The following is a 72,089-nucleotide window of genomic DNA, read 5'->3' as shown; positions in this document are numbered from 1 at the left end:
TATTAACAAAAGGGAGAAACACACACAAAGGTGTGGCAGAGAAATGGAGCAGGAGCTCCTGGTTAAACTGACTCTGAACTTCCAGTTACATGAACACATGAATGTTTTCATTGTTCAACCCAGTTAGGAAAGAGTTTCTGTGTCTTGCAATCTTTACAGAAGGTTGGAAGTCTTAAATTGAGGCATCATAGGCCCACCTGTGGGGGCTGTGTCTTCCTGTTGACATGTAATGAGTAGTTAATTACTCATATTAACCTAGAATATAGATGAAATGTTATACACTCCCAGTGAACAATACTAGAAAAACAAAACTGTTCAAGGATACAGGACTGTATAAAAGGAGGGGAAGGGCTGTATTCTGGCATCTACCCATCATTTATCACATATTTCTATAAGAAAATCTGCTCCACCTTCCAAATAAGCGATTTATAAATGAATTTCAGGGCCCCTCTAGGTCTCAGGTGTCTCGTGAGGGTGTAACATTAAATGAAGTTTAAGGCATCTTCTACCTTTAACATTCTATGATTCTTTGTTACCGGTTTGTTTTAAGTAAATGCAAGCAAATCCCTGTAGTACGGGCACCGTTCTTGAGTAATATGGCATTTGAAGTTGTTCGTTTCCCGTTCAGCAAGCTATATCTTGTTTGTTTTCACAGAAGTTGAAGATTTGCCACCCTTATTTTAACCATTTTTGAAGTTGTAGCATAGTGCTCAGATCTTGACTCTAAATATTTATACACAGAATACCATATTTCCTACAGCAAAGCAAGTTTTTGAGTTGTCAGTTTTACGGAAACCTGAAAGATCCATATAGGTTCACGTTTCTAGGCAAACACAAATAGTAATTTCCTTCTCCTCCACCTATGGGTTAGTCAAAGCAGGGACTTTTCTTCTAAGAGTAGAGAAATTTGCCATCTTTAGATAGTTTCAATACAAAAATGTAATGGTTCGCCGAAACCGGTTTGGCTCAGTGGATAGAGCGTCGGCCTGCGGACTGAAAGGTCCCAGGTTCGATTCCGGTCAAGGGCATGTACCTGGGTTGCAGGCACATTCCCAGTAGGAGATGTGCAGGAGGCGGCTGATTGATGTTTCTCTCCCATCGATGTTTCTAACTCTCTATCTCTCTCTCCCTTCCTCTCTGTAAAAAATCAATAAAATATATTTAAAAAAAAGAAAAAACAAACAAACAAACAAACAAACAAAAAAACCAAAAATGTAATGGTTCATAATACTTTTGCTTCAACACTTAAGTTATAGATTGAAAAACAAATGACCAAGTAAGCATAAAGAATGTAAAGGAATAAAAAGACATGCTTAGAATCATGATTAGGCGAAACCCACCTTACCTATAGGTATGGCAGGTGATTTACCTGTTAGGAATTAAGTATTTCTTGGAGATTCTCCCTATCCCCTCTTGCCAAATCTCTCCCACTAGGCTGCTAAGAAATCTGAAATTCCACCAATCACTCCTTTAAAAAACCGCACTACACAACGTCCTCAGTGAAACAATATGTTACCCTGAAGGGTTGGTTATTAGGCCATTAACTCCCAGGAACACACTAGCTTAGATCAGACCCTGTGGTCACCTGTTTGGGGTGGGCTGCTGGGAGAGGCAGGAAGGGAAGGATTTAATGTGGGGTAGCATGATGAGAGTACCTGTTGGTTACATAGCACTGGGTATGGGAACAAGGGACCAAACACAACTGGTTGCCTTGGGTTTTCTCTGTATATCTTGATTTCATTTTTCCTTATTGAGTCTTAGAGGATGTCAATTGGAATAGATCTTCCTTACATATCACTCCCATTCTCTGCCCTTTTCTTCCTTATTATATGGTTATCTACAAAGAAGTCTCCCTGGGACCCTTGTGATGTGGCCAGGCATTGCTTTGTAAGTGACAGAACAGTTGCTTCTCTTCCCTGAGGGACTTACGTAGGGTTATGTCCAGGGCTATGCCTTTTCAGTGAGCCCCTGAATTGGTGCATGGAGGGAGGAAGTGAGGGACAATTATGTCACCTCTCCTTCATCTGCAGCCCGCAGTCCCTGTATCAGTGTGACAGATGAAGCAATCAAGAGAAAATATAATACAAGCATCTGCTCTTGGTATTGTAGAACAGAAGAAGGACAGTTGAACTGATGAGGGTGTGGGACTTTGCTATGAATGTATTTGGGGTGCATCTAATCAGGTAGAATATTTTATGATGGCTATCCTTTAAAAAAGCATTCTGTAGGCCAATATTCTTGTGTAGTGTTGTATGAGAGTTTAAAATTAGTTTCCTTTGCAGTTCTTGCCCTAGTTCTATTTATTAGGGGGCTTCCCGGGAGGGAGGAGCCATGGCATGAAGGCTGGCTGGTTTTCTTCAGCTCGGGCACCCGTTCTCACACTAGGCATGTCTTCACCAATGAAAATAAATTTGAACTTCCTCAAACAACATGTAATTGGAAGTATTCTTAAATGGAGTTCAGTAAAAATTAAAGGAATTTGACATTTTATTTGAATGACCCCTTCAGAGGTGACCCTCTTCTCTCTTTTGTGGTGTGACCTTATCCTATTTTATTTTTGGTAGGTGCCAGCCATAAATCTGTTCTTTTGTTATATCTAATGGCAAAAGGCAGTTGCTCTCAAGGCTGAAATCTGTTCCTCAATATTGGAATGATGGAAACAAAAGAGGTACATGCACCCAGCACTGAAAATGGAAGTTACTGCTTTGCTTTATGTTCATGGTCTTGAAGATGTTGCTAACATTTATTTTTATTTTTTTGCTGCTAACATTTAATATGTTCTTGCTGATTTGTACTGTTCACCATTAAGTCTTCTTTTAAAGTATTCTTTCTAATAGGTTTAATAAAGTATTGGCTAATACAAAATTCTGAATACAGATAATATAATATTCTTAAGTGGATGAATTAGGAGAAAAAATGTGGAAAGCATTTTGAAGTTGGAGGTAGTGGAACATAGTGAAATATAAAGTCCATCAAAACTGAGAAAAAATCTGGGAAGTAAAGGAACAATGCCTGCTGTAAAATAGCCTCGTGATATCTCTTTTAAGGACCAAGCATATAAGGGCCACAGGCCACAGTCAAGATTTTTTTTTTAATATATTTTATTGATTTTTTAGAGAGAGGAAGGGAGAGAGATAGAGAGCTAGAAACACCGATGAGAGAGAAACATCGATCCGCTGCCTCCTGCACATCTCCCACTGGGGATGTGCCCGCAACCCAGGTACATGCCCTTGACCGGAATCGAACCTGGGACCTTTCGGTCCGCAGGCCGACGCTCTATCCGCTGAGCCAAACCGGTTTCGGCAAGATTTTTTTGTATTAGGACTATTTATTGATCACAAAATCCCTATGACGTATCATTGCTGGAATTCATGCTTTGGGCTTGGAGCATTGTATCTGAAAACTTTCAATATTTTCACATTCAACAAGCGTTTAGTGAGTGCTAGTGCTAGAGATGGTGTGTGTCAGTGGGGACACAAAGATGAAGGAGATGTGGTCACAGTCAAGTACAGGGACACAGTGAAGATGAGCCACCTGCCGTCCACCACCTGTCTTAATGACCACAGTGCTGCCTGAGCACGAGGAGGGCAGCCGTGATTGGGGGAGTGTGGTGGGGTGGGTGGAGATAGAAGGGGGCCATTGTGTGATGGAGATACAGATGACAGCCTTCGCTAATTTTGTGATGGGTTTGTGGTCAGTAGAGTCACACCAGTTGTGACTGTGGGTGCAAGTTGGGGCGCTCATGAGGACAGAATGGGTGGTGCACCCCCTGACCAAGTTCTAACCATCATGCGGTGCTTCCTCAAGGGAGAAAGTGTGCCGACTCTATCAGAAAGAAAAACCTTTTACATTCATTAGACATTCAAATATTTGTTCCTTGAAAGAGTTTTACTGCCTCTGTAATCTTCACTTTTACCTCTCTATAAACACGATATGCTGGGCAAAAGCCTACGAATCCATTCACACATCAAATTATTGGCACATTTATCATTGTGAAAACAGCACATTGGAGGGTACTATATATAGAAAGGGTGAGGAGTTTATGTTGTTAAATAATCTCCAGTAGGAAATGTCTGACATTCTCAAAGGCTCTCCCCTCCCCCATTTATGCCTTTGATCACTTCCTACCTTTTTTGAGGCCTTGGTATGCTCTCTCTTCCTCTCATCTCTCTTCCCCTTACGAGGTGGCCTGAAATAGCAGTTTATGTTTTTACTTATTTATTAAACAGTTCAAATAGCCTGTTTGTAGAGCCAGGCATTCTTCTAAGCACTTTGTAAATATTAACTCATTTAACCTTCATAACTATTCTTTGAGGTATCTACTGTTATCATCACTCCCTTTTTACAGACGAGGAAGTGGTAAGTAGAGATATTAAGGAACGTGCATAAGGGCACACAGCCAGAGAGCGAGAGCAAGCTGCATGGCTGGGATTTGAACCCAAACCTCCATAGGGTACTTAATCTAGCTGCAGTGTTGGGGGGTTGTAGACAGATTCTGTTGAGGGCCCACCAGCTCAAAGCTTGGTAGGCTTTTCTCCATTCACCTAGCCTTTTCTGCTTCTGCCCAAAGCATGCAGAGCTCTCTATAGAAAGATACCTTTGAAATGCAGAGGTTGACAGCTTTAATTGTGGATCCACACTGTGGTTTTGGCTAGTCTGCTGGTAACTGACTTCGTAGTAGTCAGTCTTTAAAAATAGTTTAATATCCATACTGTTTTTGTTGGATAATTGCATGTCTTTAATTTGTGGTATTATAAACAGAGCAATAATCTGGCTCAGGAGAAGCCAGAGAAAGTTATTTGATATCCATTAAGTCAAGTTTCTATTTTTATTCACCTCCGTAGAGGTGAGTATTATTACGGTCAGGAAAAAGCAACATCATGAAATATATTCTAGTAGGTGTTGCCTGACTGGATAGATTTAAAAAAATAATGCCTTTTGAAGAAGGTAGGCTTCCTTCTGCTTCCTTCCTTCGCTAACAGAACAAGTAAATATAATTTTCCCCTTAGATATTATGACAGTTTAGCTTTCTTTAGAATATATATTTTAAAGGGGAAAATTAAATCACACCTTTTTAGTTCATGGACTTGGAACAGTGATTGGTCTATAAAGACCTATTTAAACTGCTGCTACCTAAAACGTTTACCTTACTCAGAAAGTTCTTGATAAATAAAAACATTAAACATGTAAAATAATTACTTATTTTAAATATAAAGTCTCCAGATAGTAATTATATTTGAAACAAGGGCTTTTCATCAGTGTTCTGTGATTTAGTTGACTTATTATGTAGTTACATGTAAAGAATAGATTATTTAGGTAGCATCTTCTATCAGAAGACATTTCAATGGTCTGAAAACTTGAGCCTAAGCTAACTGTTCAGTCTTTGGAGAGAAATCACTCCTTTTGGCTAGCCCAATTGGTATAGTATTTAGATTAGCTCACAGGTTTCCATTTTACCTGACAGAGTCCAAAGAGCCAGTTAAGACATATATGAGTGGTCTTCCTGGGGCCCTGACAGCTACACACAGGAAGAATGTCTGCAGTGAGTCATATTTCTACCATTTTACAGATGGCATAACTGAGGCACTGTGATTAAGTGGCTTGCCCTCAATCACAAAGCTGTTTAGTAGATCCAGGAAAATCAGGCACTCATTCCAGGTAATCCTGGTTTCACATCCAATTCCCACCAATTCTAAATTCTGCAAGTTACAGATCCTGTACCTGCCTATAGGTAGGTTACAAACCGGAAGTTGAATCTAAAGTGAGAGGATGTTGCCGACAGTCACTTTCTAGGAGAAGGAAGCTACCAAGGTTTGCTTTAGCTAAAAGAGCTGACATGGAGCTAACGGTCCCGCAGACCCAACCCTCGTGGACCCGCTGGCTCTCTGCTGATCCCCCACGGCTTTAGTGCATGAGGATTCAATCAGCCCCAGACCGCTGGCCGGGGTGGGGGGCAGGAGGACTGTAAATCTGGGAAAGCTGCAAGCATTCAGGGTCTTGAACTTTATCAGGTTTAAATGTGTGATTGTGAAAGTAAAGAGCAGAGAAATGACAGCACTCAGTAAATCAAACATAGAGAAGATCAGGGCTGTCAGAGACAAGAGAAAAACAGGCGCTGGGCACAAACCCGGCTGAAAACCGGCAGGGAGGGGAAGACTTTTATGTTCTCTCCGGACTTTGCCTTTTGAAAAACAAATCTCTTTCTCTGTCGTTTTTTATCTAGAGAACAGTATTCTTTGTTATATACCACAGATTTCTTAAGTTTTCCTGAAGTGAGGTTTAGGTCTTGTTTTGGAAGACAGGGTACTATAAGGGGAAAAAAAAAAAAAAACTGAAAGAAAATCAGTTGGAAAATGTCTGGAATGGCCTAGATTTTCCTCTGTCAATAGTGTGTTCCATTTCCAGAAAAAAACTGGAAAAAAATAATGTGTTCCATAGCTCATCAGACATATTTTTTTTATTCCATAACAACAATGCGATTAAAGTAGAATAAGTCTCATATATATATATGTGTGTGTGTGTGTGTGTGTATATATACATATATATATACATACATATATATATACACATACATACATACATACATACATATATATATATCTCAATACCAAATTGAAAGGTTTAAATCATGAGAGAAGTGTAGCTAGCTGACCAGGTCAATTTAGTCAGTTCTTTTTTCTTCCTGATATCTAATGCCAGTCCTCACAGCTCCCTCCTTCATGGCCCCATCTGTTAAGTCACTCCTATCTACTGCCCAAAAGGAGTTCCAGGGAGAGGGTGCTGCTTTCCTGGAGCAGAGGATGAGCCTTGAGATTACTATCTCTGTCCTGCAGAAGACGTTGGTCGGTTGCTGGCATTTGCAAGGGGAACAACAAGGAATGTTTCCTCTTCAAAGGAATCAAAAGCAAGTAAAGGACCTTTTTGCTTCACCTCCCTCCTCCCCCCTTTCCGACCATAATGCAATAAATAAAGTCCTTGCTGCTGGTACGTAGGAAAGGCCTGAGACCTCTGGTGAACAGCAGTCTCCAAGACGCTCTTTCCTGGGAATTAATTTAGCTTCAGGGGACAGTTAGGGCAAGAATTAAAATTTGGTGGAGTAAATATGAATCTATTATGCTGTAGCTATTGGTAATAACCGTTCACTTTTCTATAGTGCTTACTATGTGCCAAGTACTACTAGCGCTTTACATAAAAGAAACATTTTAAGCTTCTCAACAATCCTGTATTGGAAGTACTTTTATCATCCTCATTTTACAGATGAGGAAACTGAGACACAGAGAGGTTAGGCGACTTGTCCTGGTCACACAGCTAGTAAGTGGTAGGGAGAGGATTCAAACCCAAGCAGCCTGGCCCAGAGTCTGGGCTTCTAGAAAATCTCTCAGTGTGTGAGCTAGAGGGACTCCCTTCTTTTCAAATCAACCACGAAGCCTAGAGGAAAATCTGAGCCTGAGTATTTCACTAGAGAAGGAAAAAGGCTCAGACATCTCCCTCCATCTTGGAAATTCCCTGTGGTACTCGGCCTCGCCAGCTCTACAGAAGTGCCAATCTTCTAGACTGTAAACACTTCAAAACTAGAGGCCAACTCTAATTTTTCTTTTTGCAGTGCGTACGGTTGGGCAAGTGCAGGACCCTGGGTAGACAACCCCTTGGTTATAATTCTCTGCATATTTGCAGCATAGCTAAGTGGAGAGGTCATATTTCTGGGTGGCAAATGCGGTAATTGTTTTTATTTCTTGGGCACTTTTTTTTTTCTTTAATTGATTCAAGGAGAAACGTTAGTTACTTAGCAAATCTTCAAAAGCCTATTACCTCCTTTTTCTGCTACCCCTTAACACCCTCCCCCTGGGGGGGGGGCGGGGGAGGAACACAACAACACACAGTCAGAAAGGTCTCTGACCTGAGACAGCTCTGGGGCAGTGGCACCTGGACCCTGACCCTGGAATTGGCATTGCCCTCACACTTAATACCAGCAAAATCCAGGGAAAGCCCATGGTTTGGGGCTTTGGAACTTTCTGCATTTCTTTCACCTTCTTGGGTGTAGAAACGATCTCTTTCTCTCTGATGATCTGATTTTTCCCTTTCCCCAGAGGCTGGGCGAGAAGTAAGCATTACATTTCAGAGTTCACCTTATTTGGATGGGGAGAGGAAAAAGAGAGGCAGCTAATTCTGGGACCCAGCATGAGGTGACAGACAGAAGCTGAAGATGCTGGACTGACTTTTGGAATTCAGAGCCTTGTCTCCAACTTGGACAGAGAACAGAGAGGGGAAGGCAGAAGACATGGGAAGAAGCCCCACTGCAGGGAAGTCAAGGGGTCCCAAGTGCCAGCCCCAGCCTTTTAAAAGCGGTAGAAAAGGCCGATTCAGGCCTTAGGGGAAGACTCGAAAACATGGCATCATACTCCCCAAGCCCACTTTTCAGGATCAGGAAGCTGAATATTCCTCGCTTCACCTTTGGCAAAAAGGAAGGGATCACCCTAAGGGCAGGGCCCGGGCCCAGCTGGCAGCCCCAGGCTTTGTGTAGTGATGCCAGTAGTAATTAATAATGATAATAAATACCACACTTCATAACCCAACCCAACCTGAGGATGACTGAATCATTGGACCTCTGCCTCCCACCTGCATGCTGTTAGTCTGCGAGTCCACACCCTCCCATTAGCTTGGGTCTAATCCAGCTGCCAGGTTCCAGCCACCGTGTTCTGACTGGGGTTCAAAAGGTCTGCTCCCCAGGACCAGAGACGTGGAGTAACACGGCCCCTCAGCAAAGCCGCAGGGAGCGCGGGTGGGAAGGTAGAGGTGGGCTGGCTTTGCAGTATCCAGCATCAGACAGTAATAAAGATGGGACGGGAATTCAGGCCCCGATGAGCTCGGTTTGGTTTCTCTGCAATGTGCAAGGGGCTGCTTTGGGAGCCCAGCTCCCGCCTGGAGTTCCCCGGATCCGGGACCCCCAGGGCCTGGCACTCCCAGGTCCGGCGGCCCAGGACCTGCACATTCCGGGTGCCGAGGCCGCAGGTCCCACCGGCGCAGCCGAGGTCCGGGCCGCTGAAGTGAGGTCTCAGGATGTCAGGGTGCGCCCAGGCCGCGGGGAGGGAGGCCGGCGCCGGCCTGGAATGTCTTTATCGGGATCCGGGAGCCACCCGCTTCTCCTTCTCTTGTCCAAGCGATCGCGGAAAGACACCTTTCCATCTTTTGTCAGACATCTCGGCCCTTAATAGCTAAATTTATTTGGTTTAAAGCGGCCTCGGGAGAAGCAGGGAGGGAAAATCTTTCGTCGGTCATTGGGTGGCCCAGATAACAAGCTTTAAAAGAGAGAGGGGAGAAGAAAGTAAAAAGGTTAATGGACGAGGGGAGGGCTCGGAGGCGCCCAGCGAGGGGCTTTGACGGCGACCCTCCCCCTTATCGCGGCCCTAACCTACCCGCGGCGCAAGCAGTACATTAAGTCGCGTAAACAGCGCGCGGAGAGGAATGCCACCGCGGTGACCTTTCGTGCGCCGCCGCCGCGAGCCGACCTCCGCGCCGTGCTGGCGGCCGCCGGCGGGGCGGCGCGCGGGGGGCGCCCGGGGCTGCGGGGCCGGGCGCTGCCGGCCGGGCCCGCGGTCATCGCGCTCCGGGACTGGAGTCCGGCCGCTCGGGCCCAGGCGGGGCGCTGCGCCCAAAGTGACCGGCGGCGGGGCGAGGGGGTGCGGGCGACCTCTAGGCTGCGCAATGCTCCCGCTCCCGCCGCCACCTCTTGACATTTCTAAAGAGTATTTGGGGGGTTTCGAGAATTATAAAAAAATAGAACAAAACAACAACAACGATCTCCTCCCCTCGAGAAACCACCGTCAGGACTCCGGGCGATGGCCCGTGTGGGACTGGCGGCCACTGGGTGGGGGAGACACAGCGCCCGGACGCCGGCGGGAGTGGGGGCGCCAAGGTGACCTTGTGTCCTTGGGCAAAAGCGTCCCGAGGACAGGAAGAAACATAGTATAAGCGAGAAGGCCCCATAAATCTGCTTTTAAAAACACTCTTAATTTAAAAATATGTTTTAAGCCAGATGTTGTGTTCTTTTCCTTTCAGAAACGTCGCTGCAGCAGCCAGGAGCTCTGTAAAATGACAGCGCCATGAGCTTAAGTTTGCGCGGCGTCCAGGCGTTTGGTGACGAGGGTCCTGGGGTCTCGCAGCTCCCCCGGAAGCAGCGCGCGACTCGGCCCCCCAACACCCTCTCCCGTTCGGCAGAAACGCCTCCGCCCCCTGCCCAATTGGCTGCTGTTTTCTGGCTGAATTCGAATCTCGAGTAGCGGGGTGGTGCGGCTCAAATAAATCAGCCCCGGGGGGTGGGAGGGGGGAACAGGCCGCGCCCCGGAGCCAGCCCCTCTCCGAGGGTGGGGATGGCGGCTGGGGAGGGAGGGCTCACTTAGGAGGGGCCACCCCTTGGGTCCAAATAATCCGAAGAAAACATGATTTCGTTGCAGATTAGCAAACTCCAAAAGAGGAGACAAGCAGAAGGAAAGAAAAGGAAAAAAGGAAAGGGGGGAGGAGGGGTTAAGAAAGAAACCGCGACGAAAACAGAACTTCTACTAAGAGCCCGCCTGTCCACCTGGAACACTGGGGGGGGGGGGGGGGGGGCTGTCCCGCAGCTCCTGCGTTTCTCTCTAGTTTGGGGTGTGCTTCTTTTTGCGCACCCGCTATTCGCTCTTCCTCCCGAGACCGGCTGGGAGCTCAGAGCACAGCGCACGGCGGCCTGGGCCGGCGGGGGTGTCTTTGGAAGGGCGCCGCTCCCCGGGATGTAGTCCGTAGGGCCAAAGTCGATGCGTTGGGAAAACTGCACACTGGAAGGGTCAGGCAACCTGGCTTTCTGTCTGAATAAACTCTACGCATTAAACAGTTTTGTTTTATTTTAAAATTAACTGACAAGAAAAACATTTCCCTAACGATTCCTTCCCTTGGTTGGAAAACCAGCCTAAAAACAACAACAAAAAACAATTTGTGACCCGCCAAAGGAGTAATGACCTTCCCCCCTCCTCCTCTTTGTTTTAGGAAATGCTAAAAAGAGATTGGGAATCTGGAAGGTAAAATGCCAGGTCCCTTCTCGAGCCCTTCGAACCCTCACGTTGGGGACCGGGTCAGGGTCTGTCCCGCCGCTCACCTATGTCCCAGCGGCGCCGGCGCCAGCGCACCCTCTCACCGCTGCGGTGGAGCTGCGGGAACGGAGGCCCCTGGGGGTGAGCTGTTGAACAGGGAAGTTCACACAGATACCCGTGTACTTGCAAATATAAAGAAACACACGGCAGGAATCATGGGTCCCGCAGAGCTGGGTCTCCTTGGGGCTCAGGCTCGGAGGCCCGTCACTGCCTGGACTCCCAAGTAGCCAAAATATTTATCTGCTAACCCCTCTTCATTAAAAATCAGCTCACCAAAATTTGAATTAAATAAAAATAAAACACTTTGTTTAAGAGCAAGCCAGAGAAACATTTAAAACCAGTTGAACTCAAAGGAACTCCAATGTCCGCAACGTTTCTGTAACTGCTTACAAAGGGAACTTCTGCAAAATTCAGTCTATTTAAAAATGTGGTCGGGACTCACATAAAAACCAAAAGAAAGACACTGGAAGCCCAGGCCCGAGTTAAGTGCTGTCGCTTCTGGTAGTCGCCTTCGCTCGAACTCCGGTTAAACTTTAAAGCCCCCGGGTCCTGCCCCTGTCACCAGTCTCGTTCCAGAGTTTTCTACCTTCAGTCTTTCCCAAATGCGAAATGCGCTCACAATTGAAACTGGGAGCCGTGAGTGGGGGAGGCAGAGAGGACTGTAATAAAAGTGACTGAATTGGATGAGAACGGTTTATGCACCTTCTCCGTAGCAATTTAAAATTCACAAGTGTTTAGCAGCCATTTACAACGAAGAATGAAAGGGAGGAAAATGATCACCAACTTCCTGAATTCTGATGCCTCCGTCCCGGCGCTGCCAGGCCCTGTCCCCGTCTGTCTCCCCCCAGGACACACAGGTTCACAGCTCACAGTTACCGGGAGTGGAATCAAACACTTAGCGGCGAAGTCTCACAATCCTTACAATGTCCCTACCGACCCTAGTTTAACTAGTTTAGGTTCCTCTCCCTCCCCCAACTGAAATACATAAAAACAAACAAAAACAGAGCCCAAACGCTTCCAGAGGAGACTGACCTTTAGAAAATCATTTACTTCGATTTACCTGGGGGAAAAAAGTGTAAAAATCCATTCCCACACAACTCCTCCTGCCCTGGTTAAAATTCTCACGAGCCTTCTGGGGTCACGTCTGTCGGAAGAAATTCTCCTTGTGAGCGAAAGGGAGCGAGGCTCGATATCAGAGCTCCTGCCGCGGCCGAACCCGCGGCCGCGCGAGTCGCTGATGACAGATCGGCGCTGATAACCCCGCGACGTTTATTTCCAGCCCCTTTGCCGGCGACGGACCGTATCAGTTTGTACACAGTTGTGATAACCCATTCGGAGGGAGCGGAGAAGGGGTGTGTATGTGGGGGTGGCTGGGAAGCGATATGTCGCGCTGGGTCCAGAGGTGAGCCCCCCTCTTTCCAACGACGTTTCTGAAACTTACCCGAAATTCTCCAGGGAAATCTGAGAGCAAACGGGACACCCAAACTCGGAAAGCATTTGCATGCGCTACTGGCATGGAAGCCTTTTCCCACCCTGTGCTCCTCCTTTACTAACACCAAGACCCCGAATTAAAAGTCCCAAAGGCTAGCTGAGAAGTGCCGACGTGAACGTCCCGAAACTTCCTAAGAATTTAATAAATTTCTAAAAATCAGGGCACAGACGGGGAGCTGGGCACTCGTGTTCCTTCTTTCCCACATCAAGGAAGCCTCAACCCTGAGGGCCACCACGACCCTGTGAACTCCAGGGTCCAGAAAAGAGGTCGGTCGGGGAAAGTTTAAGGTCGATCACACGCGAATGTAGAGCAAGTAGCTCATCTGACGTGGAGGGAGGATCGGGGAAGGCCAGCGGAGCAAAACCTTCCCCTCCCCCCGCCCCCTCATTCTGGGGGCGCGTTGACCCGGGAGCTGGCGCCTCCCTCCCACAGCGGTGGCAGCGTGGAGCTGTGCACGGCCAGTTCCTCCCGTGCCAATACCCCCCTACCCCGTGAATGCGCGCGTAACTAGGGGCGGAGGAAAGTGCTCCGCCTAAGGTTGGCTGTGGGTCGCCTGCTAGGTCTGGAGTTCGGCCACGTCCACCCCTCCCCCCCGGCGTCCCAGGGCTCGGCGCCCCCTGGATGCACTCGCCCCCACTCCCAGGACTGTGCTTGCTGCTGAGCTCACACCCTCAGGCTGCGTAGCGCTCATTGTCTGCTGGGGCGGCGCGCTCCCCTCCCCCTGCTGCCCCCTGTCTCCTCCCCACCCTCTTTTTTCTCCTCCCCTTGCTCCCTCCCTCCTCCTCCTCCTCTTCACCTCCAGCGCCCAGCTGCTCGCTGAGCGCAGTTCCGACCCACAGCCTGGCACCCTTCGGCGTGCGCTGTTTGTTTAGGGCTCGGTGAGTCCAATCAGGAGCGCAGGCTGCAGTTTTCCGGCAGAGCAGTAAGAGGCGCCTCCTCTCTCCTTTTTATTCACCAGCAGCGCCGCGCAGAACCCGGACTCGCGCTCGCCTGTCGGCGCCCTCGGCCTCTCTCCGCGCTCGGGAGCACCCTCCGCCGCGGCCGTTCTCCATGCTCAGCTCCCACCCGAGGTTCGGCTGCTTTTTCTGTTCGTGTCCTGCTCTTTCCTTCCCTCTACCTCCTACCCGTCGCGGGCCCGGGCTTCGACTCTCCCGGCCGCGCGGCTTTGCGGCCCGCGGGCGGCTCCGAGGGTGTCTCCCTCCTCCACTCCCGGCTGTAGCGGCTCCTAGGTTCCCGGGACACCGCGTACCAACTTCTGGTGTCTTTTCCTCTCTCTCCCCGAAGCGCTTATCTGCGCGCAGCCTTATCTCCGAGTTATCTCGGCGCGAAGGGGCGGGAGCCCCAGTCGGGCGGGCGACGAGCTTCTCTCTCGCTATCTAGCCCGGGTCTGTGTGTGAGCATGCACTTTAGTATGGCTATTTCCGAGGAGCCCCAGCCTTTGGAGGGGCAGCCGGGAGGAGGCCAGTCAGGCTGCACGAGTCTTCCTCCGCCACCCCGTCCTTGTCTCTCTGTCATTCTTCCTGCTCTCTCCTTTGGGGTGGCTTCGTCTCCGGGGCGGTCTCACGTCCCTCCCCCCCCCCCCCCTCTTCTCTGAACTCCGCTCCACCCCGGTACGTCCGATTCCGGAACGGTCTCGCCTTTCCGCGGCTGGGGAAGACCGCGGGATGGGACGGGTGGCCCGGCGGGCGAGAGCGCACGCGCTGGTGGTTGGAACGCGAGCCGCGTGTAAGGTGTGCTGTGCAGCCGCGGGCGCGCGGGTTGGGCGTGAGACGCGGCCCCTCGGGCGTCCGGCACTGCCTGTGCCCGGAAGGTCCGAGACTGCCGTCCCCGCCCCAGGCCCCACCTTCTCAGGGCTGAGCTGCATTTTTCTCTGGGGCTTGCGTTCCGTCTAGTCAGCGCAGTCCGGGGAGCTCGGGGAAAGCCACTGGGAGAGAAGGCGGCGGTTTCGTTTTCGGAACAGGTTGCCACCCGTGCGCTAATGGTTTTCGAGCGGGCAGTCTTCATACGGAGGCATTCTGGGCGATGGGCACCCGCGGGGAGGCGGGATAAGGCCACCCCTTAACAAGTCCTTTTGTGTGTGAACGGCCGGGAGGGAGTCACTTTGGGGAGAGGTAAATCTTGGCGGGTCTCGCAGTCACCCTTGGGACCAGGCGCGCGCGCGCGCGCGCGGAGGAAGGATGCTGCGGAGAGGGTGAGCGGGGAGGGAGAGGGGACCTGAGAGGTGCGGGCGAGGGAGGGCGGTTGATCCCGGGCTTGGAAGGATTGGTGGCGGCTGCGCAGGCCACAGTCCCCCTCTCACTCACCAACTCCCACGCCCAGGGCAGAAGAGGGATCTTTGGAGAATCTCAATAGTTAGGAAAGGGAGTGGAGGTGAGCTGTACAGCCTGCGCTTTGGGTAACCCCTTTTTACTTCTCCCCCTGCCCCTGTCCGCCTCAGGAGCTAGAGGTCAGCGTGCAGCGGCGCCGGTCCGTGGATGGCCTTGACTGACAGCGGCTGGTGCTTGTCGAAGCGCGTGGGGGCCGCGGCCGCGGACGCCAGCGACTCCGGAGCCTTCCCATCGCGGGAGCCCTCCACGCCGCCTTCCCCTCTCTCCTCCTCTTCCTCCTCCTGCTGCTCCCGGGGTGGGGAACGCGGCCCCAGCAGCGTCAGCAACTGCCGGACGCCACAGCTCGACACGGAGGCGGCGGCAGGACCCCCGGCCCGGTCGCTGCTGCTCAGCCCCTACGCTTCGCATCCCTTCGGGGCTCCCCACGGACCTTCGGCGCCCGGGGTCGCTGGCCCAGGGAGCGGCCTGGCGAACTGGGAGGAACTGCTGCTCTTCACCGACCTCGATCAGGCCGCGACCGCCAGTAAGCTGCTGTGGTCCAGCCGCGGCGCCAAGCTGAGTCCCTTCGCACCCGAGCAGCCGGAAGAGATGTACCAGACCCTCGCCGCCCTCTCCAGCCAGGGGCCAGCCGCTTACGACGGCGCGCCCGGCGGCTTCGTGCATTCGGCAGCCGCCGCAGCAGCGGCGGCGGCGGCCAGCTCCCCAGTCTACGTGCCCACCACGCGCGTGGGGTCCATGCTGCCCGGCCTGCCGTACCTGCAGGGGGCGGGCAGCGGGCCCGCCAATCACCCGGGCGGCGCGGGGGCACACCCCGGCTGGCCGCAGGCCTCGGCCGACAGCCCCCCGTACGGCAGTGGAGGCGGCGCGGCGGGCGGCGGGGCCGCGGGGCCCGGCAGCGCCGGCTCGGCCGCGGCGCATGTCTCGGCGCGCTTCCCCTACTCGGCGAGCCCGCCCATGGCCAACGGCGCGGCGCGGGACCCTGGGGGCTACGCGGCGGCCGGCGGCGGGGGCACTGGCGGCGTTGGCGGCGGCGGCAGCCTGGCGGCCATGGGCGGCCGGGAGCACCAGTACAGCTCGCTGTCGGCCGCGCGGTCGCTGAACGGGACGTACCACCACCATCACCACCACCACCCGAGTCCCTACTCGCCCTACGTGGGGGCGCCGCTGACATCCGCCTGGACCGCCGGACACTTCGAGACCCCGGTGCTGCACAGCCTGCAGAGCCGCGCCGGAGGCCCGCTCCCGGTGCCGCGGGGCCCCAGCGCAGGTAAGGGTCGCGCCTCGGCGTGGGGCTTGGGGACCCAGGGCACCGGGTGTAGAGCTCCTTTACTTGGGCGCTGTTTTCAGGGTTTTCCTGTGTGTGTGTGTGTGTGGGGGGGGGGGGGGGCAAAAGTCAGCCTGTAGCTGGGCGACCCAGAGCCTGGCAGCGTGGATGTGGGGCTTCTATTATTTTGCGGATTGTCTCAGCTCGGAAAGAGACCGAATGCGCGTGTACAGTATAGATACCTCAGTGCCTTGGAGAAGCTCCAAGAACTTGAAGAGTAGTGAATGGGTTGGGTGCTAGGAAGGAATCAGCCCCGGAGGGAGCTGACAGGGCCCGAGCCTCATGGAAGACTCTAGTTTTGTGTGAGTGGAAGAGCGAGACTCCTTTTGAGGGTAAGTGTAGGTAGGAGAAGGCTGGACACTTGAGTCATCCTGTCCTCAAATACTGTCTCACTCAATTCACCTCGCCAAAGGTGAGAAGTTGTTTTCCCCAAGGAGAGTATTTAAAAGGGCTCCATGGTGGAGCAGCACCTAAGGCAGTGATGGGGAACCTTTTGAGCTCGGAGTGTCAGCATTTTGAAAAACCCTAACTTAACTCTGGTGCCCTGTCACACACATATAGAAATTTTTTGATGTTTGCAACCATAGTAAAACAAAGACTTATATATTTTTGATATTTACTTTATATATTTAAATGCCATTTAACAAACAAAAATCAACTAAAAAAATGAGTTCGCGTGTCACCTCTGACACGCGTGTCATAGGTTCGCCAGCACTGACCTAAGGACACCCACACTTCGACCTCAGTGAGAAGGAGAGAAGAGAGGACACATGGACTGGCCAGCCTGTGACTGTCCTGAGGGAAAGCCGGTGGGGGACCCTTGGGCCTGGCATCCTTGGGCGGGTGTCTGGGGTTCCCACATCTGTTTTTCCTCTAGAGTTCAGCCCACCAATTTTTCAGTTTCCAATTCTATCATGGCAGTGTCTGGGGCAATTTTCGGATGGACTGGGGAAAAAACAATTGCCAGATTACCTGGGAAGAGCCCATTTTGAAGTGTTTTGTTCACTGAAGCAGGGGAGGGTGTGAACTGTGTTGTCTGGCCTGCTTAGGTTAGCTTCAGCATTCTGGTGCTTTCCCAGGTCCCAATCACTTTATATCGAACCTGTTTGATAGCCTGACAGACTCCTAACACCAAACATTTTTGTGGTGGTGGTGGTGGGGGGTGGGGGGGAGACACTGTTTGTTTGTTTGAAGGGTTCTGTGGGAGTCGTAGAGGAGGCGGGTGAGCTTAAATTATTTTCCCTGGTGCTTTGACCCCAGGTCTGAGCGCCTCAGCTCTCTATTTAGGGACAGGAAGTTTTCTAGGGGTCCTGTTGGGATCAAGTGAGACATTGCCAACCTTGTGTTCAAAAGACATGCTGGAAACTCTAGTGGCCTGAAAGCGAAGGTTCTCTTCCTCTCTTCCTCCACTCGTTCTAAGACTTTGGTCCCAAAATTCCCTCTTCTTCCCCTGCGAAGCCGGCTCTGGAGACCATCACCACTCCGTGGGGGAGAGGGGCCCTGCAGGTTTGCTCCTTTGAGTAGAGACTTCAGAGCACAGCACTGCCACCCTTCCTGCTGCATAGGGACCCACGCCTGGCTCTCAGGAGGAGAGAGAAGGGAGATGAGGGCTCTTCAAAGGATGGGCAGGGGATGGCAGTGAGGGTGTGAGGGTTTTGTCAGTCGGGAGTCTGGGGGGGGGGGTCTGAAAGGATGTGGGAGTTGGGTGGGTGGGGGTGCTGCTGCAGTTGGAGCAAGGTCGTTGGCTCTGCCTGTCCCATGACACATCTTGGTGTGATCTCCATGTTCCTCTCCCCGTCTTCCAGCATTTCACAGGACCTAGAAAGAGAAGTCCAAAAGACAGAACTGGAGTGTTTAAAAGTCACTGGTTCTGTGTGGAAAACCTTTTAGAGGCAATAAGGTACGATTGCAGGAAAGTTAGATTTTTTTTTTTTCATTTTAAACTTAGCCTATCCTGCTTTGGCTGGGTAGTTGATGAGAGCGTTGTCGCTTTATGCCAAGTTTTTGGGTTCCATCTCTGGGTCCGGTCAAGGCACATACAAGAAAGCAACCAGTGAATGCATCAATACGTGGAACAACAGATTGATGTTTCTCTCTCTCTTAAAAAACTTAGCCTACCCTTTCACTAATATTTTTACTTTCTGGAAAGGACACTGCAAAATTAGAAAATTTTTCTGTAGACCCTGAGTATTTTTTTAAAAAAACCAAACAACCAAAAATGGGAAGGGGTTTGGGAACACCCAGGCTTTTGCATACGGTCTGTTAAGAAGGTGGGAAACTACGGAGCGAGAATAAGTCAGTCTGGAGGTGGTGGAGGCGAATAACCCCAACCTTGCTTGTCCTCACAGGTGTTCTCTTGCTAGAGAGACCTTGACCCCCCAGCCCCTCTCCTCCCAGCTTCCTAGCTAAATTCCCCACTTCTCCACTTGGATTTTTTTTTTTTTTTTAAAACCAAACCATTTCTGGAGGCACTCTTTAATTGATTGGGGCAGACAGGAGGGCTAAACCCTGAGTGCTGAGCTTTCTCAACCTGCCCAGGGGAGGTTTCTGAGAAACCTGTTCCATACATCTCTCCCTGGTTCTGGTAGTGAGTGAGTGGGTTGTGCTCACGGCTCTTCAGTCTCCAAGCCCAGCCCTCTCTTAAACTCCAGATAACTGTGTTCCATTCTTTGGGTTCTGGGACTACACTTGTTGGCTGAACCCTTCTTCCCTGTGTCTGCATTCCCCAGGGACACTCAAGGCAGCCATGTTAGGAGGGAGATGATGATGTGTAGGGGGAAATTGATGAAGGGGCTACCAGTGCCATCGATTTTATAATTTTTATTTAAAAACATTTTTCTTACTTTAATCAGTTACAGGATTGTAGCTGCTGGGTGAGGAGTGAGGAGAGGTCAGGATAAATGGGATCTGTAGATTTTACTTACCTAAAAATAAGCAAGCTTACTAATATTTTTTTTTAAGTCCACAGTGATCTTCAAGTTTTTGTCTTGGGGTTTTCAGATGACTAAAAAGATTTACCTGGAGAGTTCATACCGTCTTCTCCTTATTGTTCCCATCTTGGGGAAGGCGGCCAGGCACAGGGCTGGGTTCTCCAGGGAATGCCCCGCTCCTCTATTGAGAGAGGCTCTGATAGGTAACATTTTAAAGTCAACAACAAAGACAAATACCTTGTTTAACTTCAGTGTCCTTGAAGTCCTGAGCATTTTACTGATTACCGTAGTCAATAGTGGCTTTTAGGGCAGAGAAGAATAAATCTTTGTGATGTGTTGTAAGTTGCAGTATCCCCATGACAACTTTGAACTCAAGTTATGTAGGATGCTAGTTTCTTTTAAACTTATTTCTTGAGGAAGGATAGTTACTTGCTTTGTAGGGTAAATAGTATTAGTGGAGTTAAAGACTATTTTATGCCAAAGACATATATAAATATCTTTACAACAAACAGTAATGGTAGAAACGAATGGTAAACTGCACAGGAATGGGGAGGAATAGAAAGGCTCGATAGCTCACATAATCTTCAAGTAAAACTCTAAAGTGTTATGTTTATTTACTTTAAAAATTGGTTCAGAAATGACCCTTTAAGAAAGCCAAATTGGAACATTTAAACCCCCTAGAATATTAATAGCACTAAACAGGGGATACCTATGGTTTTAAAAAGTCTATTTAATAAAAAGTACTTATTTAATTAATAAGTACTTATCTCATTTTAGATACTATTTCTTCATTCATATTTAACCAGTGTAGGGTAAGTAATAACCGTTACAACAATTTATTCTTAAGATTGTTTTAGATAGCAGTTTTAGGTTAGTTGTGAACTCTGAAAACTAGCCAAGTAGAAATGACATAAACACAATTTAGAAAGATTGCATAAGTTGAAATTTCAGTGTAGGAAAAGAGAAAACAGTTTTATTTAGCACTGGGATGGTCTTAGTGATTTTTCTGAATCAATAAAATAGCACCCGTTTGTAGAAATTTTACAGGTAGGAACAATTAGACCCACTTTAAAATCAGAATATTTTACTACTTGGTCCTTGTGGCATGAAATCAAAATTTAACATTTATCTCTGCTTATTAACGTTAGTGTATTTTTCCCCTGAGGAGATCTGAATCATTTTCTAATTAGTTGGTGTAAGTGCTCGAGAACAGTATTTCTCATTTCACCGGTCTATTTTTTTATTGGGGAAAAGGAAGAGTAGCAGATACAGGAAATACTTTTTAAAAGAAAAAAAGGAAGATAAAAGAAGTAAGGCGGCCTCCCGGGGTCCGGGGGTCCGGGGGTCCCGGGGTACTCGCGGACTGGAGCAGGGGTCGGTGATCCGTGTCAAGGCCCTGTGCCCTGCTCGGGGTTGGCAAGTGGCGTACTGTAATTATGATGGATTTCAGTTTTGAAAAGCTTGTGAACAGCCGGAAAGAAGGGGTCAGGGGACCCAAATCGATCTCCCCACAGCTCATCTCCACCCTGAGGTCCTTGGTGGTATGGCAAATACTCGGGCGGGCTTGCAGCACTGCCTCCTACTTTCCTAGGAGTTTACGGGGCGCGCCCAGGGGCGCAGGGAATAATGTTAAGCAGGTCCCTAGGACATCGCCGGCCGCCCGGGCTTTGGCTGTGGAGCAGGAAGGTCCGTGGGGAAGGGCGTGGGCAGGGCAGCGGGCCGGTGTGGTCAGTACCAGCACCGTGGGGTGCGGGGGTGGGGTGGGGTGGTCTGTGGGGAGCCACGGTAGTGGGGCGCGGTCTCACCCGCCTTTCGTCCCCGCTCTCACCGCAGACCTGCTGGAGGACCTGCCCGAGAGTCGCGAGTGCGTGAACTGCGGGTCCATCCAGACGCCGCTGTGGCGGCGGGACGGCACCGGCCACTACCTGTGCAACGCCTGCGGCCTCTACAGCAAGATGAACGGCCTCAGCCGGCCCCTCATCAAGCCGCAGAAGCGCGTGGTGAGTGCAGCGCCGCCCTCCTCCGCCCCGCCGGGGCCGGGACAGGTGCGGAGGCCCGGAGGCCCGGTCTGATCCCAGCGCAGGGGTGGCACTTGTACCCTGCACTCCCCCTTTGCTAGCGCTGGCCTGGAGGTAATCCCGAAATCAGGGTCTGGGGAATGCAAACAGCCTCCCCCCCCCCCCCTATTTAACATAGGGAATGACATCTTACATGAAAGAGAAAAAAAGAAAGTAGGGTACTATCGCTTTTTAAAGTACAAAAATGTGTATTTACACATCTCTATGTATTTGTAAATGCACCGAAATAATTCTGGGAGGAAACACAAGAAGCTTGTAATGGTAGTAGCCCAGGGAGAGCGACTGAGTATACCCAGGTCAGGTGAAGGAAGGAGATTTTTTTCTCTATGCATTCTCTGATCTGGTTTGGGTTTTATTCTTGAAAAACCACTCTTTTACAGGCCTTCTCCCCGCACCCTTCATCCCCTACCCCCACTAGAACATGACAACAAACCCCACACTCCCCTTCTCCCTGCTGCCTCATTCGCGGTTTCTTTGATTTTGACCCTTCTACCTCAGGGTCCCTTCTAGCTCTTCTCCGAGTGAGACAGGGTTTAGCCACAAATTCCACTCGTCTTTTGGATTGCCCTTGAGTCTGGTGAAAATTTACTTACCCTAACCTTTGTTATTTTGAAATCTGGCTGTTCAGATAAACTACACAGAACTTGAGAAATATGCAGTCTGTGTGTTCTTCTCAAGTTGAGTATTTTCAGCAATAGGAACCTGTTTTACTATGTTTTAATATATGGGAATTCTGATTTTCTTCAAGGATCAATCTCTTATTGTCATAGTTTGTGTGTGTGTGTGTGTGCATGTGTGTGTGTTTTAGGAGAAGGTATTTACTACTGTAGTGATTAGAAAAAACACTAGGAAAACTTTCACAAGCCCCACGGTAAGGCTAACATTTGTTTAGCCAAGCACCCATACGCTAATACCTTTTAAAGTAAAATACTTTACAGTTAGATGCCAGACATCTTAAGTATCCAAGTAATTTATTTAATTGTTATACTCTAATTAGCAGGGACAAATGCTACACATGTTGTTTGTGTTAAACAGATTAGAGTGAAATTGCATCACAATGTAAGTCTGACACCTTAAGGAGAAGCAATTAGTTTTATGGTTGTTTTGTTTTTAATGCATTTAAAATAAAGTGGCCAAGGTTAATTTGATGAGTGTATGCGCCTTAAACTTGTTACAACCTCCCACAGCTCAAGTTCTTCAAAGGCCATCCTTAACTTCAGTGTCTGACTCCCTACGGTGTTCATTTTTCCTACATGCACAATATTAAGAAAAGAAAAAGTAATGGCTGGAAAATATTCCAAGGAAGTTCTTTGTTTGCATGTAATAGCCCAGGGGTCCTCAAACTTTTTAAACAGGGGGCCAGTTCACTGTCCCTCAGACCGTTGGAGGGCCGGACTATAGTTTTAAAAAAAACTATGAACAAATTCCTATGCACACTGCAATATCTTATTTTGAAGTAAAAAAACAAAACGGGAACAAATACAATATTTGTATTTGCATGTGGCCCGTGGGCCGTAGTTTGAGGACCCCTGGCCTATATATTAACTATGAGACTATTATTATTATTACTTTTGGACATGAGCATTGAGCTGAGAAATAGCTGAGCTCAGAAAAGTAACATTTTCACAAGATGGAGCAAAAAAACTAGTATAATAGCCGTTTTGGTTCTCGTTGCATTATAAATTTAATCTAGTATCATTCATATTTAGATGGTGCCATTTGTTTTGTGCTTCTACAAGTAAAAAAAACCAGAAAAACAGTTTTAACCAATTAGTTTCCCTTCTATGTGGCAACTGTTGGCAGTAACCAAGGTCAGCCAATATGCTTTATAAATGGGTTATAAATGATCCGGATTGAAGGGTGTGTCTATCAATTAGTTCTCCTTGTGGGCTTCTTATTTATGGTTTTGATGGGCCTACCTTAGTTATCAGAAGTAGAATATTGAACCCAAGTTTGTTTAGCCAGCAGTTACAGAACCAATCACTGAATTTGAACTTGTATTACATTGCAAAATAAGAGATTTATGGTTAACTTGAATTCCTTGTCAATGATGAACATAACCAAGAGATCGCTTGTTACAAGGAACTTTTATAACCTACTCACCTTCATTTCACATGTTTATGAGGACTGGCTTCACTCATGATCTGCAGTTGACAGTCATAAAGTTCTTTGTTATAATGGCAAATTCTGATAACAAGTTTGCTTCACATTGGCTCAAATTCCACTGGAAACTGTCATAAATGACCTGTTTCTAAAAGGAATCTTCCTGTCCCTAGTTTTTTGATCGTGCATTTATGAAGAGAAAGGGGTGTTCTCCCAGGAAATTATTTTCTTTTGACCTGAAAGAAAGAAACCCTGATGCGTAAGGTTTTATATCTTTTCATCAGTTTAGCAAAGCAATTTCTCAAATAGTTCTTCTGTCAGCCAAGCCAAGCATATTGATTGCAACCAAAAGTCAAATTGATTTTTTTCCTTAGCACTAACTTCTTAAAATGTTGCAGTGCTAAGAGGCTTACCAGTGTCTCTTTGTTTTTATAACTTGTCTGTAAAGAGTAATGCTTAAAGTAATACAACAGGATGTGAATTGTAAATGAGAAATTCAGTTGTATCTTTTAAATTTGCCACCAAAGGATTTGGAAATCTCTGTCCTTTTTAATCTGTGAGTTTTCAATACATACTCAATTTTTCCTTCTTGTTGTGCATTCTTTTTTTTATAACTTCTTTTTTTAAAAATTAATTAGTGTAGCTTACTTACCAAATTCTGTGACCTTCAATTTGCTTTGTTTCCTGTATTTTCCCTATAGTTTTTTTTTTTTTTCAGAAGTCATATGGCACCGTTTTTTAGTTGCCCTACCTAGGTTATTTAAAAACAAATTTACATTTTTTGCCATTCTAAGGAGGAACTTATACTAGGTTAAATTCTCATTCTTTATAATTCACACATAATTTAGGGGAAATAAATTCCCTTTAAAGATGCTATGGGCATAAAGGGAATGTGGAAATCAGAATGATAGTAACAGAGGGCTGACCTCCGATTTAACATTTAACCCTTTGTGTGAACAAAAGTTCATTATTATACTGTCAGGATAAATAACATATATTAGTATCATTGTATTTAAGACAATGCTGGCATTAAAACAATGCCATAAAATTTGCTTATCCTTTGCAAAAATGAATAATACAAAAATTCAGGCAGCATTTGATCATGATAATTATGGAACCTATTAAAAATATACTTCTTTACAAACATTTTATACATTTTCCAAAATCCATTTCTATTAATAGATAGGTTCTTCTAAAGTTTCTGATTTGTTCCTCTGCACAAATCTTGGAAATATGAGCTGATTATCTCCAGTTTTCATGTGAAGCGGACTGTTCAAAGCCACTTAACATACTAGCAGGCAGTTATGATTGCATTTCAATATCCTTACATTGGACTTCTGACCACAGTAGGTGCAGTTATTAGCCAACATTATGACTGTGTTTTGGTTATTCTATAATCTACACTAATAATTTGGAACAAATCAAATGTATGTGTGGGATAGAACATACTGTAAAACTTTAGTTTCTTGGTCCAGGAAGGTCAATCTAATTACACTTAATTTTTTTTTCTCAAGGGACCTCTCGTTTATAATAACGAGGTTCATGCTTGTTGATGACAGGAACATGACACATTGACGTGTGTAGCATGGACATAAAAACCACTCATCACTGTACACTGACTTTCTTGTGCTTTCTAGCCTTCCTCCCGGCGGCTTGGATTGTCCTGTGCCAACTGTCACACCACAACCACCACCTTATGGCGTAGAAATGCCGAGGGCGAACCTGTGTGCAATGCTTGTGGACTCTACATGAAACTCCATGGGGTGCGCCACGTATTCTGCTCATATGTATACATGTTTAGTATAGTTTGAACGTGGTTCCAGTTAAGAAAAAAGTCGGCAAAGGAGAAGGGATGAAAGTGAAAATTTGATTGTCTATGTGCATGTTATTGATGACGAGTTAAACTATTATCTTTAATAGCAGTAAGAAACAAAAAAATGCTGTCAATTAAATGGCCACACATATTTGTTGTAAGACATCACAATATTAGAAATATTAAAATGCGAAAAATGTATATTTTAGAATTGATAAAATGGTAGTAACCCTTAAACTGCAAAAGAGGAAAACATGGAACCAACTAGAAATCCATAATAACTAGTTTATATTAACTTAATTCTTGAATGCAATCAAATAAATTTATATAAAGAAGTAATATATGTATTTGATAGTTATAGTTAGAAAGATTGTATACTTCATTTTAAGGACAGCACAAAATATTATAAATATATCTATCTTAAAAAGGAAAATAATCTGTATGTAGAAGGAAGAGAATACATGAGCTCTATGAAATGAAAATATTCAGTGGTTTTGCTCTGTAATTGAAATTGTTTAAAACAATAAACATTAATTGAAGGAATAATATCTCCCTGGCAAATCACCTCATTTTCCCTGCAGGAATCTGCATTTGATGGGGTCTTTGTACAGTTGGAATCTATTGAAAAAATATAAATGGTATTGCAATTTATGCCAAGTTCTTTTAAATGAGGGCCTTCAGTGCTGACATTGGTTCTTTGGCTAAAGTTTGGGTTTTCTTCAATATAATATTAACCGTGAAATTTTTTTAGGTGCCCCGACCGCTTGCTATGAAAAAAGAGGGAATTCAAACCAGGAAACGAAAACCCAAGAACATAAATAAGTCAAAGGCTTGCTCTGGTAAATATAATAAAATGCTATTTGATTGTTAAGTATTTGCTAACCTTAACAGTAGAGTATACGTATATTTACGAGGTTAATTTTGACTGTTGCAGGCAATAGTAATAATTCCGTTCCTATGACTCCATCTTCCACCTCTTCTAACTCAGATGATTGCAGCAAAAATACTTCCCCTACAACACAACCAACAGCCTCAGGGGTAAGTGTTAAAATAGTATAGACTCTTCTAACCTAGTGTGTAGTCTCCAGTTTATTATCTCAAATTTTATCTGATAGTACAATAGTCTAAACCAACAGTTCAGTTTAGTTGATAACCTAAGAATAGTTTTTAGAGGCAATTACATTTAAATGACAAACATAAGTACTTTGCAAACCTCTTAATTAAGATCTATATCATATTTTTATGGTTAAATTAAACCAAGTAAAAGCTAGAAGTTTTGGTTTGAAGTGCTTTTAAGTTGGTTTATTTCCAGGTTTTTATCTGCGTTTATATGTATTTCTAATGTAGATAAAAAAATCTGTCAGCTCAGTGGTTTCATATGCCCCAGAGCCCCTGGCATTTAAATTGCTTTTGCTTATCATATCAACTCTTGCTTTCAATTTGCTTTTCTCAAACCCTTACCTTTGCTTTCCTTCTTTCCTCTGATCCCCCTTCCTCCTTTCATTTCTTCCTTTCTTCCTGTCTACCCAAAACATAGCCCATCATAATGGGTCAGGTGCCGCTGTCGTCACTGATCTTGCTTCACTTTACTGTCCTCTTGCTGGGAGGCCTGCCTTCTTTCAATGCACCTTAATCATACCCAGGCTTCTTTCATTCAGCCTTGCTATAAACCTGTGAGCGATTTGGTGTGTGAGTGAGAGTCTTTGTCAAGATCACACACAGGGTTTGTTTCTGTAAAGCTGTGATTGAAACTCAGTTTTTCTCAAGTGAAGAGCATTTTCCCACCTTGGTATTTCCCAAGTTTATCTGGAATGTATGTATGCATGTATGTATGTATGTATGTATGTATGTATTTATTTATGGAGTGCTCTTTAAAAACGACTGAGTCTCACCCTAGATCTCATTGAAATCCAGGGTGGGCTTGGGCAGCACGTCCCAGGTGATGGTAGGGTTATACTGAGACTAGTATAGGATGACACACCAGCATTAAAGTCTCAATTGACACAGTATTTTCTACAATTAATCTTGCCCTTTTAGGGGTACGTTGAAACACTACAGATTTCTGGGCCCCACCCCAAATTTTCTGAGTCAGCGTCTCAAAACAGTTTTGAACTGTGCTTAAAACTATATTTATTTCTCTTCGTCCTCCGACCCAAATTCATTTGGGCTTTTTCTTTAACAAAACAAGAAATTCAGTCTGAGATTCACAAGGGAAAAAGCCTTTCATTCCTGTTTGTTTGTTGCATACAGGTTAAAGGATGTTTGTAGCCTTTATCAAGGTGGACTCCAGTGTATCATGTTTTGACAGAAGGGTTACATGTAGTAATTATAAAGATCTAATGTAGTAAGTAGAACAGTTCCTTGTAGGGAAATAAAAAGATGGAAATTATTTAAACATATTTTTTTATTATGCCTTAAGTCCTCAGAAGCAATTATGTGGCTAAATGAGGCAAAACAACATTCTGGTTCTCCAGAGCGTTTAGGGAGCAGCCAGGTTTTTGGCCGCAGTCATTTTTAGCAGAAATGAGGATGGCTGCCAGCTCCACGTCACTTCTGTTGGTGATACAGTCCAGCTTAAACTTGGCAGAGGCCAAACTTGAATGATAAATGGCAAAGAAATAGGTATTTGCCAACAATGGGCTTTGGGGACTTGGAACCCTAGTGGGTGGAATCCATATTTTGCTCTTGTGGTTTTGTGATGTGAAATTTCAAAACTGGCTCTGCGCAGTCCAATCATTTGCCTTCCCAGGGGAGAAAAGGCAGCGACTGGCTCTGGCTCTGGCGTGTCTGCAAGAGGAACCTTGGGAGTTCTGCTTTGGTGTCCCAGCGTCTGTCACCTGGGACCCAGCACCCCAGAGGTGGCTTGCCAGCCAGTGCCCTGCGGAGGAACACTCAGTTCCCTCCTAAAGGCCAGGAGGCAAAGCGGCAGGATTTTAGAGACGGGGGATTTGAGAGCTGTGCCATCCACCCTGTAGTCTGGTCAGCCTTAGGGACCGGCTGTGTGATCTGCCGTTGGCCTCAGAAATGCTTTGGGACAGCTTTCCTGGTGTGTGTGTGTGTGTGGGGGGGGGGGGGGGGGGCGGCGGGGGGGACGGGGGGGATTGCCCGCCATCCTCCCTTCACCCCAGCGGCTCTCCTGGCCTGGCTCCACAGGCACTCGACTGTCATCTGGGTTGTGGGTTTTTACTATGGATGGTGAGCCCATCACGAATGTCTCCATCCGCCCCTACCTGCCGTACCTGTTGTGGGGAACTAGGCCTGCTTGGCAGAAGCCAGTTTGCTCGCTGCCTTTGGAAATTGTGGCCCTCTAAGAATAATTGTAGACTCCAGTGGTCTCCCCCTGTTACTACCAAGGAGTGCCCGTGTGTGCCCGTTGGTCCCTTAGCACTTTTGAGAGCCTTCTCTGGGTGTGCGTGGCCAGTGTGGCAGCAGGGGAGCGGTGAAGAGCATGCTAGAGGAGTTAGTCTGTGAGCTGCTGGCAGAAGCATTTGTGAAAGGGGGTTGTACTGACAAAGACGTGTTTCCCCCCATTTTGATCATGGTTTATGATGTTGGAGGGCAGTTGGTGTTGGCACTAACCACTTACAGGATTTTGTGAAGGACTGGACGTAAGGAAAATGTTATATTCACATAGCAAGGTCGGATCTGGTGTGCAGTACATGGCACCTTCATTGGCTCAGTGTTTAAACTTCCCATGTTGATGGGTGATGGGTATGTCCCATTGATCTCCAGTGGCCGCTTTGGCGGAAATTAGGGTTATCCTACCTTAATAGGGACAACTGAGCTACAAAACAAAGGACAACCTTAGGCACACTCCCAGTGGAACACAGGAACTGGGGCCACCTGTTCTTCCACTGAGATGTAAATGGCAGCGTAACCGCTCCACCTTTCCTTAATGATGGCGAGCTACAGCATGGATGTCAGACCGCTGCAGCGGTCTTAATCAAAACTGCTGATTATTTTCATTCCCCCGGAGAAATCAGCTCTAGATCATCAGTAGGCATTCCCAGCAGGTTCCTGGCCAGTCCTGATGTCCCTGCCCTGCCCTGCATGTGGGCAGGTGGGGGCACCAGGTCACGAGCCGGGCCTGGTTTGAGCTAACCTGGCAGGGGCTGAGTATTCTGGAGGAGGCACTCCTAGTTGTCTGCTGCTAAGAGAGGAGGCTCCAGGGCTCCCTCCCCAGCAGGGCAAAGGTGTGGGCAGGGCTCCTCGTGCACAGCACTTGGCATTCTTCTAGGACAAGTGCCAGGAAAATAATTTTTGTGCTGCTCTGAAGCTTCATTTCTTTGACTTACTTGCATGTCTTAGCGTATGTACTTGTTGCTACTTTGGGTTTTAACTAGACCCCTGCCTGGGGAAAAATGGAGACATTCCTGATGATCTTCAGGTCAACGACCTGGCTATCTTATGACTCAGTTTCTCTTTGTTGTAGGCTGTGGGTGCAGTGGTAAGTGTGTGTGTGTGTGTGTGTGTGTGTGTGTGTGTGTGGTGGAGGTAGAGAGAAGTTGTTTGTTTGTTCTGTCTGAGATTGGGAAGAACTGCTTCCATGCAGCCCAGGATTAAAATTGCCCCTGTCTTGTTGCTTTGGAATCTTTGTTTGTTAATAATGAATTAAACTTAATTTTTGAGACAGTTGATTAAATTTCGTGACTTTTGAAGTTAAAAGATAAATTTCCCCCAAATACTCTTTCATTGTGTCTAAAATAGTCTTAATACATGTAGTTTTACTGAAAAATGTGTGTTCAGTTGGCATTTATATTCTGAATTGTAAGAATATTTAAATCTTGCATTGATTTCAATTTATTGGCTGAGTTATGTTTTATAGGTTTTTTATTCTGGTTATTTAGAAGGGAGATATAGTAATGTATTCTATTTCAGCAATTCTCAAATACAATCTAACAGTTTATAAATATTACTATCCTTCCTATGACTTGTAACTAAAAATCTACAAAATTATAAGATACTTTTTATATACAGGGGTGGGCAAATGTAAGTTTATGGTTGTGAGTATGTGAAACATAGTTTATTTTTGTATTATTTATTGTGTTATTTATTTGTATTATGTAAACCTACTTTTGCTCACCCCTGTATAGTTCATCTCCATGTATTTCGACGTTATATGTTTGATGATGACTTCAATACTAAATCTGCAGTTTTAATACGAACTTAAGTAGGCTTTAATTTTTAATAATTCTTTATAGAACTACTTTTAGGCAGGCAAAATATGTGTATATAATATATAAACTTAATAATACATATGTTAATCTCCAAGTTGTATTAGGTAAAAGGTATTTCTTAAATTTTCTTTGGGATGAAAAGGTTAATTTGGAAATGAAATAAACGCTAAGACTTAATGTCTGAGAATAAGAAATCACTGAAGCTACAGGATGTGGCAAAAGTAGGTTTTCAGTTGTGAGCAAGTGAAATATTTTATTCTTGTATTATTATTTTATTATTTTCCTTCTGAACAGCTGTGGTCCTATTTTTGCCCCACCCTTTAAATGACAATTCCTTGCTTTACAGTTCCATTTACAAAGCACTGTGCTATGGGAGGCCCTGTTTATAATGGAGTAAACTAGGTCCCTGATCTTAAACTGTTCTTAAGGTGGTGGTAGTGGAGGGGGCAGGTATAGACAGATGTTACTGCTGGTTAGATTTGGAAGTATGTTAAATGAGTGACCAAGTGACAAAGTGTGGTAGTAGATAAAAGGTGAATTCTGACTGCAGAGTTGGAGATGGCTCCACAGAGTAGAGGAAATTCAAATTAGTTGGGTAGGATTTTTGTGGGGGAAACAATGGGCTAAGCGTCTCCAGGAAGAAGAGGAGCGTGGCTATCTGGTACTTCAGGGACAGTTTTAGGAGTTCATTGTGGCTGGAGTGCAGGGTGTAAGAAGCCAAAGGCAGGAGATAAGGCTGGTAAAATAGGTGGAAGATGGATCTTTGAAAGGATTTAAAATTACTATCAGGTCAGCCTTAAGATCCCAAACCACATTCATTTCTAAATGATGGACTTTCTCTAAGCCCTACTGCAGTCACAAATGTATTTCTGTCTATGTTGGAGCCCAACAATTAAGACATTCTTAGCTGGGAGTATTTTGATAATTGATGTAAACAAATGCTGGCATGCTCCCACTTGTACATTTTACAAGCAGGGTTTCCCCTCACAAACAGTAAGAAAAAAACCTTTCCTTGGAGCCGGTGACATGCCCTGACCTCACAGCCTATAATGATTAGTTTCTTGGTCCCCAGGGCTCCCCAGGGCAAGCTGGGTTAGGGTGGCTGCCGCGTGGCTCCTCCGAATGGAAATGCATCAGGCATGGTGTGTTAGTGACAGGAAACAGTTTCTTCACTTGGCGGTTCATCGCTGGCGATAAACTTCCACAGAGAGGCAGATGTCGTTAGACTGAGACAAGGCCTCGTCGCCTGTTCTCACTGGCTGGTTCTGTGCCTCAGGGTGGACTTATTCTTCTGGGACGCGATGTTCCTACCGAGACCTGCTTTCTTACTGCAGTCACCCCTTGCTAATAACATCATTCAATGCCCTTGTCAGACAGTGTACTTCTCCTGAGCTGTGTGGTGCTAAAACTTGTGCTAGAAGTGGCTTGAAAGAGTTAATGCGCGCCCGCAAGTGCTTGTAGCTGACAGGCCGTGATTTAAGGATCGACACTGTTAGGATATCTGGATGTCTTTATAAGACCTTCTAAAGCAGTGGTTCTCAACCTTCCTAATGCCGCGACCCTTTAATACAGCTCCTCATGTTGTGGTGACCCCCAACCATAAAATTATTTTTGTTGCTACTTCATAACTGTAATTTTGCTACTGTTATGAATCCTAATGTAAATATCTGATATGCAGGATGTATTTTCACTGTTACAAATTGAACATAATTAAAGCATAGTGATGAATCACAAAAACAATATGTAATTATATATGTGTTTTCCGATGGTCTCAGGCGACCCCTGTGAAAGGGTCATTCGACCCCCAAAGGGGTTGCAACCCACAGGTTGAGAACCGCTGTTCTAGAGGAAGGTGAGGTATTTTGCAGGTTAATATTTTAAAATCTTTATGTAGATTTTATTTCATGTATTGCTATTTGCATCCCATGGTAAAAATTAGAAAGCACCACTTTTGTCACGTAGCTTCTTTATTGGCAAATTTATGCTCTACTTTTTCTCCAAGCAATCGAATTTACTGTCACATTGTGGTCGGCCACAAAGTAAGAGTTCTTACTATTATTAACTAGTCCTATAATAATTCAGTACCTGAAAGGTCATTCGTACAGTGTGAGTTGCTTTCACTTAGAGGAACTTGGCTCTGAAGAGAGGATCTGATTCAAGAGGCTGCTAAAACAGGACAAAAATGACTGCTGAGCCTATAACCGGACGATTCCACAAGGGCCTTTAGCGTGCTTGAGAGCCAGACATTAGTGGATTAACCTAGTATTTGATCAGCCGTACTCTTGCTTTTGAGAAGTTTTCTCCCTTTCCCATATTTTCTCATTTATAAGATAGTGGACATAGGCAGGCAGGAAACTACTTTGTATCAATACCTTTTATTCCTAATTGTTACTAATAGTTATCAGTCTACTAAGGTGGTGCTTTTATTACCATTTTCTGTTTGCACGAGTGAGACTCAATCAAGGTTATGTATTAAGGGCTTGGATTTGGATCCAGATTGTGATTACTGTGGCATCCTGGCTTAATATATGATAGATAGAGTATGTGATATTGGAATTTTTCAAGAGAAGGAATAATATTTTCTTAGTGAAATATGAATAATTTTGATTAGTAATTTTCAGCATTAAACACCGTCCCACTGACACAGGTGGGAACAGAGTGCCAGAGAAGTGACTTGCTCGTGAGGCCATTGTAGAAGCTTTCTTGTTAATATTATACTTATTAATAAAATGTATCATAATACTAAGACTATGTGAGTTGGGTAATAGACAAATACTTAGTAAAATTTACTACTGTTAATGTGCATACTGTGATTGAAAAAAGATTCTCTCAAAATATTAAGTGTAACATTGCAGTACTAAAATTCTTCTAACGGTGTGATTTAAATTCATACACAGTGAGTGCTCAGTTAATTGGAACTTTTCAGAATGTTCAAATTGCCTTCAGTTAATTTTTACAAAATCACTGAAAACGCATTTTTTAAATAGGCGAGTGTTCATTTTTTTCCTCCCAGAGTTGATAGCCCAACAGACTCTTTCTAAATGAATAAAAAAAGAGTTACAAAGTCATGAATCTCTTACAAGGGCCTGAGAGAGGTGCAGTTAGACCTTATCATTGCCTCATTTATAAACCAGGGCCCGGAGTGACTCCGTAAGGTCACAAAACAAGCCGTGTTGAAGCCGGGGCTGGAACCGACGTCTCCTGCCTCCCAGCCCAGGGCTGTTACCACTCCCAGGAGTTGACCAATCATCATAGTTATTAATATCCCACTTGCCACTTGCTACAAGCCATGAACATAAATATTTTGCTGGCATTTTATCTTCACGCTCCCTATGTGCCCGGCTCCCTTTCTTCCTTCTTCCACAGCCCCTTCTAATAACTCACGCTCCTGTCTGACCACACTGGCCTTCACTGTGAAAGTCACACGTCACCCTGGCCAGGAACCTTGGAGCATGTGGAGTCTGCATACTTTCTTTTTGATCTCAAGGCCTTTGGTGGACTTCCCTCTTTTTCTTCGCGTGTGCGTGCGGGCGTGTGTCACAGGGAGGATGATAAAAAGGAGCAGTTAGGAATCCATGGTACTACATTACTATCTGATGGCTTTGTGTGTATATTAGGAAACAGTAAAATGAATGCTCCTTACATAGTTTATAATATATGTGTTCACCCAGTTGATCACAGGACTATGGTTTATTTAATACATGACCCATGATCACAATCTGAGAACTAGAGTCCTCGGTAGAGTAAGGGTAGGCAGAAAGTCATTTGCCTTTTCCCATGTCCTCAGGTTAGAAGGCGTTGTCTCAGAACACAGATTTTCTTTATAGATTGCAGATTCCTCGCAGTTCTTGTCCCCCCTGCCACCTCTATAAGAACATACAAAATTGTCACAAAACTGGAAGTAATGTTACGGGAAGACATGGCCAAATTTAAAGAAATTTGCCTTAGAATGCTCTGAAATGTTATTGGTAAATGAATCTTTGAAGAAAATGAATTCCTTTACTGGAACAAAAAGTAATTTATTATGCATCTCATGGGTGTCTGCCAAAAGAGTTACTAGCAATATGAAGGTCTAATGAATATGAAGTAAATACACTGTGTTAGCTCTGTTCATGTGTGCACCTACCTGTTAATTTTCTCTGAAATTCTAACGATTTAAAAAAAGCATCTCCAAAGACAGGTGTTGGCATGTGTGATAATTCATGATGCTGCTTCTTATCACACCAGGCCCAGCTCTCAGAATTTGTGAGACTGAGTACAAAGAGATTATTTTATTGACTTCGGATTTTAAGAAAGGTTTGAACAAATAAACAACAAGTATTGATTTCGACGTCCTGTTGGAGTTTTGTGGGTTAAAACAGTTCCAAGTAAATAACTGCCGGCGTTTAAATGCTGATTTAATTGGTGTGCTGCCCCTTTGGTCGCTGGTAGCGTGGCGTGGTTCCACCAGAGCTGGGGCACGCGCTCCAGCATCGTTTTTATCTTATTACGCACAAATAGTTTTAATTTAAAGTTCTCATTAAGTCTAGTTGCTTGATTGATGGTGAAGCCTGGATATGGCCTGAAGTTTATTTTGGGGGCTTCACAGATTAGCAGCTGGAAGGAAACAGTTTCAGGCAGCCAGGCGCTTAGCTGCAGCTCTGTGTGCGACTATCGTAAGCTGCCAAGGTTTTGTAAAGCCTCTGTTTTTCTCTACTAAAGGGGAGAAGTAATTCCCACCATCTGGTTCTGAGGAGTATTGTGTAGCATAAGTGGGAGATGCCTATGGACCTCTTTGAAGCTCAAGAAGAGTAGCACTTTAAATTTAATCTTGGAAGTTAATAGTGATGTGCTTTATTTGCATGACTGTGTTTTTCATCTCAGGACATTGGCAATAAATCCTTACTTTCCTAATGTGGGAAATAGAGAGATGGAGAGCTATTGTGCTAACAAAGTAACTGTTTTTAAAGACTGCTTTTATTTCTCTGATAGCAGCAATTTTTCATTCCTTATGATACCAAGTATATTCGTTCTGCTTTCTTGTAAATGCTGCTTGGTGCTTGGACTATGAGATGCTTTCTCTAACTGAGATGAAGACACTCATCCAAATCTCCTGAAAAACCAGTTTTGTTATAAAAGATCGTAATTCACCAGGTCTTAAATCTTGCCTCAGGTTCTTTACCAGTTAATTTGAAGGCTAGAATAGTCATCTGTTTCGTTTTGATTCACTTCAGAAGAAAAACTTTCTCTTTAGTATGTTAATGACTTTGAGTTGTAGAACAAACCCCCTCCTTTGCAATTTATATTTGTACATTCATATTTTACAGACAACCCCAGAATTCTTATAAATTTGGGGCCATGCTTTTCTCCACCACAGCATGCTTTCTGTTTCAGTGTGTACAGATGCGCAATGCAATGTGCTCCTCTGCCCAGAGTAGACTGTGCGCATAGAATTGTTCTGTCCTTGAAAAGGCAGCATCCCAGGGTGTGGATATAACCTAGTTTACTCAGGCCTAGAAGGGGCAAGAGGGGGAGAAGGGGCAGCCAGCAAGCTCTCCAGTCAGGAATTTGTTAAATTACAAAAAATAACAATTCTGCTAAACACAGAGTTAGGTCATCAGCTCGTGACTCCCTTTTCTTGTGAGAGAAAGTGCTCGTGTTCTCTTGCTTTATTTGAGCCATTATGGGAGAATTGGGGTTTGTTGTGACTGATGATTGCTTCCTGGCCTGGTGTTGGTGGGTCTTCCCGTGTTGCCTCCTAGTTGATTGAATCACATTTTGTCTGGTCCTATTACCTCCACTCAAACTGAAATGAGCGTGGTTAGGGTAGGAGTTTAGATTTATCTGAAAGTGTTTCTTTGTCGGAACGTAGATACGTAGCTTTTACTTTTTCTTTTGAGGAAGGCCACCTTAAAGCACTGCGAGAGTCTAACTGAGGGGTTATAAAAGCAGAGAGGAGAGCTTTGGCAATGAGGGACGGCTGGCTTCTCCTCACACAAGAAAAAGCCATCACCACAAACTTAGATGTGTAGGAAGGACAGATCAGAGGCCGTGGAAGCGGACAGTCTGAATTTGAGCTTGGGAGGCAGTTGTGAGCACCATCAAAGTCATGCTCTGGAAATGATCACACACTCACCCTCCACCTGCCTGGGGTGCAATGTTTTGTTTCTTCAAATCAAGGCTGCGTTAAGAGGGATTGCAGCATAGAGGACTGAGTACATCCCTGTCGACTCCTTATTGGTCGTCTTTCTCAAAAATGAAATGCATGTTTACAATTCACAAGCCAGAGAACCTATGCTGTTCTTCTAGAAACGCTTTAAGGGTTTCCTTGGCTCAGATGTGTTGCCTTTCCAGGGTGGCCTTGCAGGAGGCTGTCCCTGGGCCTTTATGTGGCGTAAAGGAAAAGAAAGAGAACTGGCCATGTCGGTGAGCCCACTGTGAGCCAGACAACTGCTGGGCATTGACTGTATGCGTTCATCAAATCAGAAACCCTTGACTTTTCCGATATACAGGGGTGACACAAGTAGATTTTCAGTTGTGAGGGTTCTTTACCAGTTAATTTGAAGGCTAGAATAGTCATCTGTCATGCACGAAACAGTATTATTTATTATTTATTTTTATTAATTATTTATTTTATTACAATTGTAAACCTACTTTTGCTCACCCTGGTATGTCTGAAAATGAACAAAGGCTTATTCTCACAGGGGGAAAAAAATTCCAGTGATCTAAAGATGAACTCTGCCTGTTCACAGGCCAGTGGAGGTTTCCCATGCCCCTGCAGCAGCTGCGTCGTCCCTGAAGTCATTTCTTCCTTTAGGAGGGAGTTTTCCAGCCCCGCCGCTCTGCCATCAGTCGTCTCCCACCTAACTTGGCCTGCGCTCAGCGCTAAGCCCAGGCTGGGTCTGGTGCTGATAACACTGCTTTTTTTTCAACAGGAAGTGCCTCCATTTTCAGTTGTCTGTGGGAGGGTGGAGGGCAGATAAGCTGTGAATGGAAACACAGAACAGATTTCTGCTCCACCCTCACTGCACTTTGATCAGAGAAAGAGTGAGGACCTCCGCCTGCCTGAGCTGCCCTCCGATAGGAGGAAGGATGATTCAGCGATGGGCATTCCCAAGCGCTCTGCCCTCCTGTTGTTCAGAGGCATTTGGTGGAGGGGTTGGTTTAGGTTAGTGAAGTGTCTGGTTTTGAGACGTTGATATATCTACGATCTGAACTTAAGTCCTTTCAAGGGTTTCAACTAGATGCGCTTCCCATGTGTCTTCAACTGGTTATTTGCAATTTATACTTGTATTCTTGTATTGTGTATATTGGGTCCAGAGTCGCAATAAGCTCTCTCTGATTTTCTCCCCAGATTGTACTGATTCTCAATAGGTAGGTTTTAAATGTCACCTCTGAGGAAAAGGCCCTTAATGAATGATATGACACACCAGGTTTCTTAGAAGAGTTGAGCCAATGACATCTGCAGTTAGAATACCAGCTTCAAAAGCTCAGGTTCCACTGGCAAATCCATGTAATGTGTTTGGTGCTTTAATTTATGTGAAACCATGTTTCACATGGGCAGGGACGACCAGGTTCTAGCCTATGCCAGGTGGCATGGAGGTGACTCCAGGGTGCATGAGGCCGATCCTCCCTTCTCTCTGTTGGTGCTTCCACTCTGATTCCTCCCTATTTTTTCTGGCTACTTTTTGACTCTATCCAGCCTGGCTCACCCCTCAAGTGCTTGTGCCCCATGTTTCTGGTGCTAGTATCTCCACTCTTACCACAAAGTTAGGCTGTACTATGCCATTCAAATGAAAATATTCAAAGAAAGGCATAGATGGCTAATAGGTTGGACCCTCTTAAATGGTCCCCTGGCTCCCATGCTCTTCTGGGTTGCCTTTGCGTGTGTACGGACGAGTTGTAATTATGACATAGAATTTTTATATCTTGCTGTTTTTCACCTAACATTGCATTAGGGGATTTTTTTCCCCATTTTGCTACATGATCTTTTTATTTTTGATAATTGCATAATAGTTCATCGAGCGGATGCACTCTGCTTTTCCAAACCATTCCCATATTATTAGACATTAGATTATTTCCATGGTTTCCACTATTATAAGTAAACTTGCAATGAATGTCTTCCTGTGTGGAGCCTTTCCCTTCTTTTGAATTCTTTCATTATAATAGCCCTGTAATTTCATTTTCCAAAATGAAATTACAGAGCTAAGTAGGGTATAGAATTCTTTTTTTAAAAAAAATATATTTTTTAATTGATTTTTTACAGAGAGGAAGGGAGAGAGATAGAGAGTTAGAAACATCGATGAGAGAGAAACATCGATCAGCCGCCTCCTGCACATCTCCTACTGGGGATATGCCCGCAACCCAGGTACATGCCCTTGACCGGAATCGAACCTGGGACCCCTCAGTCTGCAGGCCGACGCTCTATCCACTGAGCCAAACCGGTTTCGGCAGGGTATAGAATTCTTGATATCTCTGCTAACTACTTTCTCAGGCATGTACCAGAATATAGCCCTACTGGCTATGGATGAGCGTACTGGGGCTATCACAATGTAATCAGATCTCATCATTATGATTTTATGTATCTTACATAAAAATCACAATTTATATTTTATTGAGATATGATTGACATATAAAAGTTTTACATTGTAGTATTTCATGTTTCAATAGTATATGTCCATATACAAATACGATTCTCAAGCTTTGGGCATAAGTACTTGCTCTACTTTTTATCTGAGAGACTCTAATGTTCCTTTTGCTTTCAAATGAGCTGATTTAAAACAAAAAGTATTGAATTTATTTGGGTGACATTGGTTAATATAATTATATAGGTTTCAAATGTACAATCCTATAATACATCATATAATTCTATAATACATCCTCTGTATATCGTATTGTGTGTTCACCACCCCAAGTCAAGTCTCCTTCCATAAACATTTATCCCCCATTTACCATCTTCTCTCTCCCCCAACCCCCTTTCCCTCCGGTAATCATCATACTGTTGTCTGTATCTATGAGTTTTTGTTTGTTAGTGTATTTTGTTCATTAGATTCCACATATAAGTGAAATCATATAGTATTTGTCTTTCTCTGACTGGCTTATTTCACTTAGCATAATACTCTTCAGGTCCATCCATGCTGTTGCAAAGGGTAAGAGTTCTTTCTTTTTTGAGGCCATATAGTATTCCATTGTGTAAATGTACCACAACTTTTTTTTATCTATTCATCTACTGATAGGCACTTGGGTCACTTCTAAATCTTGGCTACTGTAATAAAGTTGCAGTAAATATAGGGGTGCATATATTCTTTTGAATTAGTGTTTCAGATTTCTTTGGATATATTCCAAGAAGGGAATCCATGTGTTATAAGGCACTCCCATTTTTAATTTTTTGAGGTAACTCCATACTGCTTTCCACAGTGGCTGTACCCATTTGCATTCCCACCAACAGAATATTCCCTTTTCTCCGCATCCATGCCAACACTTGTTGATTGTTGATTTGTTGATGATAGCCATTCTGACAGGTGTGAGATGATATCTCACTGTATTTTTAGTTTGCACTTATCTGATGATTAGTGACCTTGAGCATCTTTTCATGTCTGTTGGCCTTCTGTATGTTCTTTTTGGAAAAGTGTGTATTCAGGTTCCTTGCCCAATTTTTAATTGGATTGTTTGCTTTTTTGGTGTTGGGTTGTGTAAGTTCTCTATACATTTTAGATATTAACCCCCTAGAGCTGATATATTTTTTAAAGAAACTCTTCACTCATGTAATTTTGAGTTTGCCTGCCCTTTGACAATAGGACTCTTGGCCTGCTATAAAGCTTAACATTTTTGTCTGAACTAAGAAGACAATGGGTATTTCAACTGGTAGCTTTTGGGATTATTGCTCAGGTATAAGAATAATAATCAAGGTATTAAGATTTCTTTATTGAAAAAGGGACAATGAGCCGTTTGAAGGGCTGTGGAAGCACTTTTTATTTTTTTGCGAAGTGTTGTCAATAACAATTAGAATAAGTCATTGTTGAAGTGGGTGGTTTCCCTTAGCTCTAGATGAGTTCCACTGCTCCCACCCAGTGATGGTCCTAACTCGCCTGGTGAAGGATGGAATTAGAAGATTAAATTAGGTCTACACTCCTTATCCTTAACAATAGTAAAATACTAATAATAGCATATACCTACGTACAGTTAACTAGCTGATTTAATTCTTGCAACAACCTTACACATAGGTGCTTCTTTATTTTCATTTTCTAGTAAGGAAACCGAAGTACAGAGAGTGCTAGTTTATCTCTCCCACATTTTCTCTTAACTCCTTTGCTTAACACTTCTGTTTTAGCTGGTTTTCCTGTGAACAGGTCTCCCCATGTCCTGCATACCTCCCACCTGAGCACCCTTTCTTTTAATGGAATGTTTTAACTCATGGCAAGGCATCATGCTGATGCTTTTACAAACATCTCAATGAATTGTCACAACCATACTTGGGGTAGGTGAGGCAAGGGCAGGTTGAGGAGGAGGCTCGGGGAGGTGACCACACTCAGTGGGTGGCAGAATCAGGACAGTACTTGAAAGCCCACGCTTGTCCCCCCAGTGCAGGCTGCTGTGGCTCTTCTCCAGGAATCCTTCCCCCTCTTTGGTTCCTTTTATGACCTCTTACCACACCTCCCTGTCTCAGCCACTCATTTATCATTTACGATAGGCTGTTGAGCAGTCTTACTGTCGAGTGTGTGAGTGTCCTGGCTCCTCATGTGGCCTGGGAGCTGGTCCAGGGGGTAACTATCTCTTTGGGGCTCACAGTCTCAGTGCCTGACTCTCATGGGTACCTTGCTACTGTTCCTTGTTACTGACTCATGGTGACGACAGACTGCTCTGCTATCTCAGCACGTCTGGTTATTTGAGGTGGACTGTTTCCTGGGCCAATCCAGGCACCCTCTTCATTTCAGAGAATAGCACTGGCTATGCTGAAGTCAGGGTTAGTCAGATAAATGCACATGTGCTTATTTTGGGGGAATAAATCAACACAAAGTTGAGTGTGGCATAAGTCATTTATAAAGGAGCTTACTCTTTCTACTAGTTGAATGATAGCTATTGAAGACTCTAAAACGAAGAGTCCTTTTGTAATTTAATACCACCCTTTTGTTTATTGCTCTGGGAGTTAAGTCTGGATCCAGGTTGGCTTTGCTAATTGTGGAGGTTCTGGATTTAAGGGCTGAAGTTAATCACCATATTTCTATCTGCAACCAAATCCATAGCTTTAGTGTGTTGACAGGATTATTTCAGCTATTTCATAAGAATCCATTTTAAATTTTAGGCATGTCAGTGACTTTTTGAAATTTGCTTTTTTATGCACCTAAAACCCTCAGCTTAAGTCTTTAAGTTTGTGTTACTTAAAAAGAGGTAAGGGTGTGGGGGTGTTGTTGCTAGATTTTAACATGCACCCAAGTTGGAGAGGAAAAGAAAGGATACCTATAGAGGGGCTGGCTTTGGTCTGTCCAATTAATAGGAAGTTGGGATGGGAAAACAGGAAGTCATATGTATAGATCTCCTAAAACCTTACATCCTAGCATCATGCAATTATTGTGAGGATTACAGAGAAAACCAGATTTTATCGGGGGAAGTGTAGGACCACATTTATTTCCAGGCCCCAGGAACCAAGGGGACTCCATGCACCTTCCAATCAGTTCAGCCTGGTATCTAGGTGCCCTGTGTTTCTCAGAAGTGAATGTAACATCAATCCAGCCAGACACATGTTTCAAGGATTTAATGGGATTGTGTATGTAAATGAATGCTTTGAGAAGTATAAAACATTCCACCTGTTTCAAAAAAAGGTATCCAGTAATTTGAGGGCTAGAATCCTGAAAGCACAGAAGAAAATAATGGGTTTATGTGATTATGCCTGGATTTTAAAAAATGTATTGTTATTGATTTCAGAGAGGAAGGGAGAGGGAGAGATAGAAACATCAATGATGAGAGAATCATTGAATGGCTGCCTCCTGCATGCCCCCTATTGGGGATCGAGCCCACAACATAGGCATGTGCCCTTGGCTGGAATCGAACCTGGGACCCTTCAGTCTTCAGGCTGACGCTCTATCCATTGAGTCAAACCAGCTAGGGCATGGCTGGATTTAAACAAAAAACAACCCAATGCACTGCTTTCTCAAGCCATAGTCTAAACATGATTTTAGTTATTTTAGTTTTATTCTACTAAATCATATCACATAAATTGTATGTTTTCTATATGGCCTTTCTCATGTGGATAGAAGGAATGAATGAAACAATGTAAAGGTCACCTTTTGCTTTGAGAAATAATTGCCACAATCATGACGGATAAAGGGTGTTTCCATTCTGGTTATAGTGTGGTCTGCTTCAAACATAGCCCATTCTTGGAAAGAATTAAGGTAAATGAGTTAGATACTAAATCTGTATATGCATGGATTAATTTTCCATGAAGTCAGTGCTCAAAAATTTCATTTATCAGGCCTTGCTGAACTGTGTAGCTTTCTCTTTTAGGCTTTGACATAGCTACTAAACCTTATGACTCTGCTGTGTGTGTGTGTGTGTGTGTGTGTTCGATGCTCTGCATTTTCTCTTGAAATGATTAGATTGTGTGGCACTTTTTACAAATAGGTTTCTTCTTCCAGTTCCTTTTCTACTTTTGTCCAGCTGAACATGTTGCTGTGTGGTTATTGCCATGAGTCCTCAAGATAACAGGGGCCTATCTGTGAGAGTTTAAATCTCCAGGGCTAGGTCCATGGCACTGGGCAGCACAGTGAACTGCCCTGGCCAGGCTGCACTGCCCATCTCACTTGTCCCCATGTGTTGACCTAGTAGGAGCATGACACCTAACAAATCTATGGATATAACTCTCTCCTCTCTGTCCCCATCTTCTGCCAGGCGGGTGCCCCGGTGATGCCTGGCACAGGAGACAGCACTAACCCCGAGAGCAGCGAGCTCAAGTACTCAGGTCAAGATGGGCTGTACATAGGCGTCAGCCTGGCCTCACCGGCCGAAGTCACGTCCTCCTCGGTGAGACAGGATTCGTGGTGTGCACTGGCCCTGGCCTGAGCCTGCTGCCGCTGCTGGAGCAGGGAGGCCCTCGGGACCGGCGGTGATTATGCCACACTGTGCAAACTGGGGCGAGTATGCTGACAGAACAGTCCTCTGATGTGTGATTTCCGTGCCTTTATTTTGAAAGAGATGCATTTCCCAAGAGGCTTGTTCTGCCTTACCAGCCAGCCCCTGTCAAGGAAGAGCCAGGGAGAAGATGGAGCGCTTCCTGGGAAGGCCGGTGCAGCCCACAGCACGCTGCCTCCTCCCTGGCTGCGGCCACTTCCAACCAGCCTGCCTCTGGGCCTGCCAGGGCACCCGCTGTGCCACTTCCAGAAACCTGGACTAGGCCTGGGGCCTTGCCTGCTAAGGAATGTTGAGATTTTAAAAGAAAGGTTTTATGTGTATTGCCCCAAATCATGTGCTTCTTCTGATTTCTTAATACCTTTCCACACCCAGATTTCACGTGCGTTCACGGAGAAGACCATTTGAGGCCATTTGGTACACACCTCTGGAGGCTGAGTTGGTTCATGAGGTCACTTGTCAAAAATATTGCTCAGTTTGCAGGACTGCATTATAACTGTAACATACACTGTGACTGGCGTTTCTCAAAGTTCATATTGTGTGACTGACCTGAAGTCAGTTGGAATTTGTAAACAGGGTAGCAAACAAGATATTTTTCTTCCATGTATACAATAATTTTTTTAAAAAGTGCAATTTGCGTTGCAGCAATCAGTGTTAAATCATTTGCATAAGATTTAACAACATTTTTTATAATGAATGTAAACATTTTAACTTAATGGTACTTAAATAATTTAAAAGAAAAATGTTAACTTAGACATTCTTATGCTTCTTTTACAACTACATCCCATTTCTATATTCCCAATTGTTAAAGAAAAATATTTCAAGAACAAATCTTCTCTCAGGAAAATTGCCTTTATTCATTTGTTAAGAATTCTTATACAAGAACACCAATATCCCCCCTTTATTTTACTGTGGAATATGTGCTGGAAAAATTGCAACAAAACTTTACTACCTAACAGACAATATTTGTAAATATTCTAGGTATCTGTACACACTAAGGTGAAATCTCTACAGTGTGACTAACCCACAGGCAGGTTGGTTTACATTAATTTTTAAAAATGGGATGTCATATGGAAACCTATTTCACCAGAGTTTTAAAAATAAAAAGGGTATTGTTTTGTCTTCTGTACAGTGAATTCCTTCCCTTTCAGTTTCATTTTAATACTCTATAGACATTCATATAAAACAAGCGCATGTGATGCTTTTGCAAATTGCCTTACGGCCTTCATGTCCATGAATTGTCCTTTTGGAGCTGTTTTATAGCTTGGTTTATTTGAAGTTGGCACATGGAGTTATCACTTTCAATTTGCATTGGGGAAAATTTTTATAATTAAAGGGACCCAGTAGTAGATCACATTATCTGAGATTAATAAGCATTCTCTTTAGGAACAGTTCTTGAAAAAAATTGAAAAAGTCTAGAGTTTTTTCCCCTTTGAACGAAATACTTTGTAGTCCAGAAACGGACGATCTCCTCTCTGGAACCTCCCTTTTGCAAAGTGCCACTAAGTCTCAGCTCATCTGAGGTTGAAGTCCTTCCACTCACCAGAAGGTATAGAATGATCTGAACTATCTCTACTTTCCTTCACTGTTGGGTGGATTTCAGGATCTCATCACAACATGGTGTAATTTCATCTTGGCTCCAAGGTGTGGGCCACTTTTCATTCACTGATTACAGCCATTCTATGGGGTCCAGTTAGATTCAAGAGAAGGGAAGTCTTCCTCTGGTGGGTGGTGCTGGAAGTCAGACCTAGGGCTGGGGTATGTGTGTGCCTGGGGAAGTCACTGAAGCCTGCATGCACCCTAAAACCATAGGGTGGGCTAGAACAATGGACAGAGGGCTGGATTTGGAGTCAGATCACTAGGCTTCAAGCCCTGCTCTGCATGCATGAGCTCTGTGGCCTTGGGCAAATTATCCAACTCATTTTCCCTCAACTGTAAAATGATGCCAGTAACATACAACTTCTAACTCAAAGGAGAGTGTCCATATAAAGTGCCTAGCGCAGGGCTTGGTGCACAGTAAGAATTGAGTATGAACGTGACTGAAAAAGGGTGGCAGGAGCTCTTACCAAATGGGTGTTTGGAATGTCTAAGGCCTTTGCAGAATCACAGGGACTAAGACATCCCTGGCTCACCTGCATTTCTTCCACAACGCTGAGGAGAGTGATGCAAGGGATTCCCCTGCCCCGGGGGGGGATGGGGGGGTGGAGGGGGGGAGGGGGGGGCGGGGGCAGAGATGGATGGGGAGGATGCTTGAAAGATACCAGTGTGAGTTCAGCTGATTGTTTAATAGGACAGGGCTGGTCTGACGGCAAAGAAAGTTATTATCCCTCGTTTTTTTCTCCCTCATTCCTCTTATGGTTTTCATTACTTTGAGTCCTTTCTGGTGGGTTGGTAGTTGTTGAGTTAATATGTTTTGATTGGAAAATGAATTTTTCTTATTGAGGCTTCCAAATCCTTTTTTATGGGTATGCTGCCGAATGTTGCTACTTCCAATCCTAAGGTGCCTTTCGGCTGCCGAAGCTCCTCTTCAGAACACAAAGGGGAAGGAAGTATGGCTGTCATGGAATGACCAGGGGCAGAGGAGAAGGAGGGGACTGTTTTATCACAGTGAGCTCCACTGATCTGGGCTTTTTCAATGGTCGCTTTCTCATCCGTGATTGGGCACAGTGGAAGTTTGATCATTTCTTCCAAACATACAATCAGCACCCTTACCCCAGAGTATGATAATCAAAGAAAAGTCATTTCTTGCATTGGTCAGTGTGGCTAAGTTGGCTGGAGTGTAGCCCCGTGCACCGAAGGGTCTTTGGTTTAGTTCCAGGTCAGGCCACATGCCTAGGTTGAAGATTTGATCCCAGTTGGTGTGGGAGGCAACCGATCTATGTTTCTCCCTCTCCCTCTCTCAAATCAATGAAAACATATCCTCAGGTGAGGATTAAAAAACAAAACAAAGCACAAGTTATTTCTCAAGAATTGCATTGACATAGATGCACCTTAGCTTAGAGCAGTGGTTCTCAACCTTCTAGCCCTTTAAATACAGTTCCTCATGTGACCCAACCATAAAATTATTTTCGTTGCTACTGTTATGAATCGTAATGTAAATATCTGATATGCAGGATGGTCTTAGGCGACCCCTGTGAAAGGGTCGTTCGACCGCTAAAGGGGTCGCGACCCACAGGTTGAGAACCTCTGGCTTAGAGAGTGCTCAGACTCATTACCGAGGGTTTCAGAATGTATGTCCTCTGCCCCTCTTGGCTGATGTTAGGCCATCTTACATAACTGAAAGCTCTGTCTGGGGTTTCTCTTCAGGGTCACTTTGTGTTGTTTCCTGGTGCCTATGGGAGGGTCAGGAAAGCAAAGGGAGCCATTCATTTCCCCCTGCAAGTAAATGAACTTCTTGCTCATGGGCAATGTTTTCCCTAGTCCTTGGAAAATCGATGTAATTTCAGATTACAGATAGGTTAGCTGCTGGAAGGGCAATACAGCAGGTCCTCGTGACTCCGCCAGATTCCAGGCTGCTCTCATTTCGAGGCAGCGTGGTGCCTTCGGTGCGTGAAGGCCTCTCCTTGCCTGGGCGTTGTCCATGGGGTCTTCAGATCCCTGTGACCCTGAGGAGGAAGTGCTAGGTGTGTGGGAGGCTGGAAGGGGGACGTAGAATAAGGCAGCCCTAGCTAATTAGAACGTGTTTTGTTTCTGGGTTGAAATAGTAAGTCAGTTGGGGAATCTCCTGTTTGGAAGCTTTAAAGGGCAGTCAGATATGAGTTGGTTATTTTATATGAGAACTATTAATAAATTTGTTAGATCAAATCTTTGAAAACAGGGTCTGTGGGTAAAGATTCTGTGCAGCTCTGGCCACTTGGGTCCTCGAGATGGATTCTGTGTGGCTGAACCATTAGCTCCAGCTAACGCAGGCCTGTCTGCTATGGGTTTTGGAGGTGGGGACAAGGTTGGGGTCAAGGTGCTAGCTCTTTGTAGGATCTGTAGAGGAAAGGAATCATACGGTGTCTTCAGTTTCAACTATAAGATATTACAGGCTGAAAGCCTAAGTTCATAGGAACTTTGGGTAGATAAATTCTGGCCGATAGTTCCAAATAGCTTCTAAAGGAGAGTCAGGCTGTTGCAGGTGCACGTCGACCTCTGAGACTCACGGCAGAGTGAGCGATCACGCCCCCACCAGGTCCACTAAGGCAGGTCCCAAATCTGCACTGGAGGACGAGCAGGACAGCTGGTCCTCACTGTTATTCCCTGCTCAGCTGTCACAGGGACATGTCTGTTCCACAGTCAATATCACTGTTTTTGTTAAAGAGATACTCATTCTTTTTGTGGTTTTTTTAAAAAAAGAACAAACATTTAAAAATGGCTAAACTACAGCAATTAAAGATGAACTAATGTTTAATTAATAGAAAGGCTTATATTTTGGTCATAAGCGGCCCCCTGTGGTAAGATCATTATCTAGACATCCCTTAGCTTTTGAGGAAGTCACTTTTCTCTGGGCCTCAGCGAACATATAATAGAGAAATCAGGCGGTGTGTTCTGAAGGCCCCTTCCATCTGGGTTTGCTGCCCATCGGCCCATGTGCAGATTATGGGCAATGAGGCGATGGTGGGTCTGGTCTGCTCTGAGTCCCTGAGTCTGAGGGGCCTCTGCAGGCTGCTCCATGACTCGGGAAGCTGGTAGGATTGGAATCTCCTAGCTTTCTCCTGGTTCCCTCAACTCCCCAGGCTTGGATCTATGGAGGCCAAGTCCCCCTGTTGCCTTAGGCCACCGAGGGTGAGAGTCCTGGTCGTATTTATGAACACGGACTTGGTAAGAGGTGCTGCCACCCCCTAACCCAACCCCCCAATAGAAAACTTATACAGTGATACGTACCCAGACCGGAAAATGGAAACGTCTGGCAGCCCAGCAGTCCGCAGAACAAGGAAAAAACAGCTTTGCTTTGCTTGGCCCATTGCTTCAATATCTTGTAGTTGGTTTTTTATTTCTTGGAAACAACCAACTTTTCATTGTTGTTTGCCTTCTGTGTCTTCTCTTTAGCCCTTACAGAGTTTTCCTCTCCGTCTCTCCACCCCTTCCCTGGCTCTTACCCTTATTTTTGTGGATTCTATTCTGTTAACACTCCAAGACGGGTCTGAAATAATAATAGCAAATATTATTGCTTACTATGTGCCAGTATTATTGCTTACAAAGTGCTGCACATGTATCGATTGATCTAATCCTCATACCACGGTAAGTGAGTTGTTGCTGTCCCATTTTACAGATGTCTTTACAGAGGCACAGAGAAGTTAGTAACTTGTCCAGTGTTACACGGTGGCAGTCTGGCTCCAGAGCAGATGCTCTTAATCATGCCACCGTATTGTCTTTTCATCTGGATTGAAAGGGAAAGAAATTGAGAAACAGAGGGGAGGCAGCACTGTCTGAGACTTGAGATTATGTCCTTTCTCCTCTAGCATCTCAGAAACACACAGTCGTGATTTGCCAACACAGGTATGCTGAGATTGAGGGAATCTCAAAGTATACATTTTTTGATTGATAGGTTTCTTATGAATACATAAAGTCATGTGTAGTTAGCTGAGAAGTATTGAGTTTGGAGATGTTGTGCTGTCTCTGAGCAAATCACTTCTCTCTCTCTTTTTTAAAAAAATATATTTTATTGATTTTTTTTACAGAGAGGAAGGGAGAGAGATAGAGAGCTAGAAACATCGATGAGAGAGAAACATCGACCAGCTGCCTCCTGCACATCTCCTACTGGGGATGTGCCCGCAGCCCAGGTACATGCCCTTGACCGGAATCGAACCTGGGACCTTTCAGTCCGCAGGCCGACGCTCTATCCACTGAGCCAAACCAGTTTTGGCCACTTCTCTCTTTTTCATGTAACTTCAAGTAAGGCTTGTTATGCTCTTACTTAGTTCAAAAGCATTTTACAAAGTTTAAAAAGCTGGTGAAATTATTAACAGTGATTAAAACTGAACACCAGAGAGAACAAGGACCACTTCGTTGTGATGTAAAATCATTCACTCACCTGGTGGTTGTGCCAAAGAATTGTTTTCAGGAACACTTGTGCAAGCTTTTGGCAGTGGTGTGTTAGGCTTTATCTTTTAAAGTAAGTATTCATTACTGCTGACATCATTGTTGCTATTATTCTTTCGATAAGTTTGCTTTAATAATGATGCTGTCTGTCAGGGGTTCTCAAGCTTCTAGGTGCACAAGAATCACATGTAATGCTTATCAAAATCGCAGAGCCCCCGACCCCTTCCCCAGAGAATCTGATTCTGCAGGGCTGGAGACTTCGTTTTGTTTTTGTTTTTTTGCCTTTGCATTAGTTAAAATGTCTGGAATAGTACAAAATTCAAAAAGCTATAAATTGGAATGCAGTGAAAAACAATCGTCCTTTTTACCCCTATTCCCTGGCCCCTCAGTTTCTCTCCCAGATGCAACTTCTTATTTCTTGTATTGAATATATGCGTTGACGATCACAATGCATACATAAGCATGTACAAGTATATATAGTCCATGTCTTTTTTACATATGTGGTGCTATACTGCATACATTGCTTTGCATTTTGCTTTTTTTCACTTAGTATATTTGGGTAGTTCATTATTTAATTGGTGTCCTGTTGGAGAATATTTGTTTCCAATCTTTTTCTATTTAAACAACACTGCAATTATTATTCCGTATCTTGAATGCAGATATGGGATGAGTTTTTAGAAGTGGCATTACTAAGTCAAGGTGTATCTCTGCTTTTAGTTTTGGTAGATATTGCCAAATTGCTCTCATAGGGGTTGTTCCAGTTTGCACTCTGCCAGCCAATGTTCAAGAGTGCTTGTTTTCCCTTAGTCAAATATCTGTTATCAAATACTCTGATCTTTGTCATTTTGGCATCTCTGAGTTTTGTTATGCATTTATCTTATTGTGAATGAGGTTGAACATCTTTTCCTATGATTGAGAACCGTTTGTAGTTCCATTTATGTGAACTCTTTGCTCAATTCTGCTCATATTCTCTACTTATTTTTTCCTATTGAGTCACTGGTTTCATTGATGGGAGAAATTCTTTGCATATGAAGGAAATTAGCCTTCTATCTGAAATATACTTTAAAGATATTTATTCCTGGTTTCTCATTTGACTTTGTTTATACAAAAACAATCATGACGATCTTTTTTTTTTTTTTTTTTTAAGGTAATTCAATTTATCTTATCTTTTATGGCTTTGGAGTTTTGTATAATATGTAGGAAAGCCTTCTCTGCTGTTACAATTGTTTTTTAAAAATTCCATGTTTTCCTTTAGTACTTATTGGTTTTGCTTTTGAGGTTTACATTTTATTTCCACCTGGAATTTTTGTTTTTGGTTGTTGTAACATCTAGAGTATATATTCAACCTTATGTTTTTCCAAATGGCAGCCTACTTGTCCCAGCATCATTTCCTGAATAATTCATTTACTTCTCACTAATTCAAATGGGATTTCAAAAAATATGTAGATTCTTATTATATGCATTCTTGTATAAATTTTTATATGGATATATACTTAGTATAAATTTTTGTATATATTTGGATATATTTCTGGATTTTCCTATTCTGTACTAATGATCTGTTTATTCATGCTTTGATACCAAATTTCTTTGGCTATTATGCTTTGCAATATATTTAGAGGGTTAGTCCCGTCTCCTAAATGTTTTAAAAAAATAAGAAAAAATTTGATCATTATTTTCACTTATTTACTTTTCCATACAAACTTTAGAATTAGCTTGTTCAAGTTTTTTAAAATGCTGATGATATATTTATCGGAATAATATTAAAATTTTAAATTAACTTAGGGAGAATTAGTAGCTTCACTTGTTAAGTCTTCCTGTCCAGGATGAAGCATGTCTTTTCGTTTGTTTAAGTATTTTTCTATGTTCTTTATTAGCATTTTAAACTTTCCTTCATATAGGTCTTGTGCATGTCTCTAGTTAAGTTTATTCCTAGGTATTTCACACTTTTTAAAAAAATATGTTGTGTGTGTTGTTTTTTTTTTAATTGCTTTAGAGCAGTGGTTCTCAACCTTCTGGCCCTTTAAATACAGTTCCTCATGTTGTGACCCAACCATAAAATTATTTTCGTTGCTACTTCATAACTGTAATGTTGCTACTGTTATGAATTGTAATGTAAATATCTGATATTCAGTATGGTCTTAGGCGACCCCTGTGAAAGGGTTGTTCAACTGCCAAAGGGGTCACGACCCACAGGTTGAGAACCGCTGATTTAGAGAGAAGGAGGAAGTGAGAGAGAGATAGAAACATCAGTTAGCTGCCTCCTGCACTCCCCTTACTGGGGATTTAACCCGCAAGCCAGGCATGTGCCCTGATCCAAATCAAACCTTTGACCTCTTGGTGTATGGGTCAATGCTCAACCACTGAGCCACAATGGTTGGGCAGTATTTCACACATTTTGATGTTAATATATCCCTTTGAATGGTTATGTATGCTAAGAGTATGCATTAAGTTTGTTTCCTAGAATCATTCTGAATTTTCATATCTTTTCCCCCCTAGTTGATTCTCTAGCATTTTCTGAGGGGAACGTGCAATTCCCATTTGCATTGGTGGTTTGGGTGTTGGTGGGAAACCTTGCTCTTGGTGGTGTCTGATTAAGGAAATACATACCACCTAATGCACTTATTCACTTAAATTATGGATTCATATAACTTTAGAGATGGACCTTGCTGAGGTCCAGTTTAGGAAACTGAGTCTTAGAGATTAAGTCTTGCTGGTCAATATGGAACCTGAGTTTCCAAACTCCTGGTTCAGTAGCTTTGGCTCCAGGCTAGGATGAGAGGTCATTGCATGAGACTGGAGGATCAAACTGTGAGCAAAAGTTTTGGCAGAGGCTGGTAACTTTACTATTCCGAGTGTTGCTTTGTTAATCAGTTTAGGAATTAGCAAGCTACTGAGACTTGCACCAATATGGTTTTTCAAAGGTTGCGTATGTCCCCAAACACCAGCTCTGAGTTACTACCTCCAGGGAGTAGCACAAATGACGATTGGTCTCCAGTGAATCATCAAGCTGCATTTGCTGGAATAAATGAAAGCATTGTGAGAGCAGGAAATCAGGACAAACACCTACACTTGCTAACCCAAACAGCTTCCCTTTCTGAGCCCCTGGAGATCAGTTATCACCAAATGGACAGATATACTCTACAAAGTTTTTGCAGGCTTCACAGCTTGTAAATAAGAGGCTGCATTCTTCATGCTCCCCCCTTGTTGAATCTGGCAGAGGGAAGATCTCTGGCTCCAATCAACTGGGCAATGACCAGGAACTGGGCTGCCTGGGACAGCAATGACTCCAATTGAATGAACTTTATAAACCCACTATACTTAATTGAGCGCACCCTTTATTTTGACAACACAGGCATCTTGTCACTGGAACATCATTGGGAGCACCTGATGTGTATTGCCCACCATTTATAAAGCCATGCCTAATACCAATTTATCTGTGTGGAGCACACTGGTATAGATGACACAGTATTTAACATTTCTCTAACTCTTGTCCCATTTACTTTTTCTTATACTCTTATTACTCTTTGCCCCTTTACCAGGACTTTCTTTTTGTTTTCCTAGTCTTCCATTTACATTTTGTTGAGGACTTGAGAGTGTACCATAAACATTTCTGACTCTTTGATACCACTAGATTAAGTGGTGGAATTTCCAGTTGGGTCCTTCCAGGAGAAATTCCCGTCCTCTGCTTTATTAATGGGTGAGAGATTCTTTTATTTTTAGAACTGACCACAGGAAGCCTTTGGTGGGTGGTAGTATCTTGGGTTGGGGCAGTGGAGGGAGCTACTCCCAGTTTAACCTTCTTTCCTTGACCTCTTGGAAGCATTTGACATTGTGGCCCACTCCATTTTTCCTGAACCCTTCTCTTTTGACATTCACGATGTTGTATATAAATCAGCGGTGTGTTGAAGTGGAAGACTGTGGACTTTGAAATCATGCAGATGCGGGTTTGAATCCTGGCTCCGCACACCAGTTCTGCGGCTTGACTGAGTTACTTAACTTTCTGGGCTGCTGTGTTCGGTGTTCAAAAAGGAGAGCAACATTACCACCTCATAACCCTGTCATCAGCCTTGAAGCCTTACTCAGCTTCAGCTGTGTGAGGGGTGGAGCAGCATTTGTAACCCTTGGCAGGGTGCTAGCACAGTGCCTTCATGAGATAGACACTCACTATTTAGTTGCTTTCTAATTTTCATGTGCAGCCTAGAATGACATCATTCATTCATTCTCCACCCATTAGTCTGAGATCTCCCGAGAAACAGAACCATGTATGTGTATAGTGTGTATGTTAATGTGTATATGTATCTGTGTGTATATCTTTATATCTTATCTATCTATCTATCTATCTATCTATCTATCTATCTATCTACCTACCTACCTACCTACCTACCTACCTACCTATCTACCTATCTACCTATCTACAGAAAGGTATTTATTTTAAGGAATTGGCTCATATCATGAGCATGGGGACTGGCAAGTCTGAAATTCACAAGGCTGGCCAGCATGCTGGTGACTCAGATTAAGAGCTGATGTTGGAATATTGAGCTGAATTCTGCAGGGCAGTAGTCTGGAAACTCAGGCAGGATTTCTATGTTGCATTCTTGAGGAGGATTTTTTTTCTTTGGGAAACCTCCTGCTGATTGGATGAGGCCCACACACATTATGGAGGTGAATCTGCTTTACTCATTTACTGTTTAACATTTACTGTTTAAATGTTAAGCACATCTAAAAACCTTTGAAGCAACATCTAGACTGGTATTTGACAAAACAACTGGGTGACATCACCTAGCCAATCTGACATACAATTAACCATCACATGCCACTACATTGGCCATTGATCCTTAGCAATTGGATCTCAGTTCTCAGTTTAAGGTTAAAAGGCTTAATTGAAATGATGACACAGCTTGGAGGGGGCCTTAGGGACCTGTCAGAGCTCATTCAGGGTCAGTGATCGGTGTTGGTTATTTCTTGAGGACACAAGGTGGGGTGGTGGTGGTAGTGGAGGGGGTTTGGTAGAACGGTGCTATTCTGACATGCGGAAGCCGCCCACTTCCACTGCTCGGCCTGGGCTGGGCTCAGCATGGGCTGGCTGTGTGACCATGGGGAAGGTAGGGGCTCTTCGGGGCCTCGGCTTACTTGTCTAGAAAGGGTGACATTTAGACCTGATGCATTTTTAGTTCCCTTCTTACATTGTAACATGGTTTTCTCCGCTTCTCTTGTTTTGGTACGTGATTTGCAGAGACTTGTTAGGAATTTACAGCTTGTGATTGCTTCACTCTTTTGGAAATGGCTCCATGTTTTCAGAGAGCATTAAGAATTGACATCACACGTTTGTTGACCAGGAAAGTGACGCTTTTTTTTTTTTTTATCGCTGTGATGTGATGATATTATTCATCTATTAAGTGCTCAATAGGTGCTTTTTGTATTAAAAATATTTTTAAAAGTTTGTCTCATTATAAAGATATGTTCAGCAGAAGCTTCAGGGTAATGATAGACTTACCATCTGCATTAGCCTTCTTGAAATTTAGGGACTTGCAGAGAATACTGGAAAGAACTGAGGCTTTGGAATAAGACAGATCTCGACTTAAATCCTGGCTTTTCCACTTACCAGTTTTTCAAACTTGGTCTAATATTTAACTTCCCTGAGCCTCAGTTTATTCATCTGTAAAGTGGGAGCAATGGGATGTCCCACAGGGTTGTGAAATGGAATGAAATGCTGTATGTGAACTGCCAAGTGACACAGAGTGAACTTGAAATAAAACTGAGTTTCTTCCTCTCCCCTGGGCTTGTCTCTGAAGTTCTGCAGGGCCACTAGTAAGGTTGAGACAAGAGGCTTACTTTCCGAGAGATCAAAGAACCTATCTGCTTTTAAGGTGAGGTCACCTTCTGAGCTTGTCACATATGAAACGGGAGGGGTAAGCCATGTGGCACTTCACTTTAATTTAGAAACAGACAGTCTGTACTCGAACTGGTGTTTCTTCCATTCTAGGAAGAAGTGATGAATCATTACAGGAAACATTATTATTTTTTTCAAGTACCAATGAAAGTAATTAAAAACAAAACTTTCAGTTGAGAACAATTTTGGGAGGAGTCAGAGTGGAGATGGACATTCCAGGGCTGGAGTCAACATCTTTGAATTAGTTAATCCTGGGTTTTAAGCCCTATTACTATCTCTCCAAGGCCTCAAAAGGATTGTATACTGAAAAAGAAACTTAATGAAATTCAACTCTGTAACACTTAGAATACCATCAGTGATAGAAATAATGGTAAATAACTAACTAGAAATAGGCCTCTCCGGGTGCTGGAGAAACGGTCTTCCCAGCTGCGGAAGACATTCTGGGAGGTGGGAGCTGCTGGGAGGCCCCTCCACTACCCTCCACAGGGTGAGCACAGGCTCTGCCACTTCTCCCAGCATCAGTTGTGCGGGGCCAGGTGTATTCACCCTCTCTCTCCCCACTTGGCTTTAGTCAAACCCTAAATTGCTATTAATTACCATTAACCAGTTTCTTTCAACTGTCCTGCTCTGCAAAGAAGATAGGTTTTAAATTATCCTTTCCTTTAATTGTGGCTGGGGTCACTTTAATACACTCTAAATTAAATGTGATTTTAATTGAAACTCCCTAAGTAGCTGCAGTTGGGACTTGGTGTCACCCACACCCTTCAACTCATGTCGTCTTGGGTTGGTTGCCACACACCAGCCAGGTCAGCACAGCCACTTGTCTCAACTCCACGCGCATATGGAGGAAACAGCTGTTTCAAATGGGGCTGATTTTAACCCAGAGCCAACACGTTGGGGCTCCCTGCTTTTCTTTTCCAACGTGGAAGGGCAGGCTGTGTTATCACCTCACTGGATCCTTCCCTGCAGTGGATGCTTCCCTACGTCTCAAGCCTGAGCAGCACTTTCAGACTGATCTGTGAGCTGACATTTATGTGGTGAGAGAAAGAGTGAGGAAAGAGAGAAAGAGCGCTAAGGAGACACTGAGTGAGTGCTTCTGTAGGCCGTGCGCCCTATGCTACCCCGTGCAGTGCTGGGCTGGGCTACAAGAGGCCGTAGCTTGTTGCCTGTTCAGCAGCTTCAGTCTCTCACTTGGGGTGGAGGCCATGGTAGGTGGGCCCTCGGGAGGGAGTCCTCTGTGTTACTCACGTGATCTGTCTCTCTCTTTGGGCAGTGGAGGGCAGGGGTCCCTGTGGCTCAGACTCACTGCTGAACACAGGCAGGCGGAGATGGCCCGAGTCCTGTTCACACATTGACTTCTTGAAGGTTTGCTGCTCACATTCCAGCAGGGTCAGGAAGCAGGAAGCCAAACAATGGAAAGAGGTACAGAGGTGCAGACCCAAAGAGACAGGCAAGAAAAGATACACTCACAAGGCTGATCTAATAATTGGCTGATTCTGCAGACTTTAGGGAGAACAGCAATGGGAATAGAAAGACTTTTAAAACTAAATATTTTTACTTTAATGAAACCTACAAACAAAAGAGCATATATATCACCTATAGTCAGTTTAATGAATAGTAATAATGCAAAAGCCAGACACCCACCACCCAGTTTAAGAAATGGAGCATTCCCAGTATCTTTGAACTCCTTATGGGGCTAAGGAGCAGTTTTCAGTTACCTGTGGCTACTTAATCCACAGCCAAGTGTCTGAATCCACCATACATTTACATTGAAATATGTCAAATTATCACCTCTTTGGCATTCTCCAGATAAGAATTGGTTTTAATTATTTAAAGCAGTGGTTCTCAACCTTCCTAATGCCGCGACCCTTTAATACAGTTCCTCATGTTGTGGTGACCCCCAATTTCATTGTTACAAATTGAACATAATTAAAGCATAGTGATTAATCACAATACAATATGTAATTATATATGTGTTTTCCGATGGTCTTAGGCGACCCCTGTGAAAGGGTCGTTCGACCCCTAGAGTGGTCATGACCCACAGGTTGAGAACCGCTGATTTAAAGGATTCCCTGCTTTCCCAAAGCCTCCTCATTAACTTCTCCCCCACTCCAGACACTATTAGCAATGTCCCCCAATTTTGTTTCCAAAAAATACGGGTTGATATCCATATAGGGCAATCTATTTCTGTGAATAACATCTATTTAGCTACCTGGTTCTTCCTAAATCCTGTAGATACAGAGCCAGGAATCCTTTCAGACTCAAGTACACAGCAAATGTTTCCCTTTGCAGCACAAATAAAGTACTCTATATTTTTAGAGCTTTCAGGGAGGGGGGTATGGAAGGATAGGTTGCAAATATGATTTTTCTCTTTTTAATACACAGGCACTGAGGCTTGCAGCAAAGATTTCTTCTTCCTTTTTTGGCCTTTTCCAGAAGGATTAGTAGAATGGTTTTGTGTATTCTGTATGGGCAACCTTGGGACCTACCAATCAGGTGGGTGGATGGTTGCAGGTAGGTTAGATCATCTTAAGACAGGCACAGCCAAGAATTCCTTGACCTTGAGCCGTTCTGAGTGCCTACCTGCCGCTGAAGGTCAGGAAGCAAGTCATTAATCAAAGTTGGCTGTGCCCCGGCCTGGTGGCTCAGTTGGTTGGGGCATCGTTCCATACACCAAAAAGGTTGCCAGTTAGATTCCTAGTCAGGACACATACCTAGGTTGTAGGTTCCAGTCAGGGTGCATATGGGAGGCAACCAATTAATGTTGCGCTCTCTCTCTCTCTCTCTCAGTAAAAATATCCTCGGGTGGGGATTTAAAAAAAAGTGATGATACTGCCTCCCCATACATTATGATATATGTGTAGGTGCCAGCCCATCATTTTCTGGGTGTCCCCAGACACTGTTTCTAGGATTTTGAGGTGCCTTCCACCCCATTTCTATACCATCGTCCACTGGGCTAAACCTGGACCAGCTGTCAGCTCTTCTACCTTTTGCTGCTCCTCCATAGGGCTTTGAGAACGATCTGGATATGAGACCAATTCTATATTCCTTGACCTTGTTTCAGAGTGGCCTTGCTCTTCTCAATCTATTTCCCAGAATTCCCATGACCTTACACCACCAGGTGGAGCTTTTTGGTCCTGGACCCAGTTGAACATTTGGGCTTAGGGCTTTTGGGGGGATCTTTTTGGATTTGGCAGTATCACTTTTGGGCAGGGCCTACGCAAAAAGAGAAACCCCTCATTTCTCTCATGACAATTCATGCCACTTTGCAGAAGGATCGCCCAGAGAGCCTCCGTGCCTGAGTGTGGGACCTTGTCCTGAATCTTCTACAGCTTATAGAGGAAGTCAGAACCATTCATGATGACCAGAGGATGAAGTCACCAGTGAGTCAGCTGGAGGCCAAAATGTCATCTAAGAGCTGGTCATCTTGACCTGAGGCCTGCATACATTGTTTGTATGCAGGTATGTGCATTTTTCTAAGGAAAGCTTCATTGCTTTCATCAGATTCTCAAAGGTACCTGTGACTCAAAGTAGATTAAGAACCAGTCATCACTTCTGATTGCTGGTTTGCAATACAATGAGAAAAATAGAAGATATAATTGAGTTTTTTATTAACTTAAAATGATGAGCATGCTCTTTATTCTGGGATTATGTTCTTTGGAATCTTTGGTATTACATATTCTTTTCACTTATGGGATGACAGTGATAGTAAATAGTAACTATAGATAACAATTCTTTCTTGACAAATAAAAAGTTGATTATACCTCCAATTACAGTTCTCTCCCCCACCCCCCGGCCTGTGAGATCCCACATTCTGGGAACTCACTCATCTAGACTGCCTTTATATTTGCACATGATTTTGGAGTGTGCTGCTGCATCGCTCTCCTCCCACTCTCCCCCTACATGAGAGTTGTCTTTTATTGTGTACAAGGCTGATCTGAAGAAAGTGATGTGGTACAAAATAAACTTAGGCATATTAAAAATTTTAGGAACTTATTTGAGCAAAGTTTGATTTGAATCAGGCGGCACCAAACCAGAAATAGTTATGAGCGCTCCGTCCACAGGAGCCAGGGACAAGACTTTTATAGAGAAGGCGCAGAAGCAAAGCAAGGCAGTTATTTGCTTGGCTATAGCTTAAGGTGGGCTGCTTGTGTTTGGCTGTCCTTAGGTTTTAATTTCTTAACCTTGAGGCATTTGCAGGCTTAGGTTTTGCCTGATGTAGGCCACTAAGGCATTAGTACAGCCTCAGCCTAATGGCCTTCTTTTTAATTAAACTCAACTTCTCCAGGTCCCCAGGAAAGGTAACTGTCCCTTTGGGTAAATCACCTAATCTTCATGGACCTTAATTTTTCATAAAAAAAGAAGGGAGTTTGGTGAGATTTTTCAAAGTCCTTTCAGAATCTAACATTATGTAATTCAAATGAATCCATCTGAGGCCAAGAGGGAAAGGCAGCGTACAGATCGAGGGAGAAGATGAAGGGCAGGGAGAGAACCTTGTTTCTCAATTTTTAGCAAAAACTGGAGCGGGAGAAAACATTTTGGAATACGTTTAAAATTTGCAAAAATGTCTGGCATTTGTCTAAAAGTAGTGAATATGCTTCCCATATAGAGATGGGTAGAGGAGAAACGGATCAAAATCAGGTACAAGTTTTCTCCGTTCTCCGAAAGTTTCATAAGCTGAAATGGCATAAAGCAAAGAATATCCTTACTTTCCTAAAGTTTGGAATGCCACTTTGCTTTTATGAAAGGCCTACATTAGGACCCCTGTTTTCACTAACCGAAAGACATGCAGAGAGGATTTTCCCTTTTCTGAGAAAAGGCTGTGACTGTACTAATGTTACACCTGTCTAACAATAAGGATAACAGCAACAAAAAGAACAATAGTCATAGTTACTGCTCAGCTCCTGGGGCACTGGCTCTGAACAGAACTTTGCATTCATGATCCCATTGAATTCTGAAAGGTAGGCTTGGATCATCTCATTTTTATAGATGCAATCATTGGCTGGCAGCCAGTAAGGTGCAAAGCTATGATTGGAACCCAAATCTACTTCACTCGAAAGCTCCCACTCCTGCAAACACACCTGGAAGCCAGAGCTTCTTTCCTCCAAATCCAGTCTGATGGCCAGCAGCTTGGGCGTCGCCTAGGACTTTGTTGGAGCCGATCAGGCCCCACCCCAGACCTAGTCTGGAAAAATCTGTACGTGACCACACTTCAGGGGATACATATTCACGTGGAAATTTGAGAAGCATGGGTTTAAATGACCGTTTTTTAAAAAAACTTGTCTCACATGTCAATACATGTCAAGTGTTCCCTGACTTGGTGGTTGAAGAAGCAAAGACTGGCACTAAGGATGAAAGAGAGGGACATTCAGGCTGCGGAGAGTGGAGTCCTTGCTTAGTGATTGGTTTGTGAATTTCTGAACCCCTCTTGCCTCTTTCCTCCATGAGGACTAAATGTATTATGGAATGCACAACCCCAGTAGTGAGCCCCAATGTAAACGATGGAATCTTACTGATGAGGCGGTTCATCGATTGTAACAAATGTCTATAGTGGGGGAGGCTGTGCATGTGTGGGGATGAGGGTATATGGGAACTTTCTGCACTTTCCACTTAATTTTGCTGTGAACCTAAAACTGCTCTAAAAATATGTATTAAAACAACAGCAATAATTGAGTATGTGAGCCATGGGCTTTGCCAAAGATGGCACAGCCAGTAAGATAAAGCCCGTTCAATTCTTTTTTTATCCATTTGGATAAAAGGTGCTTTTGAAAGAGAGGGTTTTGTCAAGGGCCATGATCTCATCATCTGGCAACACCGTTGGGAGAGGATCCAAGGGAAACCCAAGGTGTTGACGTGTGGGTGACTCAGGGGCCCGCATGGCTGACAGTGAGCAGCCCGGGGCTTGGAGTTGGAGGGAGGAGGCAGGAACCTGCTGGGCCCTTTCGGGCAGTGCTGCTGGGTAATGAGAACCTGGAGGCCTGGATCTGGGCTCCCGCCTGCCCAGAAGTGCTGGGCGCTGCGGTTTGCTTCTCTTTGGTTATCTGAGCTGTGTTCCCCTTTGTTCTTCAGTATTAGACTTGTGACCTGTGGTGGGTCTTTAAAGGGCTCTGCTAACACCAGGCTGCCCTGGAGCTGGATTTATATGCATTCCAGGCCAGGTCCATGCTGTACGCTTGACAGCAGTTCTTGGGGGTGGTTAGTATGCCTGCAATGCACCATCTAATGTGTTTTGCTTGCTGTTGTTTTTGTGTCTGTGTGTTTATTTAATGATATTACTAACCTATAAAGCTTTAAAAACATTTATTCCTGTATCTCATTTGATTTTCATGACAGTGTCTGATAGATGGGTGAGTGATAGAATTAGGGAGTCCGGGTGGGTGTCACTCATCCTCTGGATAATGAAGAAACAGAAGTTCAGCGGGTGAAGTGAGTGACTTGCCTCAGCTCCTTCCGGCGGGTGACGCAGGTGATGTGAGCTACAGCTCCCAGGCCTCTCCCTCAAGCATCCCCAGGTTTCTGGCTTAGGCTGCTTAAAGACTAGCTAGGTCAGCAAACTAGGGGATGCTTTCCTTGTTAGCCCCTGAGGAAGACAGTTGACCCGGTGTGTATTTGTGGAATTTCCCGAAGTTAGCACTTTTACAGGAGATTTAGGACCAGGGTGGAGAACAATATGACAAAGCAGTCTGTAAGAGAACATTTTTTTTTCCCTTCCCATTTGGCTGTGCTGTTGTGGCCGAGCACTTAAATAGCCTTTCTTATTTTTATCCAGGGTGCCACATTTTAAGAAATGAAACACGGAGGAAAACAAGGCTGAGAGAAATGGTTAGGCTTGGCTTAGGGATGCTCAGCTCAGGACTCATCTGAACAACGAACAACGAACTACGAGGAAGCCAGGGAGTTGCTGACAAGACAGGTTATCAGAATTTGAGACAAATGGTCCAAGTGGCTGTTTAGCATCTTGGGCTTTCACAGCTTCGATTTCAAGCCAATAACTCACTTGGGGAGAGGGGCCCCAAGTGACCTGTGCTCCACACCTGGAGCAGTTTCCCGGAGGTGGCTTATTCATGAGCAAATGTGCGAAATTACTAATTAGCACCCTGCGACTGTGCTAGAGCAGTGTGGGTTATGGGTGGGTGTGAGGAGTACCCCTCCCCTCTTCCTGCCCTCTTCCCTCCTGAGATACTTGGATTGATACTTGGATTGACACTGGCAGGATGTCTCTGCTAATGAAATCACCATAGCAGCCAAGACTTTTAAAACTGAAAGGATGGGTATCAAAAGAATGCTAAAAAAACTTCAAAAACAAGCAAACAAAAAACCCCCTTAACACGACCTTCCTAATGTGATTGCAGTATTTTTATATTTGCATTTTTCTGCTCTTTGTCTACATACACATTTATTTGCCATTCTGATAAGCTCATTGTAACACCTATTTAGCGCGGTGCTTTTTCCTCCTAGTACTATACCATACATACTGCTCCAACTTATACATTGTCTTCAGAAGGATCATTTTCAGTGTCTGCACAATAGTCATCACACTGCCACCTCAGTGTACTGACCTGTCCCTTTGGGGGGGTGTTTGCTTGTTTCTAGGTTTTTTATTATTGAGGTGGCGAGGAACATTTTGGTGTGTAGTTCCTTTTTTTCTTTGAAATTGTTTTCTTTAAACATATTTTTAAAATTTATTGATTTGAGAGGGATAGAGAGGAAGGAGAAGAGGAGAGAGAGAGAGAGAGAGAGAGAGAGAGAGAGAGAGAGAGAGAGAGGAAGAAGAAGAAGAAGAAGAAGAAGAGAGGAGGGGAGGGGAGGGGAGAGGAGAGGAGAGGAGAGGAGAGGAGAGGAGAGGGAAATTTGTTTCACTTATTTATGCATTCCTTGGGTTGCTTCTTGTATATGTCCTGACCAGGGATCGAACCCTCAACCTTGGCATATTGGGATGAAGCTCTAACCAACTGAGCCGCCCGGCCCGGGTGAAATTGTTTTCTTAAAGAAATACCAGCAGTGACAATGAAAGACGGGATCTGGGCAGGTGGTGCCACTCTTCTGCTTCTATGGGGTTGGAGGGAGATGCTCAGCGCTTTCCAGCCATCTGCTGGGGCTTCTCTTTGAAGTGCTTTCTCAGACCCTTGAAAATATTCCTCCTGGGTTCCTACTTAAGCTTCTACCTGCATTTCCCTCCATTCCTTCTCTGACTATCTTTTCTCAGCCCAAATCTGCTCCTTAGACTTCTCCAGAACACCTATCTCCCTATCCCTGGAAGGGTCTCACCTGAATGACCCTTCTTTTCCATCCTGGCTCCTTTCTGAAGCCCAGCTGCCCTCTGAGGGATGGAGAGGAGAGGGAACAACACATTTTGAATCTTAGCCTCTGGATCCGATGTCTTATCTAAATATTATTTCTTATCCTCCTTACATCACAAGCCCACAAGGCAAGGGCCCTGCCTTTACATGTGCCATGGAGAACAGAGAGCGCTGCTGGCACTTGGCAAATGTGGAACGTTGTGTTGTAAGGTGCTAATAACTGGAAGATGTGAGTGGATGTTCTGGGGAGGTAGGATCTGTGCTGGAAATGAGTGGGGCTTCCTGAGAAGACCACCAAGGAAAGTCTTCACAAGAAGAGGGTGGTCACCCGTGTTTTCAGAAAAGTGTCTGGGGCTTCTGCTACTGGGAGCTATTGGCATTCGAGTAGGTGTTTGAATGGGGTGCTGTCCACCTGAACAACACTTCATGGAGCAGCTCAAGTCCTGCCAAGTTGAATTCAGGGCTAGAGACAAGGGATTGATGCGCAAACACCTCTGAAATAACCCTTCAGTGACATTGGGCAATGGGACCCGGACTTCTGAACAATTTCTACATTTTCATAGTTGAAGTTTCTGAATGGAGGGTAAATGTTAGAGAGGATTTTTCAAGAATAAAAATCTCTTGTTAGGTCAAGCAGGTGGGACCATCCACTCTCCATTGACATCAACAACGGGTAAACATTTATTTTTTTAAACTTTATCCTAAGATATTAATGATATATACCTAACCTCCCTTGACAATTTTAGGTAAGGTTTTTCATTAGTTAAGGAGAAATTACATCAAGAAGGATAGAAATGAAAATCCTATCTGGTGAGGGCTTTTCACATCAGGTTTTAAAGCAACTTAGATAAATAGGCTGTTTCTACAAATGGGTTCTTTCTGATGCAGAGTCTGTTTTTGCTTTTGAAATGTGTTGATGGTTATAAATTTGCTATTATTTTTATACATATTGCATAGGATGGATACCTATAACTATTTCCATATTATTCTATAGTCCAACAAGTACTTTAATATACATTTTCTCTTTATTCTTACAACAACTTGTGAAGTAGAGATAGGTCTGCTTCCATTTCACAGAAGTGGACACTGAAGCAAAAGAAGTCAGGGACTCCGGCTGTCAGTTTTTGAGTCAGAATTTAAACCAGGCATTATTGCTGTCTAATGACGTGCTATCTGTCTGATATGGGAAATGATGGCACATTTCTGTTGTAATCTCATCTTTCTCTCTCTCTCTTTTTTTTTTTTTTTGTCTTTATGAGTATTCTGTGACTTGCTCTCATTCTCTCCTCATAGGCTTTCTGTCTATCTCATGGGTATCATTCTTGTATTGTTAAAATTCCAGAGAACTCATTGGACTTCGCATTGGTGAAATAGTGCATGTGGCCCCAAAAGGGCAGCCTCAGGTATTGTCAGGAAACAGAACTGGAAGACAGGGGAGCAGGAAAGCCCAGGCAGCTAAAAGCGCCAGTAGACACCACGGGAAGCCCACATGAGGCATTACACAGAAATGCTCTGACGTGTGGGTTGAAGAAGAGTTGGCACTTCTAAGTCATCGTGGGCTGTCCTACCTGCTCCAGAAGTGCTGCCAAGCTGCTGTGCTAATGCTGCTTGAATGTCCAGGGGATTTAGGCTCCCCTCCATACACATGTTGGGGCCCTACCAGGAGTGAACATTTTCATCAGTTTCTAACAGATAAACATACTGTTTAAATTGCATTTTAGTTCAATTACATATATTGCTTATCTGTGTCTTTAGAATCTCTTGGCATGTCTGCTATTGCTATTGTGTGGCTTTGGGTAAGCGACTTAACCTCTCAGTACCTCAGTTTCCTTATTTATGAAATAGAGATAATATTAGCCTCTACCACCAGGAGTTAGTATGTGGATTGACTGTTGAAACAAGATCCCTAATGAGGGTCCAATAAATGTTAACTATTACTGTTATTATAAAGGCTAACTTGTCTGTAATCTATTATAGATGTTAGGTTTGTTCTTCAGCTAGTAATGAGTACATTTCTTTTTTAATTTTAGAAAATTGTGGTAAAACATACCTAACAAAGTGTACCATCTTAGTCATTTCTAAGTGTACAGATAGATGTGTGGCATTACGTACATTTACACTGTTTTGCGGACTACATTTTTAAAAGGGGGAGTGGACCAGGGAAGGGATGGTGTGGGTGCCGTGTGTGCAGTGTTCACAGTGAGAGGCCCGCTCCACGCCTGGCTGCCTGTCCTGGACGGCGCAGTGCAGGAGCAGGAGGGTGACTGGGCCATGGCAAGCAGGGCAGGCATCCGTGTCCCACTGTTCTGTGAGCAACTGAGAGGCTGCGACTCAAACAGTTTCGTCCTGTCATTACTCCAGTTTGTTTTTATTTGCTTCCCTGGCTGGCTTCTTTTGCTCCATAAGTTCTTTGACCCTGGGAGGATCCATTTTGTAGATATCATCTGTTTGAAATGTCAGCAAATCAGTGGCTGAGAGAACCATTCAGAAGTCCGATTGGAGGTTCACGACTCAGGTCTTCTAGGACTTACAGATTAAGCATGGAACTGAACTCCGTGATTTTACTGCAGTCCTTAAAATGAACAAGGCCAGAAGTTTAGAAAGTCAATTGCTAAAAGTCATGAAGATATGGAAACAGACTTTAATAAAAATGGGAAGTCTATATCCCTATCTTTCTGAGCTTTTTACTTCAAGTTGGTGATATCATGAGTCTGGTAAATATGGGATTAGCTGGAAAAGCAACTGACCTGAAGCTTGGCACACGTGTCTGTGAATTCAATGGAAAGAGATATTTTTAATTTATTTCCTATGTTCCTTCAACAAATATGTAGTGAGTATGAGCTGGAAATTGTAGTGGTCACCATAATTCCACTTAAAAGGATTTCATTCTCTTCCAGAGAAGGTTTATTGAAAAAAGTTTCTAATGTGTAGCTTTTTAGGCAAATGCCTGTTATACCTAATGTTGAATTTGTTATTTAACTCTTCTGGGCCTGTTTAGTTTGCAGGTGTTAAACAGACACAAGGTTTTAAATATATGTGGGAGATCTCAGGTTGACAGAAGGAGCCTCAGCTGTCTCCAAGGGGGCTGCTTCAGTAGTGACCTTGAACTCACAACTATTTGCAACCGAAGGGTTCCATGTGGGCACACCTAGACGCAACCACTTAGGGGCAAGCTTTACTGAGATATAATTGACCTATAACATTGTGTGCAATGTAGTGATTTGATATGTGTATATATTGCAAAATGATTACCACAATAATGTTAGTCTATACACCCATCACCTCACATACTTTTTTTTTTTTGCCTTGAGAACTTTTAAAATCTATTCTTTTAGCAACTTTCAAGTATACAATACAGTATTGTTAATTATAGTCACCATACTCTGCATTACATACCCAGGATTTATTCACCTTATAACCGGAAGTTTGTACCCTTTGATAACCTTCACTCATTTCCCCCACTATCTATGTATGGACGCTTGGGCTGTTTCCATGTCTTAGCTATTGTAAACCATGCTGCACCCTGGCTGGGTAACTCGGTTAGAGCATCATCTCCATACACCAAGGTTGCAGGTTATCAGGATGATGATACAAGAATCAACCAATGAATGCAAAAATAAGTGGATCAACAAGTAGTACCCCTCCCTTCCTCTCTCTCAAATCAATAAATAAAAATTAAAAACAAAACAAAATACCATGCTGCAATGAACAGAGGGATGCCTATATCTCCTTGAGTGATTTCATTTCCTTCGGATAAATACCCAGAAGTGGAATCATAGTTCTATGAACCTCCCTATTGTTTTCGGTAGTTGTTGTACCAATTCACATGCCCACCAACAGTGTGCAAGTGTTCCCTTTTCTCTACATCCTTACCAACACTTGTTTTGTCTTGTCTTTCTGACATGAAGATTTTACTTTAGCCATTTTTTCATCCATCCATTCATCCAAAAAGCATTGAATATGCTCATAGGCATTGGGACTTTCCCGAGGGGGGAAACATGCCTAGCATTTCCCTGTCTAGTCTGACTATAGAACCCCATGTATTCTGTGGAGTGAAGTTTTGAAAACACTAAAAAGCAAACTGTGCAATACTCTTGAATTCCCTTTAGTACCCATCCTATAAAAGCTAACCTGATTAGCATTTATATCTCCTGGGTGTATTTGTGAAGAGTAAGCAGGGACTAGAAATGGTTATACCCACGAGATGTTGTGAACTCCATCTTTCCCCAGTGATTTGAGAAGTTGACATTTTAGTTTGGATGAAAAGAATAGTGAAACAGCGTTCTTGAGTATGCAAGTCCTTCCCTCCTGATTTTCTAGATAAACAAAAACTGCCACCTTTCTTTCATGCAGAGCCACCTGGCCTCTGGCCTCACACCTGGGATGTTTCATCTCTAGGTATCTGATTGACCTGCCTTTCCACTCTCTGCCTCCTACTCCCAACTGGAATCCAGGGAGACGGCAGGAATTGCGCTACCACCTGGAGGTTCGGCAGGCACACCCCTGTGATGTTTGTGTTTGTGTGAAGCTGTAGAGGTCCTGGCTGGAAACTCATCTCTTGGATTGGGTCTAACATACAGGCAATGCCTAGAGAAATCTATCCCCAGTCTCCTGGGTCCCCAGCTTCCACCCTCTCCCTGAAGCCACTTCTCTTCCCCACCCTAAATGGGGTAATGGGGTCGTGGGGGAGGGGATGAGGAAGGATATTTCCCTTTATGTAGTCCTTGAGGGTCAAAGAGTCATAAGAGTTTCCTCTGCGGAAGAACACTACTTCCTGACATGTTGCTCGCCTTGCGATCAGGTTTCTTGGCAGGAAGAAATAGCTTCTCCTTCCCTCCCACAGACGTGCCAAGGTGTGGAGATGGTCATGTAACAGAAAATAAGACGAGACGAGCTTCACGTCCCTTCCTTCTAGAGCAGTGGTTCTCAACCTTCCTAATGCCGCGACCCTTTAATACAGTTCCTCATGTTGTGGTGACCCCCAATTTCATTGTTACAAATTGAACATAATTAAAGCATAGTGATTAATCACAAAAACAATATGTAATTATATATGTGTTTTCTGATGGTCTTAGGCGACCCCTGTGAAAGGGTCGTTCCACCCCCAAAGGGGTCTCGACCCACACACAGGTTGAGAACCACAGTTCTAGAGGAAGTAGAAGAGTGAACTTACAAACAAAACAGTAATTTCCCTAAACTTGTAATAACTGCCTTAAAAATAACAAATGGATTTATTGTCTGGTGTGATAGCATGCTGATTGGCATGCTTAGAGAGCCACTTGGATTCTAAGGGTTTATTTTTATGCACGTGTGTGCACCATCATTATCAAAATGAGATAATGCATGTGAAAGTGCTTTGTGAGCAGTAAAGGAAGTACATGTAGGAAAGTGATTCTTGCTGTTATTGCCCTGTTACTAACACCAGCTAGTAAAGCTCTGTTTTTTAAAAAATATACATATATATATTTTATTGATTTTTTTATAGAGAGAAAGGGAGAGGGATAGAGAGTTAGAAATATTGATGAGAGAGAAACATCAATCAGCTGCCTCCTGCCCCTGCTGGGGATGTGCCCGCAGCCAAGGTACATGCCCTTGACTGGAATCGAACCTGGGACCTTCAGTCCGCAGGCCGATACTCTATCCACTGAGCCAAACTGGTTGCAGCAGTTCTCAACCTGTGGGTCACGACCCCTGAAAATACATCCTGCATATCAGATATTTACATTACGATTCATAACAGTATCAAAATTACAGGTATGAAGTAGCAACGAAAATAATTTTATGGTTGGGGGTCACCGCAACATGAGGAAATGTATTAAAGGGTCGCAGCATTAGGAAGGTTGAGAACCACTGGTAGGGCAAGCGCTGCTTTTTGTGGGCTGTCATGGCAGGTCCTTTTCTTTGGCTGGCTTTAACACTTAACAATGTAAATAGATACCCACCTGACGAAACGCTGCAGGCTCCTAGAGCCAAAATATCTCCTTGTCATGTTCCCTCAAATTCCCATCATTTATCCTGCTTTCATGCCAACTGGATGGGATGACATACACATGCTCATCATAATGTAGCTTCGCTGAAAATGTAACAGAGAGCAGACGGCTGAGGTGCTGGGGTGAAGGACAGATCCAGTTTGACATGGGGAAGGAGGCAGAGGGAGCAGGCGGCCAGGGCTCGGTAGGGTTCTGCAGTGCCGGGTGTCTGAGAGGCAGCACGCCAGAACAAAGCAGAAGGATCAGCAAAAGCCTCGCTTGCTTTATATCTTTTCCCTGTTGTTCCATTTGAGTGACTCTGACAAGATCCTTGCAATTTAGAAGCTCATGATCAATGGTGCAATGGAGATACAAGCACATTGAATGTATTAACAAATGCCTATGTCAAAGAAAGCATTTCGATGATGGTAAATGCAGTCTGTGGGTGAGTGATGGGAAATAGTTTTCAGCTAGGGTGCCTGAAAATGACTTCAGGGGTTTCGGAGTGACAGCCTGGGGGTTCTAGCTGAGCGGCAAGGGATTCCAGGCATCAGATGGTGCTCAAGAGAGGACTCAGAAATCTGGAATAGAAATTTGCAGGTTGATTGCTGAAATATGCAGAAGCTCTTATGTACATTACCAAGACACTGTCCTGGGTCAAAACTGGAGAATTTTAATAGGTTGTAAGAAATCTTAATAAATATATCTTCCTTTCCCTAAACTTGGCGCAAATGCTAGGTCCTTTGGTACATGCAGAGCAAGCATGTCAAACTCAAAGGCTAACACGGGCCAAATAAACAAAGCATGCGGTCCATGGGCCATGAGTTTGACATGCTTGATGTAGAGTCTTACTGAAGGCCTGAAGGGGATGTGTCTGGCTTCTGAGCAGGCTTTCTGTGGCAGAGAAAATGTATTAGCTGAAGATGTATACCATCGAGTCTAGTTGGAGTTGTTGCTTGGACCACAGACTGCTTTTGTCAGAGTTTCTGGGTGCTTCTGAATAGCTTGTTTGCTGTATAGTTCCTGACACAATAAGTCTGCATCCTGTGGGCTAGCAGGTGCCACTCCCTGACTGGTTGCTTGATTAAGCTAGTTTTTCTTTCTGTCTTGGACTTTGGAGAATTTTCAGCTGAATTTACCTTGAAAGTGTTGTTTCTTGCAAGTCCATTGATATGTTCATTAAAACGTATGTTTCCAAATTCAACAACACGTTTATTAAAAACCACCAGGATTCTGAAAACGTGGGCATTTGGCCAGATCCTGCCTGTGTTGAAGCTGATTCTCAGGAACATTAGAGGAGAATGTTCAAACTCCCCAAGGCTCAGAATTGTGACTTATCATCGTGACTCCCAAGTAGTTAAAATTCCACAATATCCAAAGCCACTATTTTAAATATATAATAATTGCTTTTTTGATGGGTGTCTAAGCTCAAGCTGATACCCGAGGGTGAACGTACAAAAGCCAAGGACCCTTATTTCAAGGGTTTTATAACAACAGACCAGCCCATTGCTGGATACTGGAACCCCTGCCACACACGCAGTGCTGTCCCCGGGGCTGCGGGAAATGCAGAAGAAATCGAAGTTTCTGTCCTCTGAGAGCTTGTGTCTAGCTGAACATTAAGATCAGCACGCAGGACACAATGAGTCCTATCTCAGAATGCTTTTGACTGCGAGAAACAAAAACATCACTCGAAACTGGCTTAAACAAGTAGTTGGTCAAGTAATTAGACATCAGAGTTAGGGCTGGTTTGAGGTCCAGAGGCTCACAAACATTATCTAAGACCCACATGCCTTCAGTCATTCTCCTCTGCCAGTCCCAAGGCTGCTCCACCTTGGGCTGCAGGATGCAGCTGGAGGCAGTTAGCAGTCAGGGCTAAGGCCCCTTCTTCACGTCCAGTGGGAGAGGGCTGGCATCCAATTGCTCTCTCAGAAGAGCAAGGAAATTCTTTTCCCAGAAACTCTCAGAAGGTCTCCTATCATTTTTCATTGTCCCTAATTAGTTATGCACCCAACCTTTGGCAATGGCCAAATTAGTTATGCACCCAACCTTTGGGAATGGCTGTACTCTAATCGGCTCAAATTAATCAGGGTTTACCACTGGAGCTGGGATAAAGATCCGAGTCCATTGAAGCATAGGACTGCATGGAGGCGGGTAGATACCAGAAACGGGTTTAATTGAAAGGGGGTCCAGGGATGCTGGGTTAAGGAAAATTTTGCTCTCTGTAACCACAGCTACCTTCGGACGATGCTGAATGTCATTGGATGGACAGCCTCTTGTGGAGCCGTCTTTGGAAATGTGTCAGTTTTGTAACACAAGGTAGTGGGGGCTGACCGGCTCTACACAGTGGAGGGAAGAAGAATTTGAAGTTGGGGGGGTTGGGTGGTGGAAGAGGAAAAAATCCAACCAAGAAAGAGGCGCCAGCAGGCATTTCCTGCAGTAGC

General features: G+C 44.3%; 1 protein-coding gene across 2 annotated transcripts; it reads left to right on the top strand.

Annotated features, from left to right (window-relative positions):
* Positions 1-15,086: 15,086 nt before the first annotated feature.
* On the top strand, positions 15,087-44,593 carry GATA6 (GATA binding protein 6; the record flags this gene model as incomplete). Of its 2 annotated transcripts, XM_081097464.1 has the most annotated exons (7): positions 15,087-16,206; positions 21,027-21,193; positions 25,012-25,137; positions 25,939-26,026; positions 26,122-26,225; positions 43,229-43,360; positions 43,530-44,593. In XM_081097464.1, the coding sequence occupies 7 exons, from the start codon at positions 15,087-15,089 to the stop codon at positions 43,728-43,730; spliced, it is 1,938 nt and encodes a 645-aa protein (XP_080953590.1). The 2 variants fall into 2 exon arrangements, with proteins under 2 accessions (XP_080953590.1, XP_080953591.1); XM_081097465.1 differs by lacking the exon at positions 43,530-44,593 and having other exon boundaries at positions 43,229-43,399.
* Between the last annotated feature and the right edge of the window lie 27,496 nt (positions 44,594-72,089).

The sequence above is a fragment of the Myotis nattereri genome, assembly GCF_964212035.1.
Source record: "Myotis nattereri genome assembly, chromosome: 8".
NCBI classification, from domain to species: Eukaryota; Metazoa; Chordata; class Mammalia; order Chiroptera; family Vespertilionidae; genus Myotis; species Myotis nattereri.
The sequence above is the reverse complement of the archived record's forward strand: the minus strand, read 5'-3'. Positions and strand labels throughout refer to the sequence as shown.